Source organism: Ixodes scapularis, unplaced genomic scaffold (genome assembly GCF_016920785.2).
Source record: "Ixodes scapularis isolate PalLabHiFi unplaced genomic scaffold, ASM1692078v2 PGA_scaffold2__306_contigs__length_199485367, whole genome shotgun sequence".
Taxonomy (NCBI): Eukaryota; Metazoa; Arthropoda; class Arachnida; order Ixodida; family Ixodidae; genus Ixodes; species Ixodes scapularis.
The window spans coordinates 196,714,356-196,786,444 of NW_024609857.1; the positions used below are offsets into that span (position 1 = coordinate 196,714,356).

At 48.7% G+C, this 72,089-nt stretch overlaps 1 protein-coding gene and 1 pseudogene across 1 annotated transcript; both read right to left on the reverse strand.

Annotated features, from left to right (window-relative positions):
• LOC8036733 overlaps positions 1–6,314 on the reverse strand; it is an 8,546-nt pseudogene extending 2,232 nt beyond the window's left edge.
• An 8,743-nt stretch (positions 6,315–15,057) lies between these two features.
• LOC120838867 (neutral amino acid transporter A-like) lies at positions 15,058–58,415 on the reverse strand. The gene is made up of 4 exons (XM_040208970.2): positions 58,320–58,415; positions 58,107–58,134; positions 57,646–57,884; positions 15,058–15,441 (listed from the first exon to the last, which is right to left on the reverse strand). Exons 1-4 carry the CDS (start codon positions 58,413–58,415, stop codon positions 15,058–15,060), a joined length of 747 nt encoding a protein of 248 aa, XP_040064904.2.
• Between the last annotated feature and the right edge of the window lie 13,674 nt (positions 58,416–72,089).

Sequence of the window (72,089 nt, forward strand, 5' to 3'; positions counted from 1 at the left end):
GTTGGGTAAACGCCGAGTTCTGGGCTGGACAGAGCGCCCCCTATATTGTGATATCCTAGCCGTAAAACATGTCCGTAAACCTAACAAAACTTCCTCCTTGAAAAAGGACGTGATTTGCTGTTCTCGGAAATACGCGCCATTTCCCGCCATTAAAAGTGGAAATGCGGGAAGGTTCTTTTCGGAAAAAGGTTTGAAATTAGAACGAGTTATTCGAAGTGTTAACATATTTTTTTTGCGCCAATATATTCCGCAATATTTCAGCTTTCAAACATATTTGGCTAAACATTCGAATCTTTCCAAATTTTTTCGAGTGAATTTTATTGAGAAATTTCACGATTTTTACACTGTGGGACGTGTAAGGTTCAGATGTTTTGTCAATCATTACTGCCTAGACTAATCCATTCGTGTTATAGTAAAAAAAAAAAAGCTAATATTAAAAAAAAAAAGGTGGACGACCTGCGTGTCGTTTCATTTTTTCTTCCTTAGTCTCACTTTTCCAAGATGCTGCGAGTTCACGTCGTTGCCTGCATGTGCTCTGTAACTTCTATCTCAACTTTGCTCGAGAATTAAAAGGTCGTAGGGACACTTTCAACGAGTGCGAGGAGCTGAAGAACGTAGCTTTGAGCGCCGGAGTGTTACGCACAGAATCCAGTCCGTGAGGAGCAGTGCACTGACGTCTTCGGCCGGCATGCCCAGCGTGCTCATGACCAGGTAGAGCCGTATAAAACCCGGAGCAGCTATGCCCTCCGAAGCCATGCTTGCCACGATCCCCAGGAGGCTACGGTGCAGGTAGAGAATAGGGTCACCCAATAGTCTGTAGGTATATAGCTAAACGAACATAAAAATATTAGAAGTCAAATTCAACGAAATATATTCACCTTAATGTCTCTCTTTTATTGTGTAACTGTTAAACACTGCACTAACGGGATCTACCTTCGCGTGCAGTTTGTGATTGCTTCCTTAGCTCCCCGATTGTGTATTCATTTTTATCAAAACCGCGTCGGTGGGCGTAGTGGTGGCGTTTCGATACTGACCGCGGCTGATGACTTTGAAGTTGTTCCAGCGTATACAGGAACAACTTTAAGGTGTTTTAAACAAGACCAATTCATGTTTTCTGCTGTATATAGTGCAACAAGCGAAAAATTAAATCTATGTTATGCTTTTTTTAGATAAACTGTTGTGTTGTGCAAAACAGTTCAAGCACTCTCTTTCTGTTGGCGTTGACCTAAATGTAAATTTGTTAGAAGATATATACTCCAAACTCTTTCGAGTTACTGTTATTGCCAACTGCAAATAACGTCCAGTATAGTATAAATCACCCTTCGCGCGCAACACTGCCTACATCCACATTACTCGATCTGCTTATTACAAAATCTTACAAGGAAAAGGTAAAAAAAAAGGCTGGTGTACCAGGTTCAGATATCAGGGAGCACTTGCCCATATTTATGCTAGTCGATATAGCACGAGGGGTATGTAAAGGCAACATTGATGTAACTTTTCAAAGTGTTCCTCAATCTACGCTTGGTGCATCTAGACAGAAATTAATTACCACTGATTAGGCCGAAGTGTTTCGGTTTGATGACGTAAATAAGGCCTATAATATGTTTATTCAATAATTAAGCAGCTTTACTCTGACTGTTTTTCAAATAGAACAATAAAAAATGCCAGAAAGGGACGAAATCCGTGGAGGACACCTGTATCGTCTAGTATTGCCGATAAAACATGACGGGCCGGGTCTGGGGAAGCCAGGAACAAGAACCTCTTCCTCTTTATTTTCCACCCCTTCTCGGTCCGCTTTATGCAGCACGCGCAACATACGATACATCTCCCTTTTTAGAGCGCAGCTCTTAGGGGCCCGTTTCCGGCTTGAGCGGCGTCGGCGTAACCAAGGTCATATCAAGGTCACGGGACCCTCAAGGTCACCCCAAGGTCACGTGACCCCCGAGGTCACGTGACTCCTTCTAAGGTCACCTCAAGGTCACGTGACCTCCAAGGTGACCCCACGTGACCCCCTGAAGGTCACGTGACCCCAAGGTCACCCCAAGGTCACGCGATCCCCGAGGTCACGTGATCCCTCCCAAGGTCACCGCAAGGTCACGTGACCTGGAGGGGTCACGTGACCCCTCAGAGTCAAGTGGCCCCTCCAGGCCACGTGACTCCCCGAGGTCACGTGACCCCTCCCAAGGTCATGTGACCCCTCCCAAGGTCACCTCAAGGTCACGTGACCCCCAAGGTGACCCCCACGTGACCCCCAAGGCCACCCCAGGTCACTTGACCCCCCCAGGTCACGTGACCCCATCCCGCAGGTGACGTGACCCCCCTCAGTACCCTTCCCTACTCCTCCTCAAGAGCTGCGCTCCCATTCGGCGTTACAGGGATTTGTAAACGGCTTTCATTTTTTTGTCGTCAAAACACAAATAATAAACATTCAAGAACAGTTCAAACTAAGTCAAGAAACGCAACAACAGTTCATGGTTCTTGAACGAACTCCCCGGTCGTAACTCAACCGGCGCGGGGGTCTGTGTCGTCTGAGCGACCTTCTTGGAGCTGCTGTTGGTGACGTGATTCTAGGAGCACTAGCCATCAAAGCACTAGTCGCTGTTTGCGCTTGGTTAGAGGATTTCAATGTGTAGCGCTTTGTTGGGGTGACATCTCGATGTGTGTCGTCTTCGCTGTCGTCATCTTGGTCAAAGCGGAATGCCTCCTTGGTAGCCAGCAAGTGCTGGCGATTGCGTCGCAGCACTTTCCCTTCCGCCGTAATGACGTTGTACGATCGGGGATGCCCAGAAGGTCTTAGGACTTGCGCTTTCGTGGTCCATGCACCCTTGTTGACACGAACAGCATCTCTTGGGTTGAGATGTGGAAGCGGCCCCCTGGAATGGACCGTTTGGCGATGCTTGCGTACTTGGTGACCAGAGCCGACATGGGCGTCTGGCAACGATGTTCGCACCCTTCTTCCTAGAAGTACCTCGGCAGGTGCTGGACCCGATTCTTGTGGAGTGGTCCTATAAGCAAGAAGTCCCAGCCAAAAATCTTCCTTAGTTTCGCTGGTTTTCTTTAAAATTCGTGTAACCACCTGTACTCCCTTTTCTGCTAGACCGTTCGATCGTGGGAACCCTGGACTAGGTGTGACGTGTTTGAAGTCGTACGTTTTGGAGAACAACGCGAAGTCGTGACTTGGAAATTGTGGGCCATTGTCAGAACAGACCTTCACCGGTATGCCATACCTCGCAAATATTGCACTTGTTGCCTCAATGACAGTCTTTGCAGAAGTATCTCTGAGTAACTCGACCTCCGGAAAGTTAGATAGAGCGTCGTATACGCATAAGTACCACTTTCCTCCGTGCTCGAAGATGTCTAATGCTACGCGGTACCACGGTTGGTCTGGCACAGGACGCATCGTCAAGGGCTCTCGTGGTTGACTATATGCGTGCTTTCTGCATAGAAAACACCTCTGCACGAACGCTTCTATGTCTGAATTCATTCCGTGCCAGTACACAAGGTGTCGCGCCCTTGCTTTGCACTTATTGACGCCCATATGTCCTTGGTGAATTCGTTTCAACATTTCGCGTCTCATGCTGTCCGGAATTACGACTTTGCAGCCTTTCATGAGGACTCCCTTGACTTGTGAGAGCTCTACATCAAACGATTTCCACTTACCCTCGATTGGTTTTCCAGTTTCGAGGTCTTTTAGGACATTTTTTAGAGATTCGTCCAGGCTCGTTTCTGTAGCCAACTGGTTCCACTTGGCATCGCTAATCAGTGAAGAAACAATACTTACAGCGTGTACTTCGACATAGTCTGTGTCGACGCCAGCCGAGTCACTTCTGGTCGTCGCCCGCGACAGCATGTCGGCCAGGATGAGTTGCTTTCCTGGAACATATTTCATTTCAATGTCGTAGCGCAGCAGCAGTAAAAAAAAAAAACGTTGCAATCTGGCGGCATGTCGCCAATCGCTTTCTGTGACATAGCAATTAAAGGACGATGATCCGCCTCGACGATAAACCTCCGGCCGTACTCAAAATGGATAAATCTTTTACAACCAAACACGACGGCTATCGTTTCCTTTCCTATCTGCGAATAGCGCTGCTGCGTGTCTGTGAGCGTTCGCAATCATACGCCACTGGATTCCACGTGCCGTCGTGGCTCTGCATCAACGCCGCACCGATCCCGTTTGTCGACGCATCACGTGAAACTTTTGTTGGTCTAGACGGGTCGAACATTGATAGCAGCGGCAGCTTGCTCAGACTTTCGTACAACTGCTTCCATTCTGCAGCATGATTAACCGTCCATTCAAAAACAAAATCTTGCTTTATCAAGCTCCTAAGGAGTGTTATCCTCTAAAATAAAGACAGTAGGAACTTTCTGAAATAATTGACAACGGCTAGAAATCTCTAAACCTCGAGCTTGTCCGCTGGCGCCGGTAGCTCCGTCACGCATTTGATCAAGGACGGGCATGGCCTTACGCCTTCTTTGTCGATAACGTCTCCGAGAAACTCGATTTCCTCGACGCTGATAGCGCATTTATTTGGGTTGAAAGTTAGTCCGGCGCGTTCGACTGCTCGCAACACTGAAGTTAGGCGTTCGTCGTGCTCCCGTCTTGACGAGCCCCACACTAGTATATCGTCGACGTACACTCTGATGCCAGGAAGAGCTTAAAAATTTCGTTTAGAGTTTTTTTGGAAAACTTCGGAAGCAGACGATATACCGAAAGGTAGTCGCAGGTAGCGGTAACGGCCAAAGGGCGTTGCGAAGGTGCAAATTCTGGACGTCTGGTCATTCAAAGGGATTTGATGGAATCCTGAATTCGCATCAAGGCGCGTGAGCACTCTTGCTCCTGACAGCTCGGCTTCTATATCTTCGCGCCGCGGCATGATGTAATGTTCCCTTTTTATGCATTCGTTTATTTTCCTGGGATCGATGCTTACCCGTATCTTTCCGTCCTTCTTTCGAACAATGACAAGTGGACTTACCCAATCTGTGGGCTCGGTAACCTTCACCACGACGCCTGCGCGCTCCATGCGTTCCAGTTCCTCGCGGAGGGGTTCCTGCAGAGCTAGCGGTACGCGTCGCGCCGTTTGGACCACTGGTGTGGTTCCGTCCCGCAGAACCATTCGGTAGACCCGCTGGACGCAGCCGGTGCCAGTGAACAGTTGGCGAAAATATTCGACGGTTCGTTCGGAGGTGCTCCTCGTCACGCTTTGTACTCGAGACAGCAGTGCAAGATGCTCGCTGGCTTGTAGCCCAAGGATGGCTTGGTGTCCCTTGCGTAGTACAAAGAAGTCGAGGACAGCAGTTCGGTCGTCCAGTGCGACTTCTGCTCGCATAACACCGACACGCTTAATTACGCCCCCGCCATAGGAACGCAATACTGCACTGCTGGGCTTCAGTGGCGGCTTTGGATGCATTTTGCAATATGTTCCAAAGGGCAGTAAGTTAGCCTGTGCTTTTGTGTCGAGCCTCAGCTCGAGTTACAAGTTCTTTACTCGTGCTTGAACTATCCAGTCACGCTGGTTCATGGCGTCTCTCGACGAAACGTCCAGAACCTCGAAGTCGCCTTCGGAGTCTTGAAGCTCGCCGACCTGAGTGGACGTTCTGCAGCACTTGGCGAAGTGATTCTGCTTCTGGCACTTTTTGCAGGTCAGCCCGAATGCTGGGCAGCTTCGAGGCGCTTGCGTTCGTCCGCACTTGCCACAGTTGAAGAGTTTGGGCTGCTTTTTCTCATGGCTTACGCTTGTCTTGTGGACTGGATCCACTTGCTTCTGCTCCCGGGCCCAGACTTCTTTGTGTGCTTCTGATACTTCAGACGTTTTGCAGACTTGCTCGGCTTTCTATAAGGTCAAACTGTTGTCTCTGAGTAGCTTTTGGTGAACCTTGTCGTCTTTGGTTCCGTAAACAATTTGGTCCCTTATCATGGAGTCCATTTGGTCATCAAAGTTGCGCAGTCGTGCCTGCTTCTTCAGCTCTCTCAAGAAGTGTTCAAAAGGCTCACCCGGGGCGTGTACTTTATTCCGGAACAGGTAGCGTTCATGTACTTCGTTGTGCTGAGCGGCGCAGTACTCTTCAAATTTCTTGACGACAGTAGCATAGTCGGCGTTGCTCTCGTCTTCTGCGAAGTTGAACGTATTAAATATCTCGATCGCTTCCTCGCCTGCAATGCTTAAAAGAAGTGCTGCTTTTGATGACTCAGGTCGAGGCTTGCCACTAGGTTCCGAAGCGGTCAGGAAGAGTTCGAACCTTTGCTTGAATATCCGCCAGTTCTTGCTTATTTCCCCTGTCGTGCTGAGTGGACCCGGCGGTTTCACGAAATCCATGATTTGACAGGCTCTTGTGGCGGCGTGTGTCGTTCTTCAAAGAAGTGCGTGGTTCGGCTTGGTACTTCTGACACCATGTATCGTCTAGTATTGCCGATAAAACATGACGGGCCGGGTGTGGGGAAGCCAGGAACAAGAACCTCTTCCTCTTTATTTTCCACCCCTTCTCGGTCCGCTTTATGCAGCACGCGCAACATACGATACAACACCAGCACTTTCTAAAAAGACACGTAGAAAATATCAACTCTATCAAATGTTTTTCACAACTCGTAATAAAACGGCACTTCAACAGTTCAAGAAATATAAAAATCAACTAACTACGGAAGAAAGATTTACAAAGCAGTATTACTATGATTCGTTCGCTGTCGAGTGCCTAAAAAAGGCCGATATAATACGGGAACGTGTAGTGTTCTCAATATGTCCTAGAAATCAAACGAAATTGAAAGCATAAACCGTGATGGCGAAATTTTGAGTGGGTAAAATTTGGCAGACGCATTTAATAGCATAGTTACAGTTGCGCACACAGGGACAAGGACAGAGAAGAGGAACACGTAGATGACAGACAAGCGCACGTGTTCCTCTTCTTTGTCCTTGTCCCTATGTGCGCAACTGTAACTATGTTCAATAACTACCAACTCGCCCCAACTGTCTACTCTACTACATTTAATAGCCATTTTCATTTTGTGAATACAGACGCTTTAAACACGCCCCTAATTTAGCCGCCATAGCCGACCTTCTTTTGTCTTACCGAGATGCCGAGTCACTGAAGCAGGCGTTGACGAGCCTCCTCAATGGCTGGGGAGAAGGACACAGTAACGCTGAAAATGGCAATAATCTGTTGTGCTGTCCCAAGGATTCAGTGGAGCGAACGCAATAAGAGGGAACTAAAACTGAAGGTCGGTTATGTCAGCGCCCATGCACAGCTGCCTCAAAGCGTATATAGGTCTTTTACAACCCGGAAGCGCCAAAATACATTAGATGATTATATCAATCTCGGAATCAATATTAATCAACCCTAGCGATGAAACTGGGGTCTGCTCCTTCATTATATCTCTTAATAATAATCATAGTCGTGATGGCGATGATTTCCAAATAAACCTATAAAGTTTGTTATAGATGTCATTGCTCCACGTCTCACATACGTATACAATCTCGCAAAATCCTCTGGCACTTCCCCTAAAACAATACAAATTGCAAAACTTTTAGCTTTGTATAAAGCCAAAAACAGGAACGAACTGTGGAATTACCGTCCGATATCTATACTTGTGTTCTGAAAAAGTTTAGAAAGAAATAGTTCTCTTGCATATTGTCATTTTTTGCGACAAACAATCCGTAATTACTGATTCTCATTTTAGGGTTGGAAAGAATAGATCTACAGAGACAGAGTTACTAGTTCAGAAAGAAAATAAACTTATAAATTTCGAAGAAAAAACTAGCGCCTAGAATATTTTTAGACTTTAACAAAGCTTTTGATTGCATCAATCATCATAATTTATTAGATGAACGATATGCGTATGACATTCGTGACCTTCCACGTGCGCTAATCAAATCCTATTTAGAACGTCGCTCCCAATTTGTGCAGACGAATGATCTCAAATCCACTTCTTTAAATATATCATCATAAGTTCCCCAATGAAGCATCCTAGGCGCAACTTCTTTTTATTTTGACGTCATGATGGCGCTAAAGACGAGGACAAAAGGGAATAAGAGTGGCCATGTGGGTTAGTTGGTTCATACTGACGAAAAGGCAAACAGCGCACATTAAACGGAGACTAAAGGAAGTGCAAACAAGACAAGCGCTGACTCTCAACTCGGAGCGCTCTATGTTGTCTAGTCTCCCTTTTGTCCTCGTCTTAAGCGCCATCATGACGTCAAATTCCCAGGACCAACTAGCTCAACAATCTGCATTGATTCTTTTTAGAGCGCAGCTCTCAGGCGCCCGTTTCCGGCTTGAGCGGCGTCGGCGTCGCCGCCGCCGTCGCCGTCGGCGTAACCGCGCGGTGCATTATGGGCAAATTTTCCCGAAGGAACCCGAGGTCCTCCCGAGGCCCTCCCGAAGGAACCCGAGGTCCTTCCGAGGTCCTCCCGAAGGAACCCGAAGTCCTCCCGAAGGAACCCGAGGTCCTCCCGAAGGAACCCGAGGTCCTCCCGAAGGACCTCGGGTTCCTCCGGGAGGACCTCGGGAGGACCGCGGGTTCCTTCGGGAGGACCTCGGGAGGACCTCGGGTTCCTTCGGGACGACCTAGGGGGGGGGGGTCACATGACGATGACGTCATCAGTGATGATGACGATGACGATGCGGATGCCGATGAAGTTATTGGCATCCGCATCGCCATCGTCATCGTCACTGATAACGTCATCGGCATCCGCATCGTCATCGTCATCATCGCTGATGACGTCATCGTCACGTGACCCCCCAGGACCTCGGGTTCCTTCGGGAGGACCTCGGAAGCACCTCGGGTTTCTTCGGGAGGACCTCGGAAGGACCTCGGGTTCCTTCGGGAGGACCTCGGAAGGACCTCGGGTTCCTTCGGGAGGACCTCGGGAGGACCTCGGGCTCCTTCGGGAGGACCTCGGGAGGACCTCGGGTTCCTTCGGGAGGACCTAGGGGGGGTCACGTGACCTGGGGGTCACGTGACGATGACGTCATCAGTGATGATGACAATGCTGATGCCGATGACGTCATCAGTGACGTCACTGATGACGTCATCAGTTATGATGACGATGGCGATGCGGATGCCAATGACTTAATCGGCATCCGCATCGTCATCGTCATCGTCACGTGACCCCCCAGGTCACCTGACCCTTCCCCCGAGGTCACGTGACCCGCCCCTTCCGAGGTCAACTGATCCCCCCAGTACCCTTCCCTCCTCCTCCTCAAGAGCTGCGCTCAAATTCGGAGTTACAGGGAGTTGTAAACGGCTTTCATTTTTATTATATATAAATGATATCGCAAAAATTGGTTCAAGCTGTAGATATAAAATCTGCGCGGATGACAAAAGCATTTTTTTCCGATGCATCCGAAGGGGGCCTCATAAAAAAGCATGGTCTGAGTCTAATTGTTTCAATATAAATACGTCAAAAACTAAAAGAATAAGTTCCACCCTCGTGGTTTAAGTAATAGAATTTACAGTCCTCTTAACTTCGGGTCCTCGCACATTGAATTTGTAAATTGCCTTAAAACTTTACGAGTCATTTTCTCGATGACTAGCCCTGGACCAATCATGTGACATATTCATGCTCTAAATTAGCCAAATCCGTAGGAATGATAAATAGCCACAGGCACGTTCTTTTAACCAACGTGAAAAATGTCTTATATAACTCATTATTTTACTCCCATTTGCGTTATTGCAACCTTATCTGCCCGTACAAAAATGTCATATCGGAGCGGTTCCAGTTCGAATCCGCGCGGAGCCGCGCAGTTCCAAACTTGTGGACAGTTCAGATCCGCGCGGATCCGATCCGGTACTGCGCGGTTCTGGGTGTAACCAGTCGGATCCAGTGAGACGCACCGCACTGAAACCGCACAGTGATGGGTGGATCCGATCCGTTCCCCTTGGTTTCAGTCAGCGGGCGCGCACATGCGTGACTGGAGGAGGAGGGGGGGGGGGGGTGTTTGGCGGGGATCTCTCCCGCTCTCTTCCCCGCGGTCTCTCGCAGGTCACGTGGTAGGGACAGTCGCATCCGCTACGAAGGCGCTGCGAGCGGGCGCTCTCCACGCCCGCGCCTAGCTTTGTCTGTCTCTGTCGGCCAGGGTTGCCACTGGTGGCTACTTTTCGCCAAATTGGCTACTTTTGGGGGTGCTTGGCTACCAAAATTACACCTGGCGATTTTGCGAATTTTCGGCTACTCTCGGCGGGTCGTTGCGGCTCTCAGCAGTAGCGCACAGACCCGTTTCCGGGCCAAATCGTGCTCGTTCTGCAAGCTGTGCTTATGTATCTTTCAATGCTGGAAACGGGCAGGCTGACTGAAAAGAATAAAGAATGAAACTTTTCACTGCTTTCGCAGCATGACGGTCGGTGCGCTGCCAGCGGAAGTGCATAGTTTCAGTTTCTTACTCGCGCATTGGATAGACACGGCCCGCTGTGTTCGCCATTGTTATTGGATGCATACGCACAAAAGCAATTAAGTATGATGCTACTGGTTGTGCCGTTAGGGCAGCACTGACTGCTGTGGTTTCGCACGAGATCCCATCACGTGTGAATCCTTGAATTACTTCGTCAACAGCTGCAACAGACAAGCTGCCTACAGAGACGTGTACATCAGTGTTCTTAAGGTGCCACAAACACAGCAGAACCGCCCAAGCTGCTGTCATTTTCACCAACAAGATGGTTGTCGATTGCAGAATGTATTGTAAGGATTATGGGACAATTTGGGAGATTGAAGAAGTTTTTCTAAAACACCGACGAGCGCAAATGCAACGCGCGCGTTCTCCGAGACATTTCATTTAATTTCATTTCATTACCTCAAAGGCACTCGACTTGCGAGCGCATTACATGAGGGGGAAATTCATAATATACATTTTCAACTTCAAAACAGTATTTTCGCGTATATACTATTTACGCCTTAGAATAACACGCACAAAAATGCATTGGGGAAAGCGTGCACACAAAAGGGCAGGGAAACGAACACATACATGATATGACATTGCAATTTCATACATTGCGACATAATTGAATTGTAGCAAAAAAAAAGTTCACGCAAAAAAATCAAGATGAAAATGCACAAATGTACAACAGCGTGCAAGGCAAATAAATGTCAAGGTAGAGACTGATTACTGATTGCTCATTCCAAGGTACTGTTCACATTTTAATTTATATGCTGCTAGGTTAACCTCCGATACTACTTCGTATGGCATATCGTTCCAATCTCTGATGCACATGACAACAGGCGATGAGGAAAATAATAGTGTGCGTGATTTGGGTGGTTGAATCTTGAGTTGGTGATCCATTCTGGGTGATGTATAGGAGGGCGGTTTGCAGTAAGTCTGCCTAAGAGTTGATGCGCTATTGAAAATGGGATAAAACAAACATAGTCGTGACAGCCGCCGACGTTTCTCAAGAGAATGTAGACCGAGATTGTTTTTAGTGACGTGACGCTAGTGAATGGAGAATAATCAGAGTTAATAAATCGGGCTGCCTTATTCTGGACGAACTCCAGTCTATCCTCAAGAGCAATTTAGTGGACGGAGGTGCGTGAGAAATATTTCTTTTCGAGAAGCCGAGGGTTTTATGAGCACTTTCTATCTACCTGATGAGACCAGTTTAATGTTTCTGAAAAGTGGACACGAAGGTACTTGTAAACGGACACCCTGTCAGTGTTGCGTCCTTGGAGGGAATACTGGGTATACGATCTACTTGGCGATGTGTGAAATGTTCATGTGTTTACTTTTTGAGACATTAATATTCATGAGCCAGTCGGTGCACCAAATTCCAATCCTGTCGAGGTCATTTTGCAATATTAAATGATCGGATGTATCGAATATCTATCTGTATATGACACAATCATCAGCGAAAAGCCTAATGGTGGACGTTAATGAAGAAGGTAGGTCATTTGCATATATAAAAAACAAAAGAGGCCCGAGGACGCTCCCCTGCGGTACACCAGACGATACTAAACATTGATAAGAAGCAGGAGCGTTTATTTTTACGGACTGATTTCTATTAGAAATGACATGATTAAAAAGACATGACGTTCGGAACCACGTTTATTTTATTTTTGTGGCCGCAGCGCTCCAGAGCGTGAAACGCGTGAACAAGTTGTTTCAAAGTCAGACAGCTGACCCACTTAAGCTTCTTTCAAGAAGTGGAAAACCTCTACATCGACTTGCTGAAACGGATCTTGAAGCCTGCCGTATTGCGGCTTAACTCAAGCGGCTATCTGCTCTCGATGGATGTGAAATACATGGAGAGCATTACATGAACCCTGCACACGCTCCCGGGTCAGCGTTTTTAGAATGGCTTGCTTCGAGCGGACTGCCTGCCGAGAACCTCGGAAATTCCGCAAAACCTTCGCTCTCGTGAAATGCAGTTCCAGGGTCACTGCTTAGATGGCGCCAGAATGCCAGTGTGTTCCCTCGTCCTAAAAAATTTTAGGAGGTTTCAACACGTCTCGTCTCTCTCGGTCGTACTCGGTTGCAAGAGTCTGAACGGGCCTTAACGCAGCATCTATACTCCGCAAGCTTCAAGCAATCAGCCCGGAGGTTGTACTCGGGCTTAATGCTTGCTGGAAGATTTTCAGTTTGCATTCTCACTTTTTCAGCACCTCTAGAAATAAGCTGGAAGCGGATATCCGACTACTGCGGTCTGCTTTTGCCAGGAACGAGACGAGCTCTGCATTAAGATTTTTGTACCAGGCACTGGTTTTCAGGGATGCTGCCGCGAAATGCCCTAAGTTTGGCCCCCGACTGCAGCAGAAAACATCGTCAAGATGTACATGGCCAAAGATGAAGGGCTCCGGAAAATGACTGCAAACCATAGCAGCATCTACTAGAAATTAGCTGCAGTGTCTGATATTACTTTAAAGCGTTTAAAGCTTTTCTCCCTCACGCTGAACTTCTAAACATTTAGGCGATTACGTCCGAATACGGCCGACACGTGTGTGCAGTAAGCTCAAGACTGCTAGTTATTAAGCTTTAATATAGTGTTCGCTATTTATTTTCTTTTTTAATACCTTTATATTATTTGGTGGGGCGACTGTTTGGCAAAATCCCGAATAAAATGGCTACTATTGACTACTTTCTGCACTTGATTTCGCTACTTTGACTACAAACACATTAACAACCCTGCAGTCGGCGGCAGCGCTCCGAGAGTTTTGGTTCTTCTCCCCTCTTGGTCGAACGGTCGGCTGGCTCTCGCCCGGCGGCGAAGTTCGCGCTGCGGGCGCACGGATTCTGACGCGCCCATCGTTGCCCTGGATAGATAACAACTGACCTCGGCTTTGAATCTTTATACTGTATAGTATGAAGCTGCCGACCCATTGCAGTTTGGCTCGGCACCTGGATGCGCTGGTGCGCTTGGTGACAATACTTGGACAACTCGAATACCGCTTGCCCGCCGGAACTTCTCGATGCGCCCATCACTGCATGCTGTGCTTAAGCGTGCTGTGTGCGTGTTCTGCGCACCGTATTTTTGACGACGCTTGGACGACCGTGTGCGCCGCCGGAATTTTCGCTGCGCTCACCACAGGACTCTACAAAAGTATTTCGCGCGATGCCCTCAGCTGTTACAAATAGAGGTCGTCGCAATTTGAGACCCAGGCGACTGGGTCTGAAATCGCAACGACCTCTCGCTTGTAACAGCTGAGGGCATCGCGCTAAATACTTTTGTACAGTCCAGTGGCGAGCGCAGCGGGAATTTCGGCGGCGCACCGTCTGTGTCTCAAATTTGGGCACCAGTTTGTATCCCATCTGGAACTGCGCGGTTCCCGGCGGGATACAAATAGGCGCCCCAATTACAGATTCAGCGGAGCCAGAATTTTTTATTCCGGCTTGTTTCTGACATTTTTGTACGGGTGGGGTAATACATCTTTTTCAAACTTAGACAATACACTTATTGCAAAAAATATGATTAGAATAATAGTAAACGATTCCTATATTCATCATAAGCAACCATTGTTCAAATTATACAGATTTCTCAAAATCGACCAAATTCACAACTACCATTTAACCATGGCGTATACATACGCTGCATATGGACGTTCATGTATATTTCTTAAGCAGGCTAATTTACTTTCAAAAAGTGATCAATACTCATCGAGAAAACACTACTATGAAAAAAAGTTATTCTTTACTATCTCTACTGAACGACTATTTTTGTAAAAGCATAGATATTATAAAATTATCACACAGCTATATAATCACTTTATGATTTTCCTCTTTGCTTGACCAGTGACTACGCACTCTGTCGTAGGTGATGAATGGGAGGCCCGGAGACTCGTCAGGCTGCACTTCTGAGGCCTTCTCTCTGCCCTCCCTTTCACCACTTGTATTTGTCGTAAAAAAATTAAAGTTGCTATCGTATACAGCATCGAGTGAACATACATACGAGTGTTATCGTCAGTATTATACTTCAGAAAGTGTCGAACCCTTCAATCATCATCCATCTTGCGCGCTAGAAACAGAAGCAGCACGCTTACGTATGCAGCAATACATTCAGTAACTGAACTGCCTAGCTACGGGCACCTAAATTTGCGGTGATTTTGAAACACACGTAAAATGGGAAGAGGAAATATGTTCCCACGTTCTATTAAATGTCCACAACAGTAATGAATAATTCCCAGTGACGGCTGAACCGCATTCGCGAAGCGGTTACGAACGCGGTTTCTTCAAGATGCAGTGCGTCCTCACGGCTGATGATGAAAACGAGTGGATCCGCTTCGCGGTGACGATTAGAACGCCAGTGGGAATGCACCAGAAAAGCTTGTCTTGAAATTTTAAAGCAATTTTTTGGTGTTTTAAAATCAAGTAGTATACTTGCGACGAACTCTCTAAAGAGTAAATTGGCTGGACATATTAAACAGCTATTTACTCACGCTGCTACACGCTATGCAAATTCAGCTCTTCCTACTTGTTTTCCCTGAACACGTTTGCAGATATCTTTCCAGGCTCTCCCATCGATAGTTATTCCACCTTGATAAGTTTGCTGTTTCCAACGTGTTATATTCTTAAATGTACCCCCTTATTTTTTGTGTCTGAGCAGCGTTTTCAGACAGCCTTACAAGACTGCTATAAGCGAGCTGATATTTATGCGAGAACAACGTACCCGATAAGGAAGTAGTCGTAGACGTAGAGCGCGGTGGTATGGACCTGGGCGAAGAAGATCGTGCTGACCGTTATGTAGATGCTCGTGCCATCCATATTGATCACCGACGCCGCCGGTACTAGGAGCCGCACGAGTCTGGGATCGAGCCGCCGGCGCTCCTCGAGCACGGCAATGGTGGCCGGCGCCGTGGACATGCTAGAGGCCGTGCTGAAGGCCATCACTAGCGGAAGCGCCACGTTGGACAGCAACTCCCTAAAGCTGCGCCTGGTCACGCTGATGTAGATCAGGGGCAGGAAGAGGAGCCCGTGGATAGCCATGGCTAGCAGGACCGCGAACGCATACATTCCCATAGAAGACATGAGCACCTGGGGGAACGGAATCGATTGTTCCTGACTTAGTGCTGCTGCAGTGTATGCGCACAGGTTCCACAATTTACCTGAAAAAAAGTTTTGCTTTCTTCAGTTGAATTTATGAAGAAACTTATCTGCGTTATACGCATGACTTCAACGTGACGGCGTCGAATTCACCTGGTGGACGCGTTGCTAGTTGCCCTTATGAGCAAGACGAATTTGATAGCACGAATTGTATGCTGCAGAATGTACAGTTGGCGCTAAAATGTATCAACAGAAACTAGAGATTGTCCAGCGGACGAAATAACAAGATATGAGACTGCAGTCGTGCAAAGAGGGCGTGTTTGAGATTGCTTTGCTGGTGCCGTCTTTTTAGCACAGAGGGCTTGGCAGAAAATAGCTGTTTACAAAGTTGAATTTTCAAACACCGCTGCCCTTCCTCAGATCTTCGCCGGCCATGCATTACGGTGCACAGCGAACGTACTTTCTGGTTGTGGCTGTAAGAAGCGATTTCACCTTTTTTTGTTCTTTTCGATGCTTGGCCGTCATGGGTGGTTTTTAAGACTATGAACCGGCAAATATCATAAATGACGTAATATATCTACTCAAAACACAATGTTTTGCAAGTGATAAATGTTACCCTAAGCACACCCGTTATTAAATTGTGGGAACGGTCTGACTACTCTCGCTTTCAGTGCATTCGTGAAAACGCACCGCCTCGTTTTACGACTTGAGTATTCCGCCCGCCGATCACTTGTACTTATCTCTTCCAACAGTGGCAAAAACGTTCAAAAGTTATTTCAGGATAAACGATGAAGTGGAGAGGCCTTTTGATTAAGTCGCCGCCAGTAGTGTAGCGCTTGTTGTGAGTGTTGTGAGGGGCCTCTGACTCGTGAGGGAGGTCATGGCCTTCGAGATTACCGGTGCGCAGAGATATCTTCGATCACTACATTTCTAGGGAGGGGACGCTAACGGAAGCTAACCGCTCGTTATACAGCACGAAATAATTCAGCAGCAAGTCACTGGCTCAGTTTCAACCTCCCACAACGTGGACTTTTTGACGCCGTTCCCTGAAATAATTTCCGTAGCGTCGTACTGTCGAGAAAAGGCATTTGTCTACTGCCACCGTGCGGTGGTGCCTGAGGCTCACAACGCAGGGCAGGGCGATTTGTTTTTCGAAAGCACCACGAGACTTTTCTCCAGCTGGGCGTAAGGAGCAACCTCAGCTTGGGCACTGCAGTCGATCCACATTGTCTTCCGATAAAGCTCGACCTGCCAACCTATCCACCTCCTCTGGGACTGCCCGGTGCCGCAAGCATACCACGAAGCAGCGTGGACTGATATCCCAGAGGGCACAACCAAGCCTGCATGAACGCGACAGTAGACTCATCTCAGCGGGACGCCACATCACCACAAGGCTGCCCTGGACACCCCTCCAGGCTTCGTGTGTGAAGCAGGCTTTCAGGAGAGCATTCAGTGCAGCTCTCTTTTTTCTCGTACCCCTCATACCTAGCTCTTTAGCTAGGGCTTCACGAAGCAGGGGCGATCGTACTCAGTTTTCAAGCATTAGCAAATAGTTTTATTGAATCCCTCTTCTGCTGGGTGGCCGAGAATTTGTAACGGCCACACCAGAGCTGCCGTGCTCGCACCGACCATCTAGGAGGTCATGGGGAGGCACACGCGGAGACGGGGTCACAAACAAGGAGCCTATGTAGAATGTTACGTGTAATTACATAAAAATAAAATAAAATATAAAGTACCTGTGACAAGTTAGTGGCGCCCCCCTCCAGTCCGCCCGTCTGCGGCCGCCTGGCTCAGCGGGCAACATTGTTCACCGCACCAATAAACGCCGTTGAGCGCACGCGCTCCGGTCAGTCATCGTCCACCCTCACAATTAGGCTGCGTGTCGTTTCTCCTCGGCGGGTGCTTCGGCCCCCTTCGTCCACGTTCTAGAAAGATCGTGACACTGGCGACGAGGAACCGTGGCACTGGAGTCCACCAACGTGCACGGTTCGGCCCACGCCGCCGAGAGAGTCGCAACACCGCCCCCCGCTCCTGTCGCCATGCCGCTGTACGGGAGGCTCGAGCCGTTCGAGGGAGATGGGTCCGCCTGGCCGGTCTACGAAGAACAGGGAGGAGTGTGACAAGTTAGTGGCGCCCCCCTCCAGTCCGCCCGTCTGCGGCCGCGTCAGGATCTGCGGGGACTTCAAGGTCACCATCAACCCCGTCGCTACCGTCGAGAAGTACCCGCTGCCTCGGGTAGAAGATCTCTGGTCGGCTCTGTCCGGGGGACAGAAGTTCTCCAAGCTCGACCTTCGAGATGCCTACCAGCAGCTGGTGCTCCAGGATGCCGCCCGGAAGTATGTCACCATTTCAACAACCATGGGACTCTTCCAGTACACGCGCCTGCCGTTCGGCGTGGCCTCAGCCCCAGCCATCTTCCAGAAAGAGATGGACAACCTCTTCAGGGGCATGAAGCACGTGGCGGTGTACTTGGACGACATCCTGGTTACCGGTACCGACGACGGGGACCACCTGCAGAACCTGCGCAAAGTCCTGACACGACTACAGGACGCCGGTCTCAAGCTGAGGCTGGACAAGTGCGTGTTCCTGACCCCCAGCGTGGAGTACCTGGGACACATCATCTCCCAGGCTGGCCTGGCCCCGGCACCCCGCAAGATTGAGGCCGTGCTCAGGGTGCCGAAGCCCTTGAGCAAGAAGGAGCTTCAGAGCTACCTCGGCCTCATCAACTTCTACAGGAGGCTCCTGCCCAACCTGTCGACGCATCTGGAGCCGCTGCATCGTCTGCTTCGTGACGGTCAGCAGTGGGCCTGGAAGAAGGGGCAGGACTTGGCCTTCCAGCGCAGCAAGGAGCTGGTCGTTAAGGCTCCAGTGCTGGTGCACTTCGACCCGGCCAAGCCTGTAGTCCTCACCGTGGATGCGTCGCCGTACGGGGTAGGAGCCGTCCTGTCGCACCGGGGTCAGGATGGTCAGGAACACCCTGTGGCGTTTGCTTCTCGTCGGCTTCATGCGGCGGAGCAACGCTACAGCCAGCTCGACAAGGAAGGCTTGGCCGTCATGTTCGGGGTCCAGCGCTTCCACCAATACCTGTGGGGCCGGCAGTTCGAGGCGGTCACGGACCACAAGCCGCTGCTGGGGCTGCTGGGACCTGACAAGGCAGTCCCAGTGCAAGCCTCGCCTCGAGTGGTACGCTGGGCCTTGACGCTGGCGGCCTACAGTTACAAGCTCGTCTACCGTCCTGGGAAGGACCTGGGACCTGCCGACGCCCTGAGCCGCCTGCCCCTGCCGGAGGTGCCTGCTGCCGTTCCAGGGCCAGCTGACGTTTTCCTGCTGGAGCGGGCCTACCCGGGGGTGCTCACCAGGACTGCGGTGGCGCAGGCGGCCAGCCGGGACCCGGTCCTGTCTCGGGTGGTCAAGGCTGTTTCCCGAGGGGAGGAGCTGCGTCACGAGGCATACAGCCACAAGACCGCCGAGCTGAGCTTGGAGCAAGGCTGCCTCCTGTGGGGTTCCAGGGTAGTGATTCCACACAGTCTGCGGGCCACGGTGCTGCAGTCGCTGCACGCGGGGCATCCTGCCATCGAAAAGACCAAGATGGTGGCACGGTCGCACGTTTGGTGGCCTGGCTTGGACCAGGACATCGTGCACCAGGTGCAAGGCTGCCAGGTCTGCCAGGAGAACCAGCGAGCCTCGCGCCACGTGGAGATCACCCCCTGGCCGTTCCCACAGAGGCCGTGGTCCCGCTTGCACGTGGACTATGCGGGACCCTTCAAGGGCCACTACTTCCTGGTGGTAGTGGACGCCTTCTCCAAGTGGGTGGAGGCACTGCCAGTAACCAGTCCATCGGCAAGCGCGACCATTGCGGTTCTGCGGCAGGTCTTCGCGGCGCAGGGATTGCCGGACATTATTGTGTCCGACAATGGTCCCGCTTTCGCTAGCGCCGAGTACCTGGACTGGCTGCAGAGGAATAAGATCCGCCGGATGCTGGTTCCGCCGTACCACCCCGCTTCCAATGGTGCAGCAGAGCGGGTGGTACAGACCATCAAGGACAAGCTCAAGAAGAGCCAGCCCAGGGATTTCCGAACGCAGGTGGCCCGGGTACTGTTCCAGTACCGGACCACACCTCACGAGGTCACTGGCCGTGCCCCCTGCGAGCTTCTGCTGGGCCGGATGGTCAAGACCCCCCTGGACGTCTTGCATCCAGACCTCCGGTCCACGGCGCTCCTGAAGCAGCTGAAGCAGAAGCTGGCTGCTGACCGAGGGTGCCGTCCCGGGCCTTTGCCGGAGCCGGGAGTGTCGGTCTACGCCAGGAACTTTCGTCCTGGCCCACCCTGGTCTGCCGGGCGTGTGGTTTCACCAGCGAGTGCCTCGTCGCTGCTCGTCCGCATGCCCGACGGGACCACCTGGCACCGGCACGCCGACCATTTCAGGCCTCGCCTCGGGACCTGGCTTGCACCCTCGGCCGTCGCTTCAGACGACCAGCCTGCAGGGGGCCCAACAACAGCACCAGTAGCGGCCAGCGGAGCGCCATCCACCCCGGAGGTGACAAGTGTCGCCAGTCCTGTGGCACCAGTTGCACCGGTGCCACACCCAAATCCGGTCCCTGTAGCTCCACCGGGTGGAGCGCGACCAGTTCAGGCAGCGCCCGTCGTTGCCACACCTGGCCCGTCGACACCAGTGTTTAGGCGGAGTGCACGGCAGCGGAGGCCACCTGACCGCTACTCGCCGGGGTGACAGTCATCGTCGACAGGCCGGGACTTTGCGTGAGTAGACGCCGAGTTGGTGTCGGCCGTGCGCGTTGTGTATTTAGTTATTTTGTTTCTTTAGAGAAACAAACTGGGGGGGAGGAGTGTGACAAGTTAGTGGCGCCCCCCTCCAGTCCGCCCGTCTGCGGCCGCCTGGCTCAGCGGGCAACATTGTTCACCACACCAATAAACGCCGTTGAGCGCACGCGCTCCGGTCAGTCATCGTCCACCCTCACAACCAGGCTGCGTGTCGTCTCTCCTCGGCGGGTGCTTCGGCCCCCTTCGTCCACGTTCTAGAAAGATCGTGACAGTACCCTTTTTATGCTTGCCGCCACCTCAAGAACCAAAGTAAAACAAGTCCGGCTGCTGGCGGAGCGCTTTCGGGTTTCATCCATGAAACGGCGCCGTGACACGTAGACTGCACCATTTTCTATCGGAGGGTGGTCGGTAATGTATTTTAATACCGAAGCGAAACTCTGGCTCGCTCTACAGCACTTCCCAGTGAAAAGGAAGCTGCAACATTACTATTCTAGATCAAATAAATAACGTTTCCTTCTTTGTAAGAAGCTTTACCCTCGCAAATATCGGTATTTATTTTGTGGGCTATTTCTCATGCTGAAGTTTAAGTGCATCTTGTTTTTTTTTTTTTCGCTTACATTTCATTGGACTTGCACCCACCCGTGGACGTAAGAATGCTTTAACTGTTTCGCACAATTCTTGCAGGTGAGGCCCTGCAAATTAAAACCCATTTGATCTTGTTTTATTGTTTTTTTACAGCAGTACAAGTAGTAGCAGAAAACACAGCAGTTCATTTGTTCAGAGTATAAGCAATTTGTCTAACTGCTCAGGACTGCAGCCACTTGTACGGCAGATGGCTGTCGTATTCGTGCATGGCCATCCCGCTTGGAAAGCACGTTCAGCAATGAATTGAGGTTCCTTTATTAGCAGTCGTGGAAAGAGTCGTTGTAGCAGTTGACTTGATTATTATGGGAAGATAAAGAACTGATTCAGTGACGCTCGTGGATTTACTTTAATAAAAGCAGTCGCCCCTTTCTTCGTTAATGGCGTTAACGTCAGCCGCCTCGCTCACGGTGCTTTTGGTGGAGCTCTCGCGGTTGTTGGGTGGCTCAGCTGATCCAACGTTTGTGCGGTTGACAGCGGTGCGTGCGAGCAGGTTAGCCGTGTAATTTGAAGAGAATATCGAGCTGGGCTTTAGGGCTGTCTTTCGTTATTGCGGCAATCCGAGGTAGTTTTTTGGAAGACAGCCATTGCTGCATGTCACGTTTCCTGTTGGCCGCCGCAGGAACATGTTGGGCCCCTTGCTCTGATCGGTGCAATATTGATAGTAATAATCCTATTGGACCCAATGCAGCCAAGGAGATGGCGGAATTATGTTACAAATATATTTGAGTCAATTTACACTTTAGTCTTCCTTTCTTGGTCCACCGGTGCAGTTAGGAAGAGATGCGGTTCGAAAAATGAAGTTTATTTTCGAAATTGTCAATATTTTCGTTGTTTCTTGCTTTATTATCCTCGGACATCCTTCTTTTATTGCTAAAATAGAACAGTATTCTAACAAAAAAATAGAAAAAAAAAACAAAAAACGTGACTGACTCGCGGTGGCTCGAACATTCGAAAGCTTACAGGGATATCAACCATCTTCGAAAGGCTGTCCTTCGGCTGGAACAGCAGTGCTTTTTACGTTTCTCTGATCCGATTTGCTACAAACACTAAAATGTGCGATTTTCACGCTTGTAATTACTTGAGCAAGCACAAGTTTCAAGGAACGCGACCAAAGCGCAAGCGGAGAACATAATGGAGAGACATTTACCACTGCCTGCTAAGCCTAACCACGGTATTGCCACCGCTGCAGAAAAACAAACTATGGCGTCCTTGAAAAACAAATGCAGAACACGCGGCTATGCCTCTGGGAGTTCACTGGTGTGCGACATTGGTGCACTGAGGTTACTTGTGAGCGGTGCAATCTGCCCCGCTTGTCACGAGGAAGACTCTCTAACCGTCCGGTAGTCGGTTGAGAAACATTTTTACCGTTCCTTAGACTAAACTGAGAAGAGCAAGTTCCCCGAGTGGGTTCTTTCTTTCGAAGTTTCGGTCGAAACGTGCTGCATTTGATGGAAACGCAGAAGCGCAAAGCGATGCTATGGCAGCGGGAGCTCGCACGAGTTTCGCCGTCAACTTGAAAGCCATAAATTTCTACGCCTCCGCGCGATTCTCTCTGCTAGCAACAATGCACCACAAGACAAGCAGAAAGTTGGCGCGCGCCTGCCTCGAAAACTGCCGAAACCTCGCGAAAAGAGAAATTTCGACGTAGCTTACGACTGACGGCATATGGTGCGAGAGGGGCCAGAAAGGTCGTGGACTCGGTGAACGTTCAGGTGGATATTCATCATGGCGGACCTCCAACAGGCCATTATAGGGGATGTTTTTTTCGACCACTTCGGACTTACAGTCGACGTTTTATTGACTCTGGATGTTTCCTGAACACCCTACCTATGCTCTGGCCATATTTCGAGTAATTGCAGGCGGTATTTGAAGAGTTTTAATCTTTCAAGCTTTCCAATGTATCTTTAACGTTTTGCAAGTTTGGGTTGGCTTTACTCTCCGTGTACTTAATTTTGGTACTTAAAATCTTGCAACCATAATGAAAGTTTTTATATATTATCTTGAAGATACGTGGAGTGCCAAGATCTACGTGGCGATACGACGCGGGGTAGAAGAAAGTCGAAGCGCGATACTACTCTCCCGCGCCTTTAGGAATTAATCAGTTCACGAGCGGACATTATACTGGTCGGACGACCCTAGATAATTGGTAAACCTGACGATCCATTTATTAGCACTACAAAATACAATGCCTCGACGTGAAAACGAACTCGGCGAGAACGCTCAGCACTCCGACGGAGCCGGTTGTTCTACCCCCGAAGCAAACGGCGGCCTAAATGGAGCCGCCGGGGCACTTCCTCAATGGTTACCACCATTTTGGCCTAAAAACCTGAGTCTACCTGAGTGAACCAGGTTTGGTGCACTCAGGTAGAGGCGTATTTCCATCCGCGAACAATCACCACAGAGATAGCCCGTTTTTATCACGTCGTCGCTCGTCTATCACTTCAGGTTGCTGAGGTGCCTATGACCACCTCGAATGTGTCCTCCTGTCTCGTACAATAGAATCAGAGCGCTCAAAAGTCTCTGGTGACCTCACAGGAGCTTGGTGACTGTCGACCATCGCAGCTCCTTCCTGGCTCGCAAAACTCCGCGAACCAAGATACGATTCTGCGTGAGTTCTTCCTTTCAAAACTTCCCGAAAGGATAAGAATTGACTTGGCTGCTGCAGAAGACATGTCCCTGGATCAGCTTGCAGTGCTGGCAGACCGCACTGCGGACTACTCCGCGCCCGCCGTTCACGCAGTTATAACGCACGCCCCAGATTCCTGGGAAACGGCGGCCGAAAGGATGGCAACAGAAATAGACCCACTGGCTGCTGCCATCGACGCATTGACGCCTTCTCAAGACCGGTCAGCCATATTGAGACAGCGTAGTTCCTCTCACGCTTGCTGAACCTCTCGTCGTACTTCCAAACCCGCCGACCCGTTCATGTTCGGGTACCATTGCACATTCGGCAAACAAGCGGTACGTTGCAACCGCCCCTGCTCATGGACGAGAAATGCAGAAACCAGACACTGACGGCGGCAAGTGATGCCGGCCAGCCCACTAGCCGCCTGTTTTATGTCCGCGATACTCTTACAGGCCTTTCTCGTGGACGGTGGTGCGGAAGTAAGCATGTTGCCTGCTTGCCCTCCTGACCGAAAGCTACACCAAGCAACGTCGTGTCTTCGGGCTATCAACAGCTCCGCAACAGGTACCTACGAGCAACGTTCCCTGACATTTAACGTTGGACTCGGTGAACGTTCAGGTGAATATTCATCATCGCGGACCTCCAACAGGCCAATATAGCTGATGATTTTCTCAACCACTTCGGACTTACAGTCGACGTTCGCAGCCGCACACAATTCGATATGCCACCACAACAATGTCTGTTCAAGGAATCATGTCAACACTTGAATCTGTCTCAAAGCCATGTAACTTGCAGTTGCCCGTCAAGCATGGTGTCACGCACTATATTGCCACGCGCGGCGCTGAGCGAGGCGTACGTGGCCGAATGGTTTCCGTGCTTGGCTGCCGCTCGGAAGATCTCGGTTCGATTCCAACCAGTGGAATGTTCTTTTACTTATTCTTTCTACTTGGCGTTCTCGCGAATTCGACAACTTTCTTGTCTGATCGAGTTACAAATGTTCTACGCGCCGAACGTTCTAGGCCGAATGTTCCAGAGACCCACGCGGCCACAAAAGGTGCTCCCCGTGGCAAGACGCAGTTATGGCTCGTTCACACTTGCGAAATACGCACTCGCCACCGACTGGATTCGCTCGCCGAAAAAAGATCGGGCGGTTCACATTTGTTGCCGCCTGCGGAGTGCGCGGAGCGAGTCTCACAGTTTACCGAATAGATGAGAGCTGACGAGAGCTCCCGAACCTCCTCCTTGCCGCGCGCGTCTCGTCGCCATCGTCGCCAGCTAGTCAGCGGGGATCTGACGTCAGCAAGCGCCACTTCCCCCGTGCGTTCTGATTAGCTTGTGGCGAGACGAAACTTTTTCCGGCGTTCAAGATCGGTCCCAGAGCGATATTGCTCCCCGCCGAAAATTCTGCCTGCTTTTGTCGCCGGGCGTCGAAATTCTCGCGGATCCGGCCGCCGGTTCGCAAGTGTGAACGAGGCATTAGTCTCGCCCCAGCGTTCGATCCTTCTGCTACGCCGCCATCAACGCCCGCTACGCTCTAGTGTTATCGTCTGTTTTCTTTTTGTTTTGGGCACAAGTGCGCCTCATTAAACTTTTTGTTTGTTTCAATTTTCGTCGCTTCATCAATTGTCATTCGTGACAATATCTTCACCACAGGTGCACCGGTCTCTGCACAACCTCGTCGACTTGTCGGTAAGCGACTCAAAATGGCCCGTAGCGGGTTTGAACACATGTTGCAGTTAGGAATTACACGACCATCTTCTAGCAACTGGGCATCACCACTCCATTGACTCAAGTTCGTATTTTACTCAATTATCTTCCAAGGCAACTAGGAACCACCATGCGTTTTCTCTTCAGACCATATTTGCTCTAACTAACATTTTCAAGGTTTCATTTTTCTACTGTGTGTATCAAAATGGAACAAAATACCCAATGATATTTTTATCTCCCCAGACTTTAATAAAACACTTGATCATCACCCTTTTTAATGTATGCCATTATATTTTCCGTCACATTTTTGTATACGGGCATTTATGGTTTACTCCGACAGTCATTGCTATTCTTTTTACTATTATTTATGTAAAGCGATGGTCGGGATGTCTAAATGTGTATTGTTTTTCTATCTGTGCATCTTTTGGATCGGTGCGTTGATTTATTCCTACAGTCATTGCGAATCTCTTTACCGTTAGTTATGTAAAACTATTGATGAAATGATGAAATCTGTTCTGTGTTTTCTATTACTTGCGTCCTCTGGGTCTCTACCTCACACCTGCAAAAGCCTAATAAAGGCCTGCATTATGTATAAAATACATAAATATGGTCCCGAAAAAAGATCCCAACGACTGGCGCCCGTGTGGAGATTATCGGCACTTAGCGCCTCTACCAACCGATATCCTCTCCCACGACTATAAGACTTCTCTGCCAACCTCTCATCCATTCCTAGATGGACTTATTGAAGGCCTATCACCGAATTCCGGTAGCGCCTCAAGACATTCTTAGGACAGCAATCGCTACCCCATTCGGGCCCTGTGTATATCCCTGAATGCCCTTCGGCCTCAGAAATTCGGCGCGGACATTTCAAAGATTCATCGATGAGGTCACCAGAGGGCTCTATTTCATCTTCGACTACATCGCCGATATCTTCGTAGCAAGCACAGTCATGGCTGAACATGAACATGACTACAACAAGCCGGCGTTGTCATCAACCCGAGCAAATGTGTGTTCGGTATAGACGACTTGGAATCTGTAGGTCATTATATGATTTTTTTTTTAATATCACACTCAAAAAATCTTACCCTTTCTTAAAACGGTCCGAGCCATTCGCGAAATTCCTCAGCCGGCTTCTCTTCGAAAGCTGTAGGAATTATTAGGCCTGGTGAATTTCTAGCACCCTTTTACAACCATTATCGAAGCTCCTAAAGACTACGAAAGGACCTCGATACCCACTTCCATGGAACGAGCAGGCTGAATCAGCATTAGCATCAGTAAAAAAAGCCTTGGCAGGTGCAACACTTCTCTTGGTCACCCACGCTTTGATGCTGCCACTGGCTGCGTGACTGATGCCTCGGACACTGCTGTTGGCGCCGTGCTACATAATTTAGGTGCAGACTTGAAACCCATACATTGGTTTCTTTTAACAGAAGCTAAAGCCAACAGAAACTCGCTACAGCACCTTCGGACGAGGGCTACTGGCTATATATTTAGCTGTGAGCCATTACCGCTACTTCCTCGAAGGAGGATAGTTCCAAATCCTCACCGACCACAAGTCACTGACTTACGCATTTAAAGGCAACCACAATGCGTATTCTGCACGGAAAATTCGCCATCTGGCGCACATTTCAGAATCCACCGTCTACCTTGTCACATCAAGGGACCACAAAGTACAGCGGCCGACGCGCTGTCTCGTGTCGGTGCCATGTCCTGGTCCTGTGTTGATATCGACTTGGAGACGCTGTCTGTAGAATAGAACCAGGACGTGGAACTCCAAAACCTCAGACACACTTGAACCTCTTTACAAGTGGAAGAAGTATATGTTTTCCCCAACTTCCAGCTGCAGTCATCTGCGACGTATCTATGGGAACAAACATACTGTACATCTCCCCCGAAATGCGTCGACAAATTTTCGACCAATTCCATACCCTAAATCACCCAGGCCACGGAACTACACGCCTCATAAGTGGACGCTACTTGTAGCCACGCATGAACGCCGGCATTCGCGATTAGACCAAATGTGGAGCACGCTTCGACCACGTGCACAACTGCATTGCAGGTCCTTTCTTTCCATCTCGAGGTTTTGCCTACATTCTTACGTGCGTCGACCGCTAAGCACGATTGCCGGAAGCAGCACCTCTACCAGATATTTCGGCAAAAGCAGTTGCAGCAACCTTCGTCAACGTGTGGGTCAGTCTCTTCGGATGTCCTTGTATCCTAACAACCGACAGAGGTCGACAATTCGAATCATCCTTATTTTCCTCATTGACAGAACTGCTGGGTACTCGATACATACATACCATGGCCTATCACCCATCTGTCAATGGTATGACTGAACGGCTCCACCGACAGCTCAAACCGATATCACTGCACGCGAAGGACCTCACCACTGGGCGGATCCCCTAGCCATAATGTTGTTGGGCCTCGCTCTACTTTTAAAATAGACCTCAACTTGACATCCAAAAAGTTGGTATATGGTGCACCTTTACGGTTACCGGGAGGGAGAGCTATTTTGTTTCACATCAAACAACGTCAACATTCCCTTCTCTCATTACTATCTCGAAGAATTACGAGATGTCACGCGTCGTTTACAGCGTGCCCAGTCAATCAGCGCAACAAAAAGTTTTCACCAGCCGAGACCACATGCAGCCATGCTTTCCTACGCGAAGAAGGCATAAAAAGAGCTCTTACTCCACCTTGCTGGAGATTGAAAGTCGCCAGTAAGTTATATTGGCGAACCGCATGAAACCCGCCTTTATGGACAGCGCTGATTTAGCAACCGCCTCCACACCACCACTTGTTACTGCTTGATCCACCAAGCATGTTTCGTGGCATTACACCGTCTCAACGTCACTCCAGATGAGAACCACGTAGGCAGTGCTCTGACTCGGCCACTGACCGGAGTCGGGGCAATGACCAGCTGGCGCCCTCTTACCGCCGACACCCCTACATACACAACCATCGACCTCTTTCGGAATGCAAACAAATACATGCTTGATGCTTGGGGGGATCTTGTGGTGCCACGGGGCAGAAGAAATGAAAGTCGAAGCGCGATATTACTGCCCCGCGCCTTCAGGGATTAATCACGAGCGGACATCAGACTGGTCGGACGTCCCTACAACCTATTAGGAATTGCATTACCTTAATTATTTTTTTGTGAATTTTACCAAACTTCTAAAGGGATTCTAAAACGAATACTCTATAAAGTTCAGAAGGATAGTGCGGGAGCGATCTGGTGGTAGTTGAACATAGTCAAAGCATCGCGAGACTGGGAAAAGGAAAGAAAGGACGAACACAGAGTTTAAGATGTTTGAATCTGTCATTTTTTTCCAGTCTCGGGATATTTTTACTTTGTGCAATATTACAGTGTCTTTGTTGTCAAAATCGCATAACGTTTGGTTAAATTCTGGACCTCTAAACTTAATAGGGAGCAAAATAAGCTATTTCACCATGCTCCTTATAAAAAAAAAAATTGTTTAAGTTTGGGCACAAGAACCTTTTCTATGTAATTGATTCTACTTGCGACCACAAAACTATAGGAGCTACATTTAAACGGATAATTATTTTCAAAAGAAAAGACAACATTTTATAATAATCTGAAGTATCAAAATCTTAGATCAAACATTAAAAAACATTCCGGGGACGCCTAAGCATTTCTTATAAGTTGGGAATGCGAAAGCATGAATGTCGAATCGAACGCCGCTGAGTGCTCCTTCGAGTTATGCGGTGCAATTATTGAGGCGCGGCCATTTTCGTCGGCGCCAAAAGGAGCACTCCTTGAAGATTATTACACTTAGCACTCAGTGTATGCATTGTAGCATCAACTCAAAAGTGGCTTTTACGCTGGCAATTTTACGGCCTGTTCACACATACAGCGGAGCGCTAAGTTAGCGATACGTGAGCGCTCCAAGGAGCGCTCATGTGGCGCTTCTTAGCGCGTGACTTCGTTCTAATATAGCGCGTGATTAGCGCTTAAGTAGCGCCTTGTTAGCGCTCCAGTAGCGCCTTGTTAGCGCTCCAGTAGCGCCTTGTTAGCGCTCCAGTAGCGCCTTGTTGGCGCTTCAGTAGCGCCGTTTTAGCGCTTTAGTAGCGCTTCTTGTAGCGCAGTGCTGCGGATTAGCGCGTGCACTGCGGTTCCGGTTCCTGTGGTTGGGTGTGCATCAGCAGGACTATGGGGGACATGTGGGACGCTGAAATAGAAATGCGACAAATGCTCTTACATACGCCATTAGTGCACATGTGTGTGGACGGCTTAATGCCCAGAAGAGCCTTCTGGGTGCGCGAAAGGTTCGCCGGGTACCCGGCGAACCTTGTTCCTAGGTTGAGGGACGGAGACACAGAGCGCTTTCGAAAAGGAATATTTTTAACTGCGTGTCTTTGAAACCAGGGTCACGCATATCGAATCGAAAGCAATGAGGTGGTACCCAGTCAATTAGTCGCTCAGAGTTCATAACTCTGGATCGCCTGCCCGACCATTTCCTTGGAGAGCGGCTGCTTTACTTCCTTTTCTTTCAATGCCAAAATAAAAAAACAAAAAAAACAAAAAAAAAACAACAACAAAGGAATTGCCGTGCACGCGCTATTCCGCAGCAGCAAGCACAAGGAGCGTGAGAGCGTTAACAAAGCGCTTCTGAAGCGCTAACAGAGCGCTGCTGAAGCGCTAACCGAGCGCTACATCACGCGCTTGGAAGTGCCATATGAGCGCTCCTTCGAGCGCTAACGTAGCGCTAACTTAGCGCTCCGCTGTATGTGTGAACCGGCCTTAATCTTTTATTGGCGTAAAAAATGTCACCAATCACAATTTTCCAGACTTGGCAGCTGCGACGGCACTCGGCTCGTCTTTCTAAGACTGCGCTCCTTTGCAGACCGCTTCGATCGCCAGTTCCGAGGTAACGGCCCTACTTCTGAGATCTTCGACTGCTCGCTGAACGGCCATTTGCAAGTCATCAGCGTCGAGTGACCTCTGTCCAAGACTGACTTCGCTGCTCCACCGCTGCTGATCTCGGCTCGGACGTTCGCATCGCAACAATTGGCTGCTTCACGGTACCGCGCCTCGCTTCTGCGCTATAAGAAGAGGAACTGCAGCAGCAGCCATCACTTGGCATCTGCGACGGCACTCGGCTCGTCTTTCTAAGACTGCGCTCCTTTGCAGACCGCTTCGATCGCCAGTTCCGAGGTAACGGCCCTTCTTCTGCGATCTTCGACTGCTCGCTGAACGGCCATTTGAAAGTCATCAGCGTCGACTGACCTCTGTCCAAGACTGACTTCGCTGCTCCACCGCTGCTGATCTCGGCTCGGACGTTCGCATCGCAACGATTGGCTGCTTCACGGTACCGCGCCTCGCTTCTGCGCTATAAGAAGAGGAACTGCAGCAGCAGCCATCACTGGCATCTGCGACGGCAGTCGGCTCGTCTTTCTAAGACTGCACTCCTTTGCAGACCGCTTCGATCGCCAGTTCTGAGGTAACGGCCCTACTTCGGCCATCTTCGACTGCTCGCTGAACGGCCATTTGAAAGTCATCAGCGTCGACTGACCTCTGTCCAAGACTGACTTCGCTGCTCCACCGCTGCTGATCTCGGCTCGGACGTTCGCATCGCAACGATTGGCTGCTTCACGGGACCGCGCCTCGCTTCTGCGCTATAAGAAGAGGAACTGCAGCAGCAGCCATCACTTGGCATCTGCGACGGCACTCGGCTCGTCTTTCTAAGACTGCGCTCCTTTGCAGACCGCTTCGATCGCCAGTTCCGAGGTAACGGCCCTACTTCTGCGATCTTCGACTGCTCGCTGAACGGTCATTTGCAAGTCATCAGCGTCGAGTGACCTCTGTCCAAGACTGACTTCGCTGCTCCACCGCTGCTGATCTCGGCTCGGACGTTCGCATCGCAACGATTGGCTCCTTCACGGGACCGCGCCTCGCTTCTGCGCTATAAGAAGAGGAACTGCAGCAGCAGCCATAACTTGGCAGCTGCCACGGCACTCGGCTCGTCTTTCTAAGACTGCGCTCCTTTGTAGACCGCTTCGATCGCCAGTTCCGAGCTAACGGCCCTACTTCTGCGATCTTCGACTGCTTGCTGAACGGTCATTTGCAAGTCATCAGCGTCGACTGACCTCTGTCCAAGACTGACTTCGCTGCTCCACCGCTGCTGATCTCGGCTTGGACGTTCGCATCGCAACGATTGGCTGCTTCATGGTACCGCGCCTCGCTTCTGCGCTATAAGAAGAGGAACTGCAGCAGCAGCAATCACTTGGCAGCTGCGACGGCACTCGGCTCGTCTTTCTAAGACTGCGCTCCTTTGCAGACCGCTTCGGTCGCCAGTTCCGAGCTAACAGCCCTACTTCTGCGATCTTCGACTGCTTGCTGGACGGCCATTTGGAAGTCATCAGCGTCGACTGACCTCTGTCCAAGACTGACTTCGCTGCTCCACCGCTTCTGATCTCGGGTCGGACGTTCGCATCGCAACTTTTGGCTGCTTCACGGAACCGCGCCTCGCTTCTGTGCTATAAGAAGGGGAACTGCAGCAGCAGCCATCACTTGGCAGCTGCGACGGCACTCGGCTTGTCTTTCTGAGACTGCGCTCCTTTGCAGACCGCTTCGATCGCCAGTTCCGAGGTAACGGCCCTACTTCTGCGAACTTCGGCTGCTCGCTGAACGGCCATTTGCAAGTCATCAGCGTCGACTGACCTCTGTCCAAGACTGACTTCGCTGCTCCACCGCTGCTGATCTCGGCTCGGACGTTCGCATCGCAACGATTGGCTGCTTCACGGTACCGCGCCTCGCTTCTGTGCTATAAGAAGAGGAACTGCAGCAGCAGCCATCACTTGGCAGCTGCGACGGCACTCGGCTCGTCTTTCTAAGACAGGGCTCCTTTGCAGACCGCTTCGATTGCCAGTTCCGAGCTAACGGCCCTACTTCTGCTATCTTCGGCTGCTCGCTGAACGGCCATTTGCAAGTCATCAGCGTCGACTGACCTCTGTCCAAGACTGACTTCGCTGCTCCACCGCTCCTGATCTCGGCTCGGACGTTCGCATCGCAACGATTGACTGCTTCACGGTACCGCGCCTCGCTTCTGTGCTATAAGAAGGGGAACTGCAGCAGCAGCCATCACTTGGCAGCTGCGACGGCACTCGGCTCGTCTTTCTGAGACTGCGCTCCTTTGCAGACCGCTTCGATCGCCAGTTCCGAGGTAACGGCCCTACTTCTGCGATCTTCGGCTGCTTGCTGAACGGCCATTTGCAAGTCATCAGCGTCGACTGACCTCTGTCCAAGACTAACTTCGCTGCTCCACCGCTGCTGATCTCGGCTCGGACGTTCGCATCGCAACGATTGGCGGCTTCACGGTACCGCGCCTCGCGTCTGTGCTATGAGAAGGGGAACTGCAGCAGCAGCCATTACTTGGCAGCTGCGACGGCACTCGGCTCGTCTTTCTAAGACTGGGCTCCTTTGCAGACCGCTTCGATCGCCAGTTCCGAGCTAACGGCCCTACTTCTGCGATCTTCGGCTGCTCGCTGAACGGCCATTTGCAAGTCATCAGCGTCGACTAACCTCTGTCCAAGACTGACTTCGCTGCTCCACCGCTGCTGATCTCGGCTCGAACGTTCGCATCGCAACGATTGGCTGCTTCACGGTACCGCGCCTCGCTTCTGTGCTATAAGAAGGGGAACTGCAGCAGCAGCCATCACTTGGCAGCTGCGACGGCACTCGGCTCGTCTTTCTAAGACTGGGCTCCTTTGCAGACCGCTTCGATCGCCAGTTCCGAGCTAACGGCCCTACTTCTGCGATCTTCGACTGCTTGCTGAACGGCCATTTGCAAGTCATCAGCGTCGACTGACCTCTGTCCAAGACTGACTTCGCTGCTCCACCGCTGCTGATCTCGGCTCGGACGTTCGCATCGCAACGATTGGCTGCTTCACGGTACCGCGCCTCGCTTCTGTGCTATAAGAAGAGGAACTGCAGCAGCAGCCATCACTTGGCAGCTGCGAAGGCACTCGGCTCGTCTTTCTGATACTGCGCTCCTTTGCAGACCGCTTCGATCGCCAGTTCTGAGCTAACGGCCCTACTTCTGCGATCTTCGACTGCTTGCTGAACAGCCATTTGCAAGTTATCAGCGTCGACTGACCTCTGTCCAAGACTGACTTCGCTGCTCCACCGCTGCTGATCTCCGCTCGGACGTTCGCATCGCAACGATTGGCTGCTTCACGGGACCGCGCCTCGCTTCTGCGCTATAAGAAGAGGAACTGCAGCAGCAGCCATCACTTGGCATCTGCGACGGCACTCGGCTCGTCTTTCTAAGACTGCGCTCCTTTGCAGACCGCTTCGATCGCCAGTTCCGAGGTAACGGCCCTACTTCTGCGATCTTCGGCTGCTCGCTGAACGGCCATTTGCAAGTCATCAGCGTCGACTGACCTCTGTCCAAGACTGACTTCGCTGCTCCACCGCTGCTCATCTCGGCTCGGACGTTCGCATCGCAACGATTGGTTGCTTCACGGTACCGCGCCTCGCTTCTGCGCTATAGACGCTTTATACACGCGCCAAATTACAGCCGCCATTGCTGACCTTCTCTTGTCTTACCGAGATGCCGAGCAACTGAAACGGTAGTTGACGATCCTGTACAAAAGCCGATGCTTTAAAAAAGGACACAGTTGAATCTAACATGGCTATAACCTGGCCTTCTATGGTAATGATGATGTGAAATAAACGGAATAAGAGGAAACAAAAACTGAAGGTCAGTTATGGCGGCGTCCATGCACAGCTGCTGCAAAGCGTCTATACGAAGAGGAACTGCAGCAGCAGCCATCACTTGGCATCTGCGACGGCACTCGGCTTGTGTTTCTAAGACTGCGCTCCTTTGCAGACCGCTTCGATCGCCAGTTCTGAGGTAACGGCCCTACTTCTGCGATCTTCGACTGCTCGCTGAACGGCCATTTGAAAGTCATCAGCGTCGACTGACCTCTGTCCAAGACTGACTTCGCTGCCCCACCGCTGCTGATCTCGGCTCGGACGTTCGCATCGCAACGATTGGCTGCTTCACGGTACCGCGCCTCGCTTTTGCGCTATGAGAAGAGGAACTGTAGCATCAGCCATCACTTGGCAGCTGCGACGGCACTTGGCTCGTCTTTCTAAGAGTGCGCTCAAATGCGATATAGCATGGCCAATACTGGTAACTCCTCCGAAAACCTATGGGAGCGGCGGCGAACGTGACAGTAGCGCCTCTAGCGGACACGGAGTCTGCGGAAGCAGACGATGCAATGGAAAAGTATAGGCTCCGCGACGTCCTCGAGCTTTGCGAGCCCCGTTTCTTCACCCCAACAGCTGAAATAATTCATTACGGTCCACCCGTTTGCAAAGCGGAATCCACTGATTGCAACTGCAACGACAAACGAATAACAACGCGTGCATAAGCTAAGATAGAGCAGTTTATATAGAGGTCTCAAACGCCACTCAGGGGGATCACACACGTTTGAAGCGCATCTGGGAAGCGGAAAAAAGGCGTCTAGCTACTCGAACTACGTCGTAAAAGGTTACTGTTTATCCGTTACAAACTGCGTTGTCACAATTTCTTACCCGAATAGGTGATTATTAAACGTGCACAAACAATATGTTAAAATTGCCAGAGCAAGCGCACCAGCCTCTGCAGCATTACAAGAACAAAAAGTAACGAGAAAAATGACCGTTCAAGCACTTTCCGAACTTTGCAGAAAAGATTGGGTCCCCATCCCAGACGAAAATAAAAAGATATGGAGAACAGTTGCGAACAACGGCCGGCGATTGCAACGAAGAAGTTAGCAGACGATACCAAAATACAAATCAGCCAGCAAAGACCTCCTTCAACGACGACGATCGCACGGGGCGTCGGTTGAAAGTTTGCAGGTGGTGCTCGCCCTCGGTTTTGAGTCCACAACAAACAAAGCTGCACGTGACACGTTTGTTTATTTGCTTTCGCGGCGTTGGTGGAACTAAGAACAAAAGAGCTGCAATCTGCTACGTGCTAGCAGTGTACTAGCAGTGTGTGACTTTTTTTTGCTTTCGCTTTTCTTTTCCCAGTGACTTTGTCAGGTTGTTTGTTCGCTCGCTTGGCGCAGCAGTTCAAGCGTACATTCCAGTACTCTTTGGCGTACATGTCCAGGCAATCCTTGCACGCCGTGCCTTTGTTTTGAGTGTCGATCAGCGGCCTCAAGTGCGTTTTCAACTGAACTTTTGTTCGGTGGAATATTCGTCTGTTGAGGCGTCAGAGACAATTTTGAAGCCAGACTTGAATAGCTCCTCCAGTTTAATTTGAAGTAACTTAATTACTCACGTTTGTTCGGTCTTCGGGAAGCGGAAGAAGGATTTTCCAACACATCAGAAAAACATGTTTTCGCATTGGAGATAGCAGGGACATGGCATGCCTGCAATCTCCAAGTGTGCGCCGGTGTATGCCCGAAGGCGGCCGGTTGATCAACCAACGATGATTCAAAGCAGACGTGACCGCGTACTCAAATAAAATCTAAATATAAATGTATAACGACCTTACACTTCTTAATATATTTATTGAATATTAAAATGTACATATGAAGATTTCGGATCAGAAACTCAATCGAAGGCGAACATATGAGGTTATCATAGACGACAGTGGAAAAACACCACCACCACCACCAACAACAACAACAACAAAGTTGCAGACGGCCCTCCAAATGTCCGGGCATAGCGTAGCAGACGAACCGGTAGTAGTAAGCGACGAAGCGAAGGAAAGAAAGTAAAAACTAAGCTTAACAAGGCAAAGCAAAATACGCGATGGTTCGAACGTCAAGTAAGCGCAAGAAGGAAAAAAGCAAACAAAAAATATAAACGCAGAAGGAAGAAAGACCGCGACGGCGTAGCGCCGCCTCAAACATAAAAAGAAAGTAGACTTTGGAAGATGGAAGGAGGTGTACGACCGTCCGTCGGAAGTTCCTTTTTGTAACTCCGCTTTTATTAGTTTCAGTAATAGCTTTTGATTATAATGCAATTAAATGCAAAGGTGCAAGCGAGCCGGACAATAATGTTGAAGTGTTTGTTTGTCCTTTGTCCCTCTTGTTCCCCTTCTCTAGGGATTATTTTCAACAAAAATCAGTAATAGCGTCAGATTTGCATGTGCACAATCGTCTTTTTCTAGAGCACACTGACTTCACAGTAAGCTACGTGGTTCGAAATTGCCTTTTGCTTCTTTATCCGGAGACGATCGGGATATAGCCAGCTCACCTATCCGACGAAACGGTTTTAAGCGATACAATCATGAGAAATTGACATTGCAACAACAAAAAGAACTGATCGATATGCACAGTAAAGTTGAAACGTAGCAATGTTCCAAAAAAATTTTTTCATTGCCCTTTTCAAAAAAACAGGGCGAAGGTACATTCGTATCTCGCCTGGCAGACATAAGTCGTGTCTTTTGACGGAATGTTTTCTTCGGGAGAGCCTGAAAATTGCATTCTACAAGCTGTAACATCATTCCCTCGCGAAGAAAATGTCCTTGACTCATGAGGCGGAACCTACTTTTAACATTCAAAGCAGCGAATACCCGTGACAATTTTTTTTTCATTGCTGACCTCGCACGGAGATAGGCAAAACCAATGCATTGTGGAGAATTCGTCTGCTAGCGGAGACTCCAGCTTGCTAGGGGCGCTGCGATCACTTTTCGCCCGCGATCCGCGGGAGTTGCCAGTATTGGCTTACCTGGTATTTGGTGCGCTCCTTTGCAGGTTATTTTCTTATCCTCATATAAACTATTTGAGCCTTTCGGCTAAATAACCGTCGCTGCTGCCAATTGCAATTGCACTTCCATTTTTTTGTGTGATAAGGTGTTATTTACCACTATGTCGAAAGACGTCACTAAACTTTTCACTGAGTTGCGGGATGAAGTGAAGACTGAATAGAAATTGATGAGGGAAGCCCCTGAGAGAGACTTTCATGGTGAAATACGCGATCTTCGTACTGATAGAAGAAAAATGAAATCCAGCATGGACTTCATCAATGCTCAATACGAGGATATTAAGGAAAAGCTTGAAAGCGGAACGAAGAACTGCGAGCATGGTGCCTCGCGCTTCAAACAGAAATGAGAGCAAACCAAGCGAGCATCGTACGCTGTGAACAACACTCTAGCGCCTAAAATGTTGAAGTCAAAGGTATAGACGCTTTCAGGCAGCTGTGCATGGGCGCCGCCATAACCGACCTTCAGTTTTTGTTTCCTCTTATTCCGTTCGCTTCTTTTCATCATTTAGAAATCAGGACAGGTTATTGCCATTTTAAGTGTTAATGTGTCATCCTCCCTAGAACAGGCCTTTGTGGAGGGTCGTCAACATCCGCTTCAGTGGCTCGGCATCCCGGTAAGACAAGAGAAGGTCGGCTATGGCGGCTCAATCTGGCGCGCGCCGAAAGCGTTTATAGACCATTCGTAATATTACCCAAGCGTCAAGGAGAATGCAGGGATTAGTGTTCCACGCGCCACACGCGTAGGCCTTTCCTGTATAAAAGATTCGAAGTAAATAACCAAAATAAAGCGCTGACAAGCGCGCGTGCAAGATACAATTTGTTTTAGGTTTTTTGCTTTCGAAAATTTACTACTGCTAGCACGTGCGGCGCGTGGAACACCAATCCTGGCATTCTCCTTGATGCTTGGGTAAGATAGCAATAGGTATATTCCGGTGGCCAAAAACCAGAATCTTGTTTCAACACTGTGTAAGCTAGGGGAGGTAATCGGCGAACCGAATGATAAATCGGACGTTGAAATCTGCTACCGTGTCCGCACTCGAGAACGCGGCAAGCAAAGCCGTGCAGTTCATCCGTAGGGAAAAGCGTGACAGGGTACTTGCAAGCGCCTGAGTAAAACGGTTAACGAATGAAGACTCGGGCCTTTCTGATAACACGCCTGTCTTTGTGAACGAGGATCTGTGCCCGGTCCTGAAGAAATTGTTTGGTCAGGCTATCGCTAGGAAACGCGATGTCGGCTGGATATTCGTGTGGGTACGAAATGGCAAGATTTTAACCCGTAAAGCAGAAAACGCGCATCGATTGAACACTGCCACGATCTTCTTCAGATCTGCGAAGGAGGAACTGCACGGTGGCGAGTCGATTCGATTTGATTCATACATTCGTACTCCAAACTTGGCAGTAACCAATTTCTTTTTACCACAAGATATCTGTAAGTTTTTACAACTCTTTCGCCTTAACGTTAGATCAACGTTAGATCTTTTCTGTGATAGCCGATGATAAAATATATAGTCTCAAACAGGCTTCGTTGAATTGTGGTAATGAGAATTTGTGATTTTTTGTAGGCGGTCAAGGACATGTCAAGCTGTGCCATACAGCTTTTTTCCATGATCGCCACCATCAACGTTCGATGGAAGCAGTCATTATTAGCTAGATCTAAGTCGGACGATCTTATGCTTCTTTTTAAATCATTTAACTGATCATTCGACGTGATAATGCTTACCGAAACCGAGATGAAATTGATTTTTTTTTTTTATATTTTACCTCCATATCAACATTTTTAGCAAAATCGTCTATCTGGGCGTGGGGGTGGTTTCGCTATGCTAGTGGCGAGTGATGACTTCGAAATTGTCGGAGTATACAGCCGTTACAGAAGATTATGAAATATTATGCGTAAAGCCAAACGTTTACATGTTTTCTGTTGTATATCGCCCACCAAGCGGCAATGTAGCTTAATTTTTTACGTTTCTAGATAAACTGCTGTGTTATGCGAACGAATGGAAATATTTTCTTTGCCTCGATGGAGATTTGAATATAAATTTATTAGAATATACCAGAAGCGCCACTGACCTGTTGTTATTAACGGCAAATAACTTTTTCAATGGTATTACGCATCCCACTCACAGTACGTCGACTTATCAACGTCAATATTCATTTATTTGTTACTAATTGTGATAAGGAAAAGGTCAAGGCTGGCGTAATAAGTTCAGACATTAGTGACCATTTGCCCACATTTATGTTAGTCGACACAATACGAGAACCACGCAAACATGAAACCACTACAATAACCATTCAGGACATTAAACCAGTCACACTATATGTTTAGACAGGGGCTAGTTAACACAGATTGGAAGGATATATTCGGCAGCGCTGACGTTGATAGTGCGTATAACAAGTTTATTCAAAAGTTTAAACAGGATTATTCCGACTGCTTTCCGGTCAAGGTCGTAAAGCTCGCCAAAAAGGGAAGGAAACCTTGGATGTACATCAACACTTTAAAAAAAAAAACACGCCAGAAATACCAGATTTATCAATTATTTCTGACAACTAGAGATAAAACTGTATTAGAAGAGTTTAGAAAGTAAAAAAATAAATTACCCACAAATATTAGAAGAGCAAAAAAAGATGTATTACTTTAGTTTATTCGATGCTGAGTGCCTGAGAAAAGCAGATCTGCTGTGGAAACGTTTAAAGAGTGTTTTTAATACGACATATAGCTCAAATAAACTTGAAAGCCTAGAACGGAACGGACAAATTTTAAGTGGCCAGAACCTGGCGAACGAATATGATAATTTCTTCGTGAACATAGGTAGTAGCACTTACAACTCTAATGCGTCAAAAACTGTTTATCAACATCACAATCACTATTTTCCTCTCCTACGGACGAAGCTGAGGTCTATTCCTCTGTTATGTGTCTTAGCGAGAGTTGCAGTCGTGATGCGGATGATTTACGAATTCTACCTGTAATATATGTGATCGATATTATCGCCCCATGCCTAACGTTTATTTACAATTTTGACATGTCATCCGGTACATTCCCCAAAAACATTCAAATTGCGAAAGTTTTAGCTTTGTTTAAAGGCGGAAACAAAAATAAATTAGGAAATTACCGACCTATATCTATTTTACCAGTGTTTTCAAAGGGGTTAGAAAAAATAATTCACTCTCGAATTGTAAATTTTTGTGATAAACACTCCCTTATAACAGAATGACAATTTGGCTCCCGGAAAAAAAAAAACGATCAACAGAAACAGCGTTATTAGTTCATAAAAGAAAATACTCAGAAACTTCGAAAAAAAAAAAATAACGCTTGGTTTTTCTTTTAGACTGTAGTAAAGCTTTTGACTGTATTAACCATTCGATTTTACTAGAAAAGTTGTTTGCTTATGGCGTTCGTGATCTTCCACTTGCCTTAATTAAACCATATCTACAATATCGCTCTCAGCTTGTTCTAATCAATGACCAACGCTCAACCCTTTTAAACATTTCGTCAGGAGTATCGCAAGGCAGTATTCTGGGACCACTTCTTTTTTATTGTATGTTAACGACAGAATGAACATTGACTCATATATATTCTATGCGGATGACACAAGTATATTTTCGTCAGACATATGCGAAGCGGGTCTGAGGGATAAAGGTAATGCGTTTCTTTTAAAGTGGAAAACTTGGGCAAAAGCAAACTGTTTGCATATTAATGTGTCCACAACAAAAACCGGGATGTTCCGCCCACGAGTTCCGAGTAATGAGCTTTACGATCTTCTTAATTTTGGTTCTTTATATATTGAATTTGTAAGCAGTATTAAAACGCTTAAAATTGTTTTTTTCGGAAAACATGCTTTGGACTAATCATGTCAAATATCTCTGCGCTAAACTGAGAAAATTCGTGGGAATTATTAATAAACACAGACGTATTCTTCCAACAAGTGTAAAAAGGGTTCTATATAATTCATTACTTTATTCTCATCTGTGTTATTGTAATCTAGTCTCGGAAAACACATCTTTCTCGAATTTAAACACACTACATTTACTGCAGAAAAAAGTGATTAGAATAATTGCAAATGCCCCTTGATACATCCAACACAGTCATTGTTTATGTCATACAAAATTCTGAATATACAACAGGTCTATGATTATCGATTAACCATCGCGCATAAATATGCGGCATTTGGGCGCTCAGATATTGTTCTTAAACTTTCTGATTTAAAAGAAAAATCAGACTTTTAATATTGTAGACATCACCAGCCTTGGCAGATTCCGAAGTGTAGTACCAATTATTGTAAACAGAGAATAAGTTGCACTTTGCTTGTTTTCTTGAATGGCTACTTTGATAGAAATATTGATGTTGTACACCTGTCCAAAAGCACTATCCTCGAACTACTCATTTAGCCTTGCATGTTGTCCATTATAGGTCACACTCACACACTGCGTAAATAGATCTCCCTGTGCTCTGTCGTAGCTGCTGGATGGGGGGGACCGGAGCTTAGTCAAGCTGCATTTCTGCAGCTTTTTTCTCCGGCCTCCCATTCACCACATGTATCTGCGGTGAAAAAATAGACTCGTATCGTATCGTATTATAATCGTCGAACCTGACGAGGACGCCGGTCATGCTCTTCATTGTTTTTATTCGGGAGAACATCACACGCTAGGAGACTGGTTTCGCACTGTTAACGCCGTACACGTTTTCGGGAAAACCAAACTGGGTTTCTTCAAAAGAACTGCGTAGGCCGGAATGGCTTCTGCTGTCGAGCGAGAGTGTGTCCTCCTCTCGTGCAGAGGCTTGCGTGCGCCTCTGCGTGCTTGGAGTATGGGGCGCCATCTGGTGCACCGGTGGCAGGCTACTGTAGCTTGTTCAACAGCTCAACGCCAGTAGGAGGCCAACTGTGCTCCGCAATGCCACGCAATTGTGGAAGCTACACCAGCCTTAAAAACGTAGCACGAGATAGTTGACGCCGAGTGTATGTAGATTGTCATAGCGTTATCATTAGATGGGGCCGCTTCCGTTGTATGGGACTTTTCACGACGCCACAACTCTCCTGAGTCCAAATAGACGCTACTAGTACGGTGGCATACGTCCACAAATGAGAGTTTGATTTTTGTGAAGGTTAGAGCGAGGGCTTCCTCGGCTTTTGATTGGACGTGGCCCAAGAGCTTGAGCGCAATCAACCCATGAAACATTTTAGACCCGTGCCCAAGTTCTCAATCGTGCAATATTTTGCTGAGAACGTCTCAGCAACATACACATAGTGAGGGAGGTCTTCCGGCCTTTGATCTGCTTGTCCTTGGTCTCTTTTATCGACCGCTCAATATCAGCTTGTGTACGGCAGCAAAACAATTTGAAATTGGCAAACGAAACGCGAGATGTCAATGGTTTTTAATGTAAAACAGCAGACGACTACAAATTTAGCATGCATTTGATCTCACTTAGCCCCGGCAGTCAATTGGGAGCAGACGATCAACTTTTTTTCTGGTCTCTAAGTATACCTATGATCTCAATGAAAATTTGCTGGAGCACGCAGCCTTGTCTGGTTGCCGAACCGCGAGTGCGGCCACCGGAAGTTTGGTATCGGCCATCTTGTGCCAACAAGTCTGCCGGTTGGAGTGTTGCAGAGGCTGGTCGGCAGAGTGTTGAAAGACTGTTTCTGCTCTTTTGCCGGCATTCGACCAAGTTATTTAAAACATTGTGTATAAAGTTGCCTTTGAGAACAGGTGGAAGTTTTTACGAAAGTGCAGCACCGCACGTAGGACAAAGGTACAACTCGCACATCTCGAGGCGTGGTCAAGCTCCCCGACTGGTGGGGCACCACGGAGCATGCACGTGAACCTGGCCTTGACAGGCTTGCAATTGCATGTGCTTCGACGCACGTGCCTACTATTGTCTTATATTCAATCACGTGGGCCCATCACTGATCTCCAATGCCCTAAGGTAAATCACGTTTCGATCTGTATTTGTTTGAATTGCCTGTGTGAATTTCGATAAAATACGCTTGTGTTGTTTCTTCACATTTGTTTTGGTCGGTTTCTTGTGTATTGTTCAGTAGTGTAAGTTTACCCAATCCAGGAGAAAAGCTCACCAGAGAAAAGCTCACCGAAAAAAAAGCTCAGTGGAGATAAGCTGACCAGAGAAAAGCTCTCCAGATAAACGCTCACAGCAAAAACCGGCGGATGCGGAGAGAAGCTCACCGACCATTGAGCTATGCGGAGAAAAGCTCACCATTTTTTTTCTTTTTATATGGTGCCTGTTGAATCATGCGTAACATATATCAATTTATTATCATTAAAGTTCGTCAGCTTTGTCAAAAAGAAAACGTTTTTTTTTATTATTTGCAAACCTTATTAAGTATATTGCTCCCAAATTAATAATAACGGGCCAGTGTTTTCTGTGGCTTACTCTCTAGGCAACTAAAGCCTCACTGAAAACTTCATAAACTTGAATAACATGAAAAAGCTCGAAAAATTATGTCTCCCTAAAGCCTAAAAATCAAAGCTGTAAACACCAAAAATCCGAAAGTGCATGCGCAACAATTAACGCAGTGCCTGAAATTCTCTTTGAAGCTTTTGTTAAGGCTGCAGTCCCACGGCAGGCATCTTGAACAAGGCGTTAGTTCAACCAATAGATGGCGACACGCACCCGCGGGGTGGCCGAAACATTGGTTCACAGTGGGATGGCTCGAGCACCATCACGTTCCCCTCGTGGCCTTGCTCGCGCCGCTGCCAGCTGTGCTCAGAGCCTTTGGCTGTGCTCAGCTAGCTCAAGTAGCGTGGCCCATCAAACGGATGTATGCGAGAATGTCAGGCTGGGTACAAATTGTTTTCTGATATAAGGACATGCGGTTCGGCAGTAGTAACGGGCTTTCGCAATAAATCTTACCAAGAAGGAATCAAATGTTGATTGACGTGTCAATATTCTATCAATGAAAATTTCCTCTGCAGGAATGCACGCTCAGTAGACTCAACCTTCCAAGACACCAGTGGAAGCGGACGTCAAGCAAACTGCTTCGCGATTTACGGTACTTACCTCACCATTTTTGATGACGACTAAAAAAAGGTCACGAATTATTATGTTTCAGGCGGTCCGGAAGATTTTGTACAGGTTGTTACATTATAGTTCCCAGAAAACAAACGCCGTTGCAATATTTTCGGAAGTACCGACACACATAATGTTGTAAGTACAGCTTAGGAGTAATATGATGAAAACCATCAGAACAAATAGGAAGACGTTTATTTGCAATGAAGACGCTATGAATGAACGGCGTTTAGCGACGGCTAGTTATGAGTGTTCGGGAATTTATAAGTTGACGTGATTGCTAACTATGGACATGCGGACAATGAAGACCAGTTTTGTCGGGAGATGGTGTTGCGGTGATGACCTGATATCGGACGACTCATGGCAGACTTACAAGCAAGTTTCTTCTCAGCGAATGGTAAGTGTCCAGTGTCAAGCACAACACGTGGCTTCCGACGTTGTCGACGTTTCGAACACTTACCGCTTTCGACAAACGTCCTGGCACCTGGGCTAACTTTGTGGAAAGACTCGAAGTCTTCCTTGAGTCCAACGCCATCATGAACACTAACTGAAAACGATCCACTATTCAGTCGGTGGGTGGCGAAACGTATCCACATCAGTGGAGTCATGGGCGATGCGTGCTCTAAGTGGCTGGAAGTTTACACGATGCCTGCCACGACGTCCAAACACGTCATTGACGTTCTACGGTCTGTTTTACCTACTTTTGCCCTACCGAAAATACTTTTCTCTGATAACGCGCCAAATCTTGCTTCAAATAAAATAAACAAGTTTTTGAAGAAAAAACAAAAAACAAACAACGGCATCAGGCATCACATTAGTGCACCATACCATCCTGCAACTAACGGGCAAGCAGAACAGATGGTCTGCGAAACGAAAAAAAGCCCTTTTGAAGCTTGCGGAAGAAGCAGTTCAGTGAAGAATCGCCAGGTTCTTTTTCCGGCAGCACGCGACGGTCTCATCTTACACGGAAAAAGTCTACGTGAGGAATTTCAGCGGAAGTCGGGCCTTCCATGTAAAACTTGAGTAGAAAAGGCTCTATGTTGGTTGACCAGGAGGTGTCATCTCTCTGAATACGTTGGATATCAATGCCCTTAAGGGTAAATATAACTAAATCACAAAACTCTTTGTGGATGGTGTAACTGCCCTTGTATTTGATAGTAGAAGCTATGGTGGTGATTTGGACCTTTCACACCAGGCTTTTTTTCTTATTTTTCGCCTCATACTCCTTTGCCGTTTCAGTATGCTTCAAGAATCTTTTGGAACGGGGACAATTTACGTCAAAGAGGATATTTGTTCCAAGTAGTGAATCAGGGAATGCTGCTAGAAATCCGTCCCTTATATTAACGACTAAGCCGCACTTCTGCACAGTGCAGTTCTCCTGTTCCACGTACAGTTGCAAAGCAGCATCCTCATTGATTCTACAATATACTGTTGCGGGTGAAGAAAGTCTTTGGGTACACGATACTTGAAACAAGTCTGGCACTGTACCTTGTGGTTCGACACCCACTAATGTCGTCGTCCTTATAGAGCCTCATCATTTAATCATTACCTCGTCACCTCATATTGCTCATCAACAATAAGTACAATAGGCTACCGCCATATTACAATCCAAGAATTGAAAAATTTAGTCGTTCAGTCCTTCAACAAGTTTATTATTTATATTGTCACGGTTGGTGACCAATAAACAAGAAATGAACAGGAAGAAATAAACGTTTAATGTGGCGAACTTGTGCCAAAATAAAAGGGCAGAAAAGATAATAACAGAGCGTCGCGGGCGTCGAAGTCGGCGTAGCAGCAGAGTCGAACGCTGGGGCGAAACTGACTCCACTCGCCTGGCGGAATCCCTTATGTACCCTCGTGGGTTTCTGGATCGTTCGGCGTAGAAGGTTCCGCGCGTAGAATATTCTAACCTCGAATCAGCAAGATGGTTCTCGAATTTACCAGAACATTACTTTACAGAGTCAACAAAAATGTGCCTCCGCGGTCAGGAATCGAACCCTGGCTTTCAGCGTGGAAAGCAAGCGCGATAACCGTTAGGCCACGCGCGCGCTGCCTACTTGGCCAGCTGCGCGCGCGGCATTACTCCCCCTTTTAAAAAGGCATCATCTCGATGCTACGTAAAAGGCAACAAAACAGAGCGAAACAAACAAAAGAATGGGAACATACGGAGGCTCGCGAAATACAATCCTATCAAGCGATGCACAAGATCACAGTTCGCAGTCTTATCGCGCGTAGTACGGCGCGAGGCGCACGACGTGGACGACTTCCGGTCGTGGAGCGCGGCGTGATGGAGTCCGTGTTCCGTCGGGCATCACCTCGTAGTTCAGATCCCCGAGTCGACGATGTACTTTGTAGGGCCCGAAGTAGCGCTTTAGGAGGTTCTCACTGAGACCACGGCGGCGGATCGGTGTCCATACCCACACCCTGTCTCCGGGATGGAAGCGGACGTCCCGATGACGAAGGTTGTAGCGGCCTGTGTCGATACGTTGTTGGGCTTGAATCCGGAGTCTGGCGAGCTGACGGACTTCTTCTGCCCGTTGGGCAACCACCTGGGCGTCGTCGCTTCCGTCGACAGTCGGTTCGTGGGGTAACATTGCGTCCAGCATTGTCGTCACTTTGCGACCATGAACCAGTTGAAAGGGTGTAACCCCGGTGGTTTCTTGCACGGCCGTATTGTAGGCAAAGGTGACGTACGGCAACACCTCGTCCATGTCTTGTGCTCCACGTCGACGTACATGGAAATCATGTCGGCGATGGTCTTGTTGAGTCTTTCCGTCAGCCCGTTGGTTTGAGGGTGGTACGCCGTGGTGCAACGGTGGCTGGTTTGGCTGAGACGAAAGACTTCTTGTGTCAGCTGGGCCATGAACGAGGATCCACGGTCGGAGATCAGGACTTCGGGAGCGCCGTGCCGGAGGACGATGGATTCAATGAAAAAGTGAAAGCCGTTTACAACTTCCTGTAACGCCGAATTGGAGCGCAGCTCTTGAGGAGGAGGAGTGGAGGGAATATTCCTCCTCCTCCCTCGTGATCATGCCTGCTAGTCCTCCTCCCCTCCTGCTCCCCCTCCCTCTCCTTTACCACCTTTACCGGGCGGGGGAGGAGGGGGGAGGAGGAGGAGCGGAGGGGGAGGAGGAGGAGGGGGAGGGGCGACGCCGACGCCAACGCCGACGCCGCACAGGCTGGAAACGGGTCATGTGACACCCTCCCCCGAGGTCACGTGACCCGCCCGGACCATACTACACAATGAGGGGAGGAGCAGGAGAAGGAGGGGGAGGAGAAGGAGGGGGAGGGGGAGGAGGAGGAGGGGAGGAGGAGGAGGAGGAGAGGGAGGGGCGCGGTTACGCCGACGCCGACGGCGACGCCGACGGCGACGGCGACGCCAACGGCGACGCCGACGCCGCTCAGGCTGGAAACGGGCCCCTAAGAGCTGCGCTCTAAAACTTGGCAACTTCCACAGCAGTCCCGGAAGGAAGGGCTTTCGTTTCGGCGTACCGCGTGAGGTAATCTGTGGCGACGATGATCCAGCGATTTCCCGACGTTGACGGCGGAAAAGGGCCAAGTAGATCCATTCCGATCTGCTGCAAAGGTGCCGTTGGCGGAGGAATTGACAGTAAGAGTCCGGCCGGCCTCGTTGGAGGTTTCTTTCGTCGCTGGCATTCCTGGCATGATCGTGTGTATAGGTGGACGGCTTTGGGGAGCTTGGGCCAGTAATACTTTTCACGAATACGGGCCAGTTTCCGGCTGTAACCAAGGTGTCCGGACGTCGAGTCGTCGTGACAGGCTTGGAAGATCTCCTCTCGAAGGTCGGTCGGGATTACCAGCAGCCACGTCGAGTTGTTGTTGCCGAAGTTCTCTTTGTAGAGAACTCCTTGTCTAATGGCGAAGGTCGGCAGGACTCGTGAAAAAACAGGAGGTGTGGCACTCCCACGCCCTTCCAGGTGCTCTATTAGTGCGCGCAGCTCAGGATCGTCTCGTTGACGTTGGGCCATGTCGTTGGTGTTCACTGCGCCCAGGAAACACTCGTCGTCATCGTCGTCGCTGCTGTCGGAAGGTGTTTCGACGGGAGCTCTGGACAGGCAGTCGGCGTCGCTGTGCTTGCGGCCTGACTTGTAGACTACGGTCATGTTGAACTCTTGTAGTTGGAGACTCCATCGCGCAAGGCGTCCTGACGGGTCCTTGATGTTCGCAAGCCAGCAGAGCGAATGGTGGTCCGTGACTACGCGGAACGGGCTTCCGTATAAGTGCGGACGAAACTTCGTGATCGCCCAGACGACCGCAAGGCATTCTTTTTCAGTCGTGGAGTAATTTCGCTCCGCCTTGGACAATGTCCGACTTGCGTAGGCGATGACTCGCTCGGTGCCTTCTTGTACTTGAACCAGTACCGCGCCAAGTCCTGCGTTACTTGCGTCCGTGTGAATCTCGGTTTCCGCATCCTGGTCAAAATGTCCAAGAACAGGAGGCGTCTGCAGTCGTCGCTTCAGCTCGTCGAATGCCTGCTGCTGCCCCTCGGCCCATTCGAACTTCTCGGCGTCCTTCGTGAGGTTTGTGAGCGGTGCGGAACTCCTTGCGAAATCTCGAACGAAGCGCCGATAGTAGGCACATAGCCCAAGAAACCTTCGCACGGCCTTCTTGTCTCTTGGCACTGGAAATGCTGCGACGGCGCGAGTCTTCTCTGGGTCTGGACGAATGCCTTCGTTACTAACCACGTGACCTAAGAACTTCAGTTCGTCATAGGCGAACCGACACTTTGACGGCTTGAGGGTGAGTCCGGCGGTCCGTATAGCTTGTAGAACAGCTCGGAGTCGTCGCAAGTGCTCGTCGAAGTCGCCGGAAAACACTACGACGTCATCGAGGTAGACGAGACAGCTCTGCCACTTCAGTCCTGCCAGTACGGTGTCCATGACACGGTGGAAAGTTGCTGGAGCCGTGCACAGTCCGAAGGGCATCAACTTAAGCTCGTACAGCCCATCCGGTGTGACGAAGGCTGTCTTTTCTCGGTCCCGCTCGTCGACTTCGATCTGCCAGTAGCCGCTCTTCAGGTCCATCGATGAAAAGTATCGAGAATGGCGCAGCCGGTCTAACGTGTCGTCGATGCGGGGGAGTGGATAGACGTCTTTTTTCGTCACTGCGTTTAGCTGCCGGTAGTCCACGCAGAACCTAAGCGTCCCGTCTTTCTTCTTAACCAGTACGACTGGGGAGGCCCAACGACTGCTTGAAGGTTGGATTATGTTGTCGTTCAGCATCTCTTGAACTTGCTCCTGGATCACCTCCCTTTCTTTAACGGAGACTCTGTACGGCGATCGATGCACTAGGCGCGCGTCGTCCTCGGTAACGATGCGGTGTTTCGCAACGGCGGTTTGGCGCACCCTCGACGACGTCAAGAAGCAGTCACTGTATTCGGCGAGGAGGTCACTTAGCTGCCGTCGTTTCTGGCTCGGAAGCTTAGGGTCAATGTCGAGCTGCGCTGGCGACGGACTGTCTTGCTGAGGTGGCGAGGTTTCGTCAGTAATCGTGGCGATTTCGGCGGCGTTTCGAAGTTCCTCGACGTGGCCCACGGCTGCACCTTTCGTGAGGTGTTGCGTTTCATTTCGGAAGTTCGTCACGAGGACCACAGTCCGCCCAACCTGAAGTTCAGCTACTCCTCGTGCGACGCCTATTCCTCTTCCCAGGAGTAATTGAAGGTTGCCTTCTATAGTTCGTTTCACCTTATGGGCGAGCGAAGCCAACGCTACAAGCGCGAGCATGCTGCTTGTAACAGCACCTCTGGTGCACGAGCGCACGTGCGAAGCCGGCACGCTCAGAGCCTTGGGCTCGCGCTTCTAGCTTTGACTTCGCTCGCACATGACGTGAAACGAAGTATAGGACAACTTCACCGCATGTAGCTGTATCGGCCACGACGGGCACGACAACACTTGATCGCGGCGGCAGGTTCACGTGGTCGGTGGCGACTCGGACGGCGGCTGACCCTGTTTGGGGTTTCTCTGAAGGCGGAACAGGCTTTCGCAGCGTCAGTCTGTTCTCACCCAGGTCGATGATGGCGCCGTATTCACACAGAAAGTCCATGCCAAGAATGACATCTCTGGAACAGTCTTGTAGAACGACGAACTTTACCGGACATGTCTCGCCGTGAATCTCGACGCGAGCAGTGCACCTTCCGACGGGCGTGATGAGATGTCCTCCTGCGGTTCGTATTTGGGGTCCATCCCACGGCGTCATGACTTTGCGAAGGCGGCGGGAGAGCCTCCCAATCAAGGCTGAGTAGTCTGCTCCGGTGTCCACGAGTGCCGATGAGTCGAGGCCGTCGATAACAACGTTTAAGTTGTTGGACACCGAAGCAGGAGCGTCGTTGTGATGCGTAGCGTCAGGAGAGTGGGAGCGCTCCGTCGTTCGTGGAGGCTCTTTACGTCGGTCGTCTTCGGCAACTCCACCTCCAGGGGTTGCCGCGCCTAGTTTCCCCGGCGAGGAGCGAGGGGCGACAGGCTTTCACGTCGGGGTCGGTGCATCGGCGAAGCTGGACATCGCGGTGACGGCGACCGGAACTCTCGGCGGGACGCAGGCTCGGGGGACTGGGGTCGTCGCAGGTACTCATCGATCTCCCGAGGGCGTTCACCATACCGGGGGCGCGGGTCGCTTGGGTGGAATCCGCGCAGCCCGAGTCGTCGGTATGGGCATCGGCGGTACACATGGTCAGCTTCCCCGCAGTGGTAACACAGCGGGCGTCGGTCGGCCGTCCTCCAGACGTCTGTCTTCCTCGGCGCAGGTCGCTCTGGGGGAACGTGCGCCTGATCTTCCTGTCGTCGGGAGTACTCCGGCGTCGGGGCGTCTCTTCGGGGCGGCGCCGTGGCTTGGCGGGAAGCTTGCAGCGGTCGTGGGGCCATGGCGGCGTATCTCAATGTCGGTTCCTCCGGTGCCACCGTGGTGACGGGAACCTCTGGTTGGAGCGCCCGATGCACTTCTTCTCGGACAGCCTTGGCGATGGAAATGGTTGGCGGACGGCTGGTGGTTGGCAGCAACCTTCGCAGTCCCTCCCGGACAACCTCCCGGATAATTTCGCGGATGTCCGTACCAGGCGCGTTTTCGCCGCTAAGCAGCGCGGTTGCAATGACGCCTGGCTGCCGCTGGTAGTGGGAAGCGCGCGCTTGGAGGGCGCGCTCGATGTTTGTCGCCTCGGTGACGAAGGCGTCGACGGTTGCCGGCGGGTTGCGGACGAGGTCTCCGAAGATGTCGTCCTTCACGCCCCGCATCAAAATGCGTAGTTTTTTTCCTTCGGTGGCCTGAGGATCGGCGCGGGAGCTTAGGCGGAGCACGTCTTCCACAAAGCTCGTGACGCTTTCATTGGGGCCCTGGGTCCTGGTTCGCAGTAGGTCCTTGGCTCTCTCTCGGCGGTGGTGGTTGACGAACGTAACCTTCAGATCGGTCTTGAAAATGTCCCACGACGTCAAAGAGGACTCATGGTTCTCGTACCGGTGCTTGGCGGTCCCCTCAAGCGAGAAGTAGACGTTGTGCAGGCGCTGCTCGTCGGTCCAGCCATTGTGGCGGGCAACGCGTTCATACTGGTCAATCCAGTCTTCGACGTCTTCGTAGAGTTCACCGTGGAAGGGGGCAGCCGTCCGCGGTGCGACGGGCATGTAGATGACGGGAGAAGCGGCGGGGGCTTGCGACTGGTTGGCCATCGTCGTCCTCCTGGTTTGCCTGGTCCTGGGTGGCAAGGGTCCTGATTCCGGGGGTAGGCCAAGGTTCCGGCGACTTAATCGGATCTCGGTCTCGTCTTCCTTGGGCTCTTGGGGGCTTGTGTTCGGACTTGCACTACGGGAACTCGGAGGGGAGCGCTGCACGGGCATGCGGTTACCCCGCACCTTTACCAAAATGTCACGGGTGGTGACCAATAAACAAGAAATGAACAGGAAGAAATAAACGTTTAATATGGCGAACTTGTGCCAAAATAAAATGGTAGAAAAGATAATGACAGAGCGTCGCGGGCGTCGAAGTCGGCGTAGCAGCAGAGTCGAACGCTGGGGCGAAACTGACTCCGCTCGCCTGGCGGAATCCCATATGTACCCTCGTGGGTTTCTGGATCGTTCGGCGTAGAAGGTTCGGCGCGTAGAATATTCTAACCTCGAATCAGCAAGATGGTTCTGTGATTTACCAGAACATTACCTTACAGAGTCAACAAAAATGTGCCTCCGCGGTCAGGAATCGAACCATGGCTTTCAGCGTGGAAAGCAAGCGCGATAACCGTTAGGCCACGCGCGCGCTGCCTACTTGGCCAGCAGCGCGCGCGGCAATATAATGTTATTACGTTACATTACCTCGAGACGGTCGACGTCCATTGTCGATCTTCAAATACTTATACCTGTATATAAATTAGACGCACAAGGGGGGGGGGGGGGGAGGGTCGGTGGCCCAGTGCATGGTCTAGCGCACACCAGCTCGGAGCACTTGGAGCGAAAGCTCGCGCTGCAGAACCCACCCCGCCCCTGCCCGTTTCGATCTGGAAGAGAATCGTACCGGCGTGCGGTGGTGTATCACTACTGCGTGGTGCACGTTAAAGACCCCAGGTTTGTGGTTGTACCGCACTGGCTAAATTGCTCATCTCAAGCTGAGACACCAGACGCCCACTAAGGCAGACTAACTTCCGGCTGCGTAAACATACACACAACAATTTGCAATTAGACGCATAATAACAAAGCACAAGGCGTGCCGCCTCTTTTCCTTGGATGCCTTTTTTTTTAAACCAGCGCAAGCTCGTGCGTTCTCTCTTTGGAGACGGTTAGAACGGTCGCACATAAAACCCGCGTTGCTCCTACCCGCCCGCTTTCAGTTTCAGTTTCAGTCAGGGAGAAGAAGTTTCGCGGGAACTAGAGCCAATAAATGAGCTGCGCTTAAGAGTATCGGCACTCCCTTCCCCGACAGTGTTGTGAACGCCGCCATTTTGGTGCTTGTGCAGAGCAGGCGCAACTGCCGATCGTCATGATTCAAAAGTGCAACATCCTCAGCATTATATTCGGTGTTAGGGAGTTCATGTAATGTTGCTTTGCTTTGTCGCAAACTGTTTAAAGTGGAGGACGGAGAAACGTTTTTTGTGATTTCACATAAAGCTTCAAATAACTGGCAACCATGATTTTAAGCCACAATAAGGCCAACACAGGAAACGCTCTTCCCTCCCTCACAAATGTTTAAACAACCCGAGACAGAGCATTGCAATATTGCATCAGCTTCCTAGCACCGCATCTATTGCTGAGGAAGTCGTACTTTTGGATAATGGTGATCGGCAGTTGCGTTGGCTCTGAGCAAGACCCAAAATGGCGGCGCCCAAAACAATTTTTGGGAACGGAGTGCCGATACTTTAAAGCTCATTTAGTGACTCTAGGCATAAAGTGAACTCGGGTGTATTCTTTTCCTCTTCGTCTTCATTTTTTATTGATTTCAATCATATCGAATAATGAACACATTATATCACCTACACTTGTGTAATTATTTGTCTTAGATTTATTAGCCTGACCCAGTACTTAAACCATCCAGTTATCGATAGTAAATCTTCCAATATATTTTTTAAATGTGAGGGTAAAAAGACACGGAGATATGATGATACAGACGCCAACGCCGCCCTCGGAAATTTTTTGAACATTAGAAATCAGGAGTTTGTCTGCCATCCGCCAGGTAGCGCAACAAAACACCCAAACAGTTTTTAATTATTTTTAAAATTAGCTAAGCTCTACACCTATTAAGAAACCAAAGCAGGATCATTGTGAAAATTTAATACATCGCAATGTATATCTATTCCAAACAATAAATATTATTAGATGCCAAGAAATCTGTTTGATGTCCAAAAAAGATATGCGTCAAAACAGGTAAGTTTGAAACGCTCGTGGGGCGTTATGACTGTGAAAATGAAAAAAAAAAAGCCATCGTCCACCTTTTGGGAAACCATTGTAGCTCTAAATGTTACAAAATATTTTACCATAGTTTAATTATTTCATCAGCGGCATTTGAAGCACCATGACTCGAAGCACACAAAAGTGCTACGTTTGATATAAAATATCGAAACAAAAAAATTTTACACAACATTAAATTTTTTTCTGCATATTACCAATTATAAGCACTACATCTGTAGCTAATTTCATTGCCTTAGCGCGTGTCATTAAAAACATATTTGTGCTGAAAAATGTCAATTTTAGGGCAATATTTGGAGGGATGAAAAAAACAAAATAGTGCAAATACCAAAAAAGTGTATCGTTACATTCTGCTCCGACATCATCTTAACAAAACTGCTATATTGGAACCGTGTTATCTTTAATGGATCGTTCATAAAACATGAACTAGCGGAGCAAGTGAAGGTCCGCGCCATCATATTCGCAACGCTAGAAATGCGCATTAACAGTAAAAACCAACACATACATAATATCAAATGAAAGAAGATCGCATTGCCTTTCGAATGAGATCAATCCCACAAAACAGTATTTAAAAGGAGATGAGTAATAACCTGCCAAAAAGTACCTAAACTGCCACATTCAGTGGGACCGTGGCCTTAACCTTTAAAAACAGGATAAAACCGTCAATGGGATATCGAGGCTTCTTTTTTACACGGAGATGCACGTTTTTTAGCCGTTCGTGCTGGTGTTTCCGCACGTTGCCTTTGCGTGATAGTGCCCTTCTACGGTGAGCCACCCATGACCTTCGGAGCTGCGCAATGGCACCGTTGTTACTCCTAACTTATAGAAGTAGTCTTCTGTAATGTAGCGAATAGGGCGAGCTGGTAAACGTTATACATGATGAAAACCGCTCAAACGACGACGACGCAGTGAAGACAATAAACACGATATGAGGAAGCTATTCTCGCCACTAATGGTTTGTTAGTGAAATTAACAGAAAGACAACAGCGCAGCCGACACTGATTGCATCAACAAACACCTACTCATCTACTAGGCACTACACAATATTTGGAGCTGAGACGGTTCACCACACCGCTGTTCATATTAGCTCACAAAAAACAAACCTTTTTATTTGACAGAGCTTCGACGGCGCACCCTCAGTTGTCAATAAATTGTTGTCTATTTTACCGGTGTACGATGTTCTTATATTATGCCCTTGCGGTTTCACTAATACACATAATGGGTGATTACTAATTTCTGAGGATTAGTAAATATGCCCAATGACCTTCAAGATTATTACAAAAAATATGACTTTTTTTTTTTTTAAATGGAGTGGCGAATGCGAATTGTGTTAAATTGCCTCGTTTGACAAAAAATTCGCCATGTAAAAAAAAAGAAAACGGTGAGCTCTTTTTTGCATCCGCTCAAAGGCCGGTGAGCTTTTCTCCGCATCTGCCGGTTCTGCGGTGAGCTTTTCTCCGGTGAGCTTATCTCCGGTGCGCTTTTCTCCGGTGAGCTTTTCTCCGGTGAGCTTTTCTCCGTCGCTCAAGTTAACCTCATGTTTACATATTTGTTTAGTTCCACTGATTTTCTGGATAACCAATGGATTTTTTATATTTCAGACTTGTGTTCCATTCCTTTAATTCCGTTACATCAAAATAAAGCTGATATATTCGATTCATACGTTTTATTTTGCTAGACTCGGCACGTAGACGTTGCTATTGCTGAATTGCTAAATTACCCAAGCATCAAGGAGAATGCAGAGATTGGTGTTCCACTCGCCGCAAGTGCTGGTCTGAGCAGTTTTTTTTAAAGCAAATACCTAAAAGAAATGTCATCTTGCACGCGTGTTTGTCAAGGCTTTATTTTGATTATTCACTTCGAATCTTTTATACGGGGAATGCGTGGGCGTGTGGCGCGTGGAACGCCAACCCCTGCATTCTCCTTGATGCTTGGGTAATTTAGTAATAGGTATATTTGATATATTGTCAGCTTAGGGCCCCAACTGGTGCCCCATGGGCACCACCCCGCGAAGTGTGCGCGTGAACGTGGCATTGGCAGGTTTGCAATTGCAAGTGCCTGACCGGACGTGCACACAGATTGCGGCGACCAGACTTTCTGCTTGCAATCGCCTACATACAGCCTACCCGCTTTTTTTCTTCTGTCTGCGAACAACGTTGGTATCAGACGAACAGTGGTTTTCGCCTGCGTTCGCAGACGAACCGTCTACAACGACGATCTTCGCCAAAGGCAAATTTGATTCTACTCTTTGTGTCGAGGTGATCAAAATCGAACTCCTGACGCGTCGACTTCGAGGCAAAATGGCGGCTCCAAAAGTAGACGACGAGGTTGTCAACACTCTGGGAGGGCTGCCAGCCCAGCAAATTTAGGCACACTTTAAAGATGCTTACTTTTCTTTTCCAAACTGGCGCATGCATATTACATATGTTCCCTGTCTGCCTTTTCCTTTTGCTTGAATAGTTCATGGGGTGCGAGTTTGAAAATGGAACTGGTAAAGTGGGATTTCAATATAAACGTAATCAATAAACAGTGTAAACATAAATCTATGAAATTGAACTTAAATATCTTTTGAAGTTTTATTCGTAATTAAAAAAAAAAAAAATTCGTTGCAGAGTTTTAAAAATGTAGCAGGTTCAGAGCTCCCATATTCCGTTGTGCCTCGTAATAGAACAGTGAGTGTTCAGAAAGAAATGACGAAAAAAATTTACCTTTTCACGTTCGGTAAAAAAAAGTTACCACATTCGAACATTTGTGGTTAAAGAACAAATCACGAAACAAAACATTGCCTTTAGCGCTATTCAAGCTCAAGTCATGCACAAAACTGTGCAAACAATTTTATTGAAGTAAACTGCATAGTTGCTGAAAAAAGGTGCATGAATGACAAAATCTTGTTCTAAAAAAACACTCAACTAAGTAAAAAAAAAAAGGATAAAAAAAATTCATCAACACATTGTTACTGATATTACCTACAAAAAGCAACTAGCTATCAACAAACACTCAACATACAAAACATCGATGAAATGGCTTTCAAGAACAACTAAAAGAAACATCTTTCCTTTCCCATTGCCTCCCCCCCTTTTAAGTCAGTGCCGATTTTCCACTTGGCCGCTGTGTACACGGTGCCATTCGTGATACTCTCAAGCGGGACTTGAGCACTTCTGCCGAGCCCCGTGGTTACGGGATTTCCATTGGGAACTAGCGTTGGTTTGAGTATTTTCTTGTGGTCTTGTTTGACTTTCAATCTCTCCGCGTCTGGATTGTAGTCGTCTACTCGCTGTACCCTTGATCAGGCAGTCGCGAACAATCGCCTTCTTTGGCCAGAACCGAAGACAGCTTGTGCGTCGAAGTCTCTACATAATGATATTTGTTAAAACCAACGTATAAATTACGGCACACAAGGCCAATGTTTCGAACGGCATATTGCCATATGTAAAATATTAACCTAGGGCGGCACACTTGAGCTCATTACCTCGTATATTCGTCAACTTGATGCCCCATCAAAAATTATGATATCTGCAGAACAGTCTTGTAAAGCTCATACAGAATAAGTTATGTTTTGTCGAAATAAATTGCAGATTAACTTGTTCACCCGGAGGATTACCAATATTGAAAGTGTTTAAGCTGACGCCTGACTCAGACAATTGCAATAGTCACACTCTGAGCAACGTGCACAACAGCAACCACAGTGTGATCGGGACAGTGTTCGCTACATAAGCGCAATCGAATGCAGCGATTGCCCCGATGTCTGTCGGTGCCGTTGTCTTGGTTGCTGTGGCTTTAGAATGACGTAGACGTACCTGCAGGTCTTCGCTCTCCACTATAAATGACGCGGTGAGGAAGAAGACGCCAATGGGTGCGTAGATAAGGATCAAGTGCGCTAGCAGCATCATCACGTTGCTCAGGCCGACGAAGAAGCTGAGGACGATGTTCTGCTCGTCACCCGCCAAGATTGCGCCCAGGAGTGTGCAGAACGTCAGTAACCCGACGTAGTTGTCCATCGTCTGCGAGCTGGTTTGCGTCGTATAACCGGTGTTGTCTGCGAAAGGAGAATAAACACATAAACACAAGCGTGGACGATGCTGCGTTATTTTATCTAAAAATTATAGGCTGGAACATTGGGTTAGGAGCTACCGGTTGAGCTCGCAAACTGAAACAGCGGGGCTCTGTAACAAGAACCTGGGCACTCTCTGCATTTATAGTCGTTTTGTTTTGGTTAAAAATTGTGAATTTGTTCTTACGTCACAGTAAGGTCACTCACTTGGCAGAGGCACAATGGACGTTGATTCCTGAAACAAAGATTCGCGGAAGTGTCTCGAAATTAAATAAACCGACATTGTCTTAACATATCTGCTTGAAGAAAAAGAAGCTAGGCAACTCGGGTCTACAATGTACTAATATTTTGTTTTGAAGTATGAACAGAATCAACACACTCAAAGTATAGCGCATCATAGAAGCTTGCAACCGGACCTACCGTAAATATGGCAGCTTTGACAATGTTGTCTGGAAAGAGACCCCTGAGGAAAGAAACATAGTACTGGCGAATCAGATTTTCCGGTTGAGGCATCATTTTCATGAAATACAGTACTGACAAATAATATTTTTTTCCGGTTGAGGCAGCATTTTCTTGACACACTTGTCAATGTGCAAATAGGGTATTAGTTAAAGTTTGCCTTGTTACGTTTCTTCGCAACGCCATGTAGCAATGTGGTATGCAGTACTCAGAGCACCTAAAATTCAAATGTAAATGTTTAAATTGTCATAATATAACCCAAACTACGAGATTAAAGGTGCGAGTTTTTACTGGAGCGTCAAAGGTCTCCTCAAAGAGCGAACAGGGTCGTTCATTTACTTAATGGTGGTGCCGGACGCCTAGGCACAGTAAGTGTCGCCGGGCGCTTAGGCATAGTAAGGTAGGGCCTTGCAAAAAGACGAGTGCGTAGGTCATTATCTTAATCCCGGCTAGGCAAGGGTGATATCTCCGCTTTTGGGACGTTCAAAGCATTTGGTAAACGCAACAAAACGATGGTTGAGGTTCGAAGCCTTTCAAGCAGTACATATATCACTTAAAGGACCCATGAAACGAATTTTGGGCTGGAGAAAATCGATTTATATTGGGATTTTACTAATAGCACATCGTTCAGTGGGCCAAAACAACAAAGGTAGAAAGTCAGAAGCCTGACTTTCGCTACAGAAATTTGCAAAACATAGCGCACTATTTCGTACCTCCTTCGCTCCGTAAACTCTCCGCCTTTTCGCTGTGATACATCCACGGACCCCGCAGCGCGTCACCGGGCTACTAGTCACCATAACCGGGCCCCCGCAGCGCGTCACCAGGCCCAAGCGCACGTCACACGACTCCGGACCTCACTTAATCCCTTTACCCTTAAGCTGACATTGCGGTGGAAGCTACGCGCTTTCCAGACCAATCAGCCGCCTCCCTTTCATCACCTGACCTCATCCTCCGCGGGTCGGTATGCGCGAGAGAGCGTGATCACGTGGAAAATGTGTGGCTGGCCCAACGAGCACGTAGCTTCCACAGCACTGTCAGCTTCGGGGTGAACGGGGTGGGGAAAGCAACCAGTCGGAATTTTGAGCGACGGGCTAATCTTCTAGGGGGACAATGGCTGTGTCCGGCTACACAAACGAGATTCCGAGCAAGAGGGGACTCCCCCCTTTCCGTGTTCTTGAACTGTTTGGTACAATGCGCGATTTATGAGTTGAGGAGGAAAGCTAAACAGGAAAAAGTTGGAAAAGCGTTTCATGACTCCTTTAAAAAGGAAACTCCGCTTCATTTTCGGTTGTTAGCTAACACTGCGACTCTCTTTAGTATCAGCTAGAGAGACCGAATGTCAAATATTATAACGTAATACCACCTAAAAGATCACTAAACCGGCCGACAAAGACTGAGATGCGCGAAGTCACCAAAATCCGCTAATTTAGCGGGCGACGTGCAGCGCAGCCAAGGTTGTATTTCCGTTGTGGCTGACGTCTGTTGCATACGCAGTTTTTTTCCTTGGTATTTTCTTTTCCAGGGCGAGCTTACCAGGCGGTGCTACGGACGCGCTCCACGTCAGAGCAACCAAAGAGGCGAGACAGACAAAAAAATTGATCGAGAACAAGAGAAACAAGAAGAGAGAGAGAGACTTGTACGAGATGAGTTTCGCTGACATACATGCCAACCGGTGCCAACAGACTAGCCGCCTGGGTTGCCGCCTACATAGCCTGCTTCGTTGCTGCTTGCGTCGCCTGTTCGCCGCTGCGGCTAGGCCCGCTCTCCCTTCTCCCTCCTCGCCCTTCCCCTCGCATCCGCGTCTTTTCTGGGTTACCGCAGGCAGATCACGTGACCTTTTGTATTCCACGTGGGCGTGTATGCAACTGACGTTGAGGGTACAATGTTGCCCGGCTGTGCCGAAGTTTCAGTTTCGGTTTGCGATTATGGTAAATAACAAGATCGCACGAAAAATATTTTGTTTTTAATGAAACAAACGGTCTAGGGTTGTTTTGAAGTACTTTTCACGTTTATATCACCCACTATCTCAAAATTTCCGAAATCGAACGGTGTTGCCCTTTAAGGCGCCCCAAGAGGAGCTGATGCCACCAAGAATCTGCAGCGTAACGTGGAGGGGAGGATGGCAGTTAGCGAATAGAGAGAAGCAGACAGCATTAAGCTGGCCAAGCCAAGCGCTAAGGCCGCACTAATCCTAACCGCCCAGGCACATCCGCTGGTTTGTCGCGTTCTAACACAGAAGTTACCGCGAACAAGCACGAATACCTTCAAGACTTTTCGACACAGACCCAGAAAAAAGCACACACAAAAAACTCGTTATTAAAATCTTCTTCCTATAGAGCCCGCTGCTTACATTTTATTATTTTCATATTATTTATTTTTTCCTCGAGGCCCGAACGAATAATAGAAGGAAAGAGCAGGAAAAAAAAAAACACTAACAAAATACAAATTACAGTTAAGGCACGATAAAAAATAATATTATTATTAATGGCAGTTTAATAAATGAATAAAGTTTGGAGTTCGTGATGGTTACAAATTTCCCGGGAAGATGCATGGTTCCCAGGAAAATGGTACCCATTTTCCTTGTGGACGAATTATGAACGAAACGTTGTCGTCACTGAACTTGGTACGCCTACCTTTTGCTGATTATCAAATTTGGGGGTTTTACGTGCCAAACCAACGACGGGCATCTGGTTGCTGATTATCAAGACGAGAGGACACAAACATAGGGGTGTTTGATTGGTCGCGTAGGACGAAATCATGAATATAAACTTTATGAAACAAAGTTTTTAGTGGAAATACAAGGGAAGCAATGGCATGGTAGTTTTCATGCTGGTGACGCTTGTAGTGCAGTGCGTGAGAATAAAACGAGCATACCTTTTTTGGAGGGCTTCCAGTGCCCGAATGGGAATGAACTGTCCGAGATTTAAGGCAAAAGATGCATAATCTAACTTTGGAAGAATTAGGCTTTTATGAAGGATTAACACGAGTGAAACAGGTACCAAGGAAAAAAACGTTTGAGGTAACCAGACAGGCGATTATCATTATAGGTAATGTACTGAATATGGGTTTTCCACGAACACTTCGAAGTTAAATGCACTCCAATATATTTTTACAAAACTATCAACTCTAGATGGGCTTGATCACTGATCTCTATGACAATTGCTCGATCGCGTTTGCCCGCTCCGCGAATGCGGCCACTGGCGGCCATCTTTATGGTAGAGTTATATTACCTCTAGCCAAGGTACAGCTCCTGCAAGCCACTATCATTCATTCATGGCAGACAACGTTTTGGCGGGTGTGGTGGCAGGCTGCCGTCAAAATAGCGTGGGTGATATTTCGTGCTTGATTGAAATTGTTTGACGAAACATGTTTTTGAAACCCGGCGTGAACTGTAGCCCGGTTTTTGAGGACCAGGTGAAAGTCTCACGAAATCGCAGCACCGGGGAAAAGCAGCACAGCACGTATCGAAAGTCGCATCGAAAGAAGCATCGAAAGCAGACGCCGGTACGGAGTCTGCTTTCGATGCGAGCTGCGCTGCTTTCCCCCGGTGTTGCGCTTTCGAGGAACTTTCGCCGGGTCCTCAAAGATGAGGCTACCGTTCACGCCGGGTTTCAAGAATCTGCTTCGTCGAACAGCTTCAATCAAGCACGAAATATCTCCCACGGTACAGTGTACTAAATCTACGGCTATTTTATGGCAGCCTGCCGCCATTGCGCTGTCCGCCATATTACTATGATGGCTAGAGATGATATAACTCTACCAAAAAGTTGGCCGACCGTGGCCGTATACCCGTCCATAGGCGGAGCTGGTCAAATGCGATCCAGCAAATAGACATAGAGATCAGTGGGCTTGATTGAGGAAGTGATGATGACTGTCGTGATCGGGGGAAGGGGGGGGGGGAGGGAAAGGGAACGCGGCGCATCATGAGGGCGGACATGATAAAGATGTTGGACTGCACGTCGAATTGAGGCAGATCTGGTCAGTTTTAGAGAAACGACTTTTAGTTTTCTTGTAATATTGAGGAAACGTGTATATTCCATTTTTCAAGCATCAAATGCATTTACAGTCTTATTTTTATACAAGTCAAAGGGCACATTCTTGAGATTAAATGTTTAGAGAAATGTCCTCTTACTTTCGAGCTCATTTGTTTGGTTTCCGTTTTTCCCGTCATAGAATCACGCGCAGCTGTTTGCCTTTGTTTACATTGGCCAGATCACCGTCCCAGCTAGTCTTTGCAAAGTGTGACTGAGACGCTCGTTGACGCGTATCAGAAGTATCTTACGCGACAAAATATCGTGAAATGCACGATAATCGTCATATCAATAAGTTTTCCTTTTACTTCTTTTTACCTACACACCTAAACTCGAGCTTGTGCGCCCTAACAAGGACTTCCCCGTTCGTCTGCTTACAGTGCAAGTACGCTGTCTTTTTTACGCTGAGCTACAAACACAAGCCGGTAGACATGATAGGCACTGCTGCCGCACAAGCGAAATGCAGTTTGGGTGCACGCTCCAAATTCTCGCGACGACTCGCGCTAAAGTCAGACAACTGAAAGACATCTCCGTCGTTCCTGTACTTCTCGTTCGAACTGATGGGTGTTTGCGATGTTTTAAAATCTTTAGCAAGCTGCAGTCATGTGTTCAAACTCGATAGAGCTTCGAAGCAGGCGGAAATCAGTCAAGAAGAGTGAATTTCGTCTAAAGTGCACTGGTGTTTTCTAGACTGTCTCAGAGCTTTCCCTCTCACTAATTTACGCGACTAACCTGATTAACCAACCAGTTCTGCTTGGCTTGGGTCAAATAATCAGTGTAACCACCCAGTCATGTAGCAACGACGTGGAGTCAGGGCCACTAGCCACAGCTTTGAAGCAAAACAAGTGATTTTAGCTTAACTGTTTTAAACCTGGTCATCTTAGCTCTTTAGCGTTTTACTTCCCTCGAGGCATCGTTCAGTAAGTGCATTCAAAAAGGAACCTGATGACAAGTGCCTAAAAAAATTATTAGGGAACTGCATTTGTTTCCTGGCAGGCCCCCATTAAGGGTGCGACAGTACTGTTCCGGTGTTTATATCCTAGGCAATTTCAGGTCACAAGCGCACATGGTGTGACCAGGGCCGCGAGAAAAGGCCCTCATCGTCCCAATCAATTAAATATTATTACGTGAAAATGATATTTAGAATTTCAGGTATCCGACAAATCAGGCATGGCAAGTGCCTGTACGCTAGGGGTGCTTCGAAGAAGTCAATGGGCGCAGGATGTTGGTCCTAATCACTTGGAAGCCCGTCAGTAAGAGCACAGCGTTGGAATGTGCCAAGAATATGTACAGTGCTCTTAGTGTATTGATGAACCTAACTTGTTGTTCCTAATGCATAGTAGTCTCGGATCATGGGCTATTTGTTTGGTACAGTGATGTCTCGTTAATATGTAAACCTCCTTCCCCCAAGAATCGTCCATAATGTTAGTTGTGGATAATAACGAAACAAAAATGCATGCATTTCCACAGTTTGTCTACGAAAGTTTCATGCATTTTCAATGGCAGTTAAAAAAAAAAAGTTTGGATTTCGTGACGGTTAAAAATGGTGGATTTGCTCTTACGTGTGAGGTTCAAAGCAAACAGTTTGAACCTCAACAACCGAGGCGCTGCGTTTCTACCACTCAGTGCCACACCACACACAGGATTAATACCATGAGGGTGAAATAAATGAAGCTTCATCCAAACACGGTAGCATATGGCGGGGTATTCATATTAAAGGGGTTCACATAAACGAGACATGACTGTACTATTATGCCTGGACCGCACCTTGATGATTTAGTGTACCCGGTGCCTTGAAGTCGCTTGTTAGTTGACGACGCACAATTGGCTAATAACCTGCGTGGAACTTTTGTATTCTGATAATTTGTTTTAAGTATTGTGTATAGTACTCTAACCCTCCAGTAAATGTGATTTCATGACTTGATAAAATTATTCTGGTAAGTTTCAACCCTAAGACCCTTAATGTCTGTCAATTTTTTTTAATTGATAGTTTTTTTTTGTTAATATTTGGAGTGATATTTAGAGGTCTATTCATATGTTACTGAATCTTTGAAGATTAACATGATTCAGACTCAGTGGATGAATTAACATGAACATTTTAATATTAATCATTCTATGCATTAACTATCAGTGTCTGGCATCATAACGCGGTACCATGGGGAGGGACATCACAAATGAAAAGTTTCAAAGCAGCGTTCAGAGTTTTGTTTGTGTTGTCACTCCCTGTTCTTCGGGACATGCCTGCTCACAACGAGCTTGTTTGAATACTCGCTTTGACTGTATATTTAATTCTTGAATCAAAATGTATACTTGAATTTTAAACTCACTTTCTCCTAAAGGTCACACTTTAGGTCTACCATGAAGACCCAGTCGGAGGAAAGCAAATAGAAGGACGGTTAACACAGAGGTCTCAAAGCACAGCAAGCAACCATCAGGCTTCTGTGAAGCGTTCCTTTACTTCACCTGACGTCATTGAGTTGAATACGGAGGCCTGATTTGCTTGATGTCACAATAATATGTCTATACTTTTTTGCATGTTGTACAAGAAATGCACCTTGGATCCAGGGAGAGTGCCGGAGAGGGATTGAGAATGCAAAGTTTGGAGATATCAAAATAGACGCAGCATATCTTGATCAAATTATGAACCTGTAAAATGATTTAATTCTCGTTATGAAACGTATTACTTGCCAGTTTCAAAGCAAGGAAATAAAAGAAAAGTGACGGCTATTTTATAAAAAAATTATCCAAGCGTTTGCACGGTGCAATTAACAGAAAACGGTAGCAACGACAGGAGGAGTCTACTTACTGCTCATATTATGGGCGCCGAGAATCTTCCATATCGTGAAACAAAATTAAAGAGGATTTACTTTCGAAGAAGTCACGCGCGATTGAGGAGCCCTCAGCTGACGATGATTGGTATGAACGGTGTGAACATGAAACACCACACCAATACGCGAAGCCACGAAGCGTACGCACTGCTGTTGACGGAGAAGGAATCCTGGCTTGCAATTGCGCTTTTGAGTGGATACATTGTCACCGTTAAAGCATCTCCGATGCGTTCAGATACTCTTCCGTCTTTCAGCCACATCGCAGAAACCGTTTGAGCACATTTTCAACACATAAACCCGCAGAGCGAGGATAGCGAGGACAGCGAGGAGCATCGCACGTTTTGCGTAGTCCACCGCAACCAAAACAACGTCGAAAATTTTCAAATCTGCCCTTGCCAGTGTTTTCGGGCGCTCTCTCGGTTGAAACTAAAAAAAAAAAAAAACAATAAATACTCGCATCGCAGCGGAAGGCAGAGGGCGCAATTAAAAAGACGCACATGACGCTAGACTTTCCCGTCAACTATAACTTTAAAACCTATAGCAACATTGATTTCCGTCTTTATCGTGGCCGCCACTTGGAGAGAAAAACAAATCGGAAACGGCGGCACGCCGTTTTCGATTTGTAATGTTAAGTTTCAAAGAACATACGCAGCATCATCGGAGAGGTCGTTGATGTCGGATTGAAATATTGCCGCGCGCAGACTTGCAGAAGGTTCTCGTTTATTCTTGCTGCGAACATAACTTCTATCGTTTTTGTTGTTCTAGAAAGTGCGTGTTCATTCTCGCCCCAAGCGCGCTACGCTCGAACCTTCCCCGCCGAATCTTCGAGATATTGACTCACTCTAGATAAGACGCCGCCCGCGACCTTGTCGAGTCAGTTTCGCCCCAGCGTTCGACTCTGCTGCTACGCCGACTTCGACGAGCTGAAGCGACGACTGCAAACTCCTCCTGTCCTTGGGCATTTCGACCAGGATGCGGAAACCGAGATTCACACGAACGCAAGTAACGCAGGACTTGGCGCGGTACTGGTTCAAGTACAAGAGGGCACCGAACGAGTCATCGCCTACGCAAGTCGGACATTGTCCAAGGCGGAGCGAAATTATTCCACGACTGGAAAAGAATGCCTTGCGGTCGTCTGGGCGATCGCGAAGTTTCGTCCGTACTTATACGGAAGCCCGTTCCGCGTAGTCACGGACCACCATTCGCTCTGCTGGCTTGCGAACATCAAGGACCCGTCAGGACGCCTTGCGCGATGGAGTCTCCGACTACAAGAGTTCAACATGACCGTAGTCTACAAGTCAGGCTGCAAGCACAGCGACGCCGACTGCCTGTCCAGAGCTCCCATCGAAACACCTTCCGACAGCAGCGACGACGATGACGACGAGTGTTTCCTGGGCGCAGTGAACACCGACGACATGGCCCGACGTCAACGAGACGATCCTGAGCTGCGCGCACTAATAGAGCACCTGGAAGGGCGTGGGAGTGCCATACAACGTGTTTTTTCACGAGCCCTGCCGACCTTCGCCATCAGACAAGGAGTTCTCTACAAAGAGAACTTCGGCAACAACAACTCGACGTGGCTGCTGGTAATCCCGACCGACCTTCGAGAGGAGATCTTCCAAGCCTGCCACGACGACCCGACGTCCGGACACCTCGGTTACAGCCGGACACTGGCCCGTATTCGTGAAAAGTATTACTGGCCCAAACTCCCCAAAACGGTCCACCTATACACACGATCATGCCATGAATGCCAGCGACGAAAGAAACCTCCAACGAGGCCGGCCGGACTCCTGCAGTCGATTCCTCCGCCAACGGCACCCTTCCAACAGATCGGAATGGATCTACTTGGCCCTTTTCCACCGTCGACGTCGGGAAACCGCTGGATCATCATCGCCACAGATTATCTCACGCGGTACGCCGAAACGAAAGCTCTTCCTTTGGGGACTGCTCTGGAAGTAGCCAAGTTTTTCATTGAGTCCATCGTCCTCCGGCACGGCGCTCCAGAAGTTCTGATTACAGATCGCGGATCCTCGTTTATGGCACAGCTCACCCAAGAAATCCTCCGACTCAGTCACACCAGCCATCGTCGTACAACTGCGTACCACCCTCAGACCAACGGGCTGACGGAAAGACTCAACAAGACCATCGCCGACATGATTTCCATGTACGTCGACGTGGAGCACAAGACATGGGACGAGGTGTTGCCGTACGTCACCTTTGCCTACAATACGGCCGTGCAAGAAACCACCGGGGTTACACCCTTTCAGCTGGTTCATGGTCGCAAAGTGACGACAATGCTGGACGCAATGTTACCCCACGAACCGGCTGTCGACGGAAGCGACTACGCCCAGGTGGTTGCCCAACGGGCAGAAGTCCGTCAGCTCGCCAGACTCCGGATTCAAGCCCAACAACGTATCGACACTGGCCGCTACAACCTTCGTCGCCGGGACGTCCACTTCCAGCCGGGAGACAGGGTGTGGGTTTGGACACCGATCCGCCGCCGTGGTCTCAGCAAGAAACTCCTGAAGTGCTAATTTGGACCCTACAAAGTGCTTCGTCGACTCGTGGATCTGAACTACGAGGTGATGCCCGATGGAACACGGACTTCATCACGCCGCCCTCCAAGACCAGAAGTCGTCCACGTCGTGCGCATGAAGCCGTACTACGCTCGATAGGACTGTGGACCTTATGTGTTCCAAATGACTCTTTAGTTTACCGTTATTTCTGTTCGCTTTGTTTTCGGTTTGTGCTGCATCGGGACGATGCACTTTTAAAGGGGGGATAATGCCGCGCGCAGACTTGCAGAAGGTTCTCGTTTATTCTTGCTGCGAACATAACTTCTATCGTTTTTGTTGTTCTAGAAAGTGCGTGTTCATTCTCGCCCCAAGCGCGCTACGCTCGAACCTTCCCCGCCGAATCTTCGAGATAGTGACTCACTCTAGATAAGAGGCCGCCCGCGACCTTGTCGAGTCAGTTTCGCCCCAGCGTTCGACTTTGCTGCTACGCCGACTTCGACGCCCGCGACACTCTGTTGTTATCTTTTGTTCCCTTTTATTTTTGGCACAAGTTCGCCACATTAAACGTTTATTTATTACTGTTTATTTCTTGTTTATTGGTCACCACCCGTGACAATATATATATACAGTATATCAAGATGACCTCGCCTCCATCGGTAAATAATGCAATAGCGAACAGTCATATTACCGTGCGCGCAGCTGATCGAATAGGCAGCGCTCTCGTGGCCTAACGGTTATCGCGCTTGCCTTCCATTCAAAAAGCCAAGTTTCGATGCCTGGCCGCGGGGACACATGTTGTTGACTCTGTAATGCGAGTTTCTGGTAAACTTGAGACCGTGTTGCTGATTCGAGGTTACAATGTCCTACTCGCCGAACCTTCTACTCCGATTGTTCCAGAAGCCCACGCGTGTACAAAGGGGGAGCCCCTTTGTACACGTTGCAATCCGCGAGCAGTCTTACGCTAGCGCCGCATTCTGCCTCTTCGCAGACATCGTCCCTCGCTTGCGACAACTGTCATTTGCTCACCCTTTGTTTAGGCACAAATTCGCCTTAATTAGAACCTTAGTTTCTTCACCGAACGCCGTCTCGTCATCCATGACATCTGGTGGAGGTGCGGGTAGTGTGGCACACTGAAGCGGACTCCCCCAAGGCCACGAAGCGCAGGCCCGTTCCTGAGAAACCCTAGAAGGAGACAAGCGAAAGAACTCAAGTTCCGAGCAAGTCGCCGGAACTAGGGTGCGTCTCCGGAGTTCGGGCTGCTTCCAGATCCTCAGCGAAAGAAGCCGTCCAACCCGAAGATGACAACACAGGCGCTGCGCGCCTATTGTCTACATGCCCGTCGCCCAATGTACTCCGACAGCCTTTCGCGGCGCAACCTACGAGGACATCGAGAACTGGATCGCCCAGTATGACCGTGTGGCGCGACAGAACGGGTGGACCGACCAGAAACGCCTGCAAAACCTGTACTTCGCACTGAAGAGCACTGCGAAGCAATAATTTGAGAATCACGAAGCCGCTTTGACATCGTGGGACATTTGCAAGCAAGAGTTGAAGAGGACCTTTCCAAGTCAACATTGACGAGAAAGGGCGGAAGATTTACTGCGAGAGCGAACGCAGCGACCGCACGAGAGCGTCACTTGCTTCGTGGAAGTTGTTCTTCGTGTGAGTGCACGCAGGAATACTTCAGCCAGCGACGAAAAGCTTTGAGTCCTAACGCGAGGCGTGAAGAACGACATCTGCGGCGCCCTCGTTCGCAGCAATCTCCCAACTGTAGAAGAATTTGTTGCCGAAGCCACAAACATCGGGAGAGCACTGCTGCCAAGAGCCGGCCACTACCACCGCAACATCAACATCCCCACTCACAATACAAAGTGTAAAAAAAAAAAAAACTTTTTTTTACCGCAAACATAAACTAGGTCTCGCCGAACGCTCATTCTCCACCCAAAGGTAGCGCTAGAGGTGACAACCAGATGCGAAAGTTTCAGCCCGATCCGATAACTTAATCAAAAGTTATTCGTGATTTTCTGAAAATTTCAATGGGAAAATGGAGGCCCACGGAGTTTTCGAATACGTGGGGCTCTATAAAACCAAAAACCGAAAACAAGCGGAAATGGGCTCCGAAGCTGATGTCAACTTGGGACAATCAATAATTTTACCAAAATCAGCCGGGTCAAATACAATAAAAAGCATCGGCGAAAAATTAAAAAAAGAAAGAACAGGATAATTGGCACATCTGGCTTCACTAAAAGCATTCCCGTACGAAAATGTTAAAAACAGGCTGGAATGAAAAATGCCGGTTCCGCCTAGACCCAATATTGGGGCACCAGTTTGTATCCAGCCTGGAACCGCGCATTTCCAGCCCCAATTTTAAACCCAGGCGATGCACCGCCGAAATTCCCGCTGCGCTCATCACTGGACTCCACAAAAGAATTTCGTGTTATGCCCTTAGTCGTTACAAGCGAGAGATCGTCGCGATTTCAGACCCAGGCGGACTGGGTCTGAAATCGCGACGATCTCTCGCTTGTAACGGCTAAGGGCATCGCGCGAAAGACTTCTGTAGAGTTCAGTGGTGAGTGCAGCGGTAATTCCAGCGGCGCACACAGTCATCCAGGCGCCGTCGCGTCGTCATTAAACACGGTGCACGGAACACACACACAGCACGCAGAAGCATAGTGTCCAGTGTTGAGTGCACCGGGAAGTTCCGGCGGGCAAGCGGTATTCGAGTTGTCCAAGTATTGTCACCAGGCACACCAGCGCATCCAGATGCCAACCCAAACTGCAATGGGCGGGTAGCTTCACACTATATCAAGATTAAAAGCCGCGGTCAGTGGGTATCCATCCAGGGTAACGATAGGAGCGTCAGTATCCATGCACCCGCAGCGCGAACGTCGTCGCCGGATGAGCGCCGACTGACAGTCTGACGGGAGCGGAGAAGGACCGAAACTCTCGAAGCGCTGCCACCGACTGCAACAGACAATGCAAAACGCGCGTCGCCACCAAACACGGTGCACGGAACACACACACAGCACGCACAAGCACAGTATCCAGCGTTGGAGTGCATCGGGAATTTCCGGCGGGCAAGCGGTATCCGAGTTGTCCAAGTCTTGTCACCAAGCACACCAGCGCCAAGTGCATCCAGATGCCGAGCCAAACTGCAATGAGTCGGCAGCTTCACATTATATGAAGATTCAAAGCCGAGGTCAGTGGGTATCCATCCAGGGAACGATGGGCGCGTCAGTATCCGTGTGCCCGCAGCACGAACGTCGCCGCCGGGCAAGCGCCAACTGACAGCATAGAGTAATATACACAAGATAAAGAGTGGACACTGTCATAGGCCCCAGTGGCCCAGATAGACCAGTGACATGTAGCGCTCCTAGCGGGCGGTATTAAGTATAATCTGATTCCGTTTCCGGTCAAGTTAGTTTCGGTTTCGGTTTGGGCGTTTCTGCTCCGGTTCTCCGGTACCCTTCTCTCTTTCTCTTTCCTCCCGCCTCGCTCGGCTCTCGGGAACTCCTTGACTCCCAAAGCCGCTGTTTTTTTTTTGTTTTTTTTTTAAATACTGACGCACTTTTGCTTTATTTTTTACGATAGAGTCCGTGCAAAATGTGTCAAACAATATTTCAACTTACTTCACAAAGCAGAAGTATATATATTTCTTGTTCTTTTTCTATTGTAAAGCATTGAAGTTACACAATCACCGCATTGACTCCTGGCTGGTGGAGCATTTTGGGGTCAACAACAGTAAGTGGTTCGAACACATTTTATTGGATCACAATCATGTATACATGATTTACTTCAGAAGCTCTGTACGTTTTATACGAAAGAGATCGATACTCACAAAACTAAATGAATATGAAGGACTTCGGCATACCGTACGCTTCGTAATAGATTCTTAGCGGAACCAAGTTAACAAAACCTTTCCACGGAGAACATGCTGCATGATACATTCACTTTCACGCCGACTCGGGTACTGGAAGTAAGTGCAAAAATAAATAAGACATCGCTATCATTACCAGTCATAAGAGTATAATAACAGTGCGAAGCACACACCGGATAGTACAAATTCCCGATTTCCGGCAAATATAAAAAAAAACACCAATTTGCATAGCCTCAAACTCACTGCGGGCGAGCCATTACCAAACAATGAGAACTTTATTCGAAATCTGACAAGATTCAACGTCCCTAAACATTTCCCGAAATCGTTCAGAAAAGAAATATGGCTTCAGAAAAAAGCGGTTAAAAAACTATGGACAGTGGATACAAAAGTGGATACATTTTCTTTAAAATATTTTTAGCCTCTATACACTATTTTCTATCGAAATTTGGTAGAAGGTGAACAAATATTTTTGTTAGGGA

What these genes read in the sequence shown, in the direction of transcription:
- LOC120838867 (XM_040208970.2), bottom strand. Translation starts at nt 58,415, where the DNA reads ATGATGCCTCAACCGGAAAATCTGATTCGCCAGTACTATGTTTCTTTC. An exon ending in GTCCATTGTGCCTCTGCCAA is followed by an intron (nt 57,885 to 58,106) that starts GTGAGTGACCTT and finishes CTCCTTTCGCAG; the next exon opens with ACAACACCGGTTATACGACG. An exon ending in TGGAGAGCGAAGACCTGCAG is followed by an intron (nt 15,442 to 57,645) that starts GTACGTCTACGT and finishes CCGTTCCCCCAG; the next exon opens with GTGCTCATGTCTTCTATGGG.